We start from the raw sequence: 52,744 nt of genomic DNA on the forward strand, positions 1-52,744 counted from the left end.
TTTGTTCAATGGCCTAGTTACATATTGGTTTAACTTTTTTCACACAAAAAAGTGTTGCAGGAGAAGCATCATTTATGTTATTTTACCTGAACAGCAAGGTGAGGATTAAAGGTTTATAATAATAAGTGATAGGAAATAAACACCATTCATGCTGTGTTTTACCTCATAAACGTCATTTTTAACGGGCTGCTTGGTTCATTAGAGTAGAAATAGTTTCTCTTCCAATCCAATCCAATCCAACTTTATTTATAATGCACTTTACAAGACAACAGGTTTATTGACGGTGGAGCTTCAGATTGTGGTGGAGCTTCAGACTGTGGTGGAGATCAGTATCAGGACTCCTGTTGGTTCCTGGTTGGAGATGGCCGGCCATCTCTCAATGGTACAGAGTCCTTCAAAAAATCCTGGATCCAGACAGTGATCCGGATCACCTTCAAAATCTAATCGATTGTTACTTTTGCTCTTCCGGACATCCTGTAAAATTTTGGTGAAAATCTGTCCATGACTTTTTGAGTTATGCTGTTAACAGACAGACAGACAGACAGACAGACAGACAGACAGACAGACAGACAGACAGACAGACAGATGGCCTAGCGGAGGTATGCACTCTCCGAGTGCTTTTCTAGTTATTATAGTAATAATTAGAATTATTACAATTCTTAAAATTATTATACTGTTATTATTATTAACACTCATAATTATTATTATTATTTATAACTCCTATTAACAATAATAATTATAAATATTTCATGTTTGTATTATGATAATTTTTTTGCGGGACAATTTTATAAATTTTTATAAATAATTTTATTGATTGTTTAGAACAAAACAAGAACATTGAGGTCAATTGCATGCACACAGTGGTGTCAGAGTCATTGTAAAGAAGTGTATTATTATTATTATTATTATTAAATAATTGCCAATGATTTCAACACCACTGCATCCAATTTTTGACCTTATTCAAGATTCTAAATCTTGTTTTAATTTCTTGTATGCTCATGTGAAGTGATTGTTTTACAAGACTGCGCAATAACAACAAGAAATGACAGATAACTTAATTTAAAACAATTTGAAACAACTCAAAAATAATGAGGAGCAAGGAGTGACAGACTACACTTAGAAACAAGTAAAATATTTAAAACAGCTGTAAAAATAGCAGAATAGATGTCTTACTTTTGAACAAATAATATAATTTTCCAAGTAGATTATTGATTTTGTAGTTTTTCTAAAGACAGATATCTGCTCCTAATATTAAATAAAACATTTGTAGATAAGGTTTTCCAAACATCCTCTTGTGTTTGATCAATTTAAATGGCTGCAAATTGCGATTGTATTTATTTTGCCACCAATTCGAAGAAAGCAAAGAAGATTCAGCCTACATTTCCCATCAGCCCATTCACTGACTTCTCCGGAAGAAAACCTCCGCTTTTCCTTTTGCACATCCTCTTTCCGTCAGCGGAGTTTAGGTACGACAGCGACTTTCTGATTCCCTTCCTAAAATCCATTCAAAATCACGATTTTACTGGGTCATCCGCGTTAAATTAACATCTGTAAATGTGCAGCAAATTTATAAAAATCAGACCTGATTATTATTTTAACGGCAGACTTGTGTTTTTGTATTTTTTATGCGGTAATGTGTCGCTGCTCGGTGACATGGCGCACTAGTAGCGGTGTGTCAACAGCTAAAAGGCCGGCAGCCGCTGCACACAGGACGTTTTTGAGTTCAATGTGAGGGATTTAGAGAAGCCAGATATGATTTGAAAGAGTAAAGAAAGTCAAATATGACTGCTGGTTGCTGTGTGATGAACCTCAGACCGCTGCGAACCGTTCATTAACACAGTAACAGCGGCTAGCATGCTAGGCTAGGCTAATGTTAGCTAGCAACTTTTTGTCAGGCTCTTGAGAAATAAAAGTCATCTTCTGTAGCATTTCAGACCTTTATATGCTCGTAACATGTCCGTTTAAGGTTGTTGAATATAAAAATGTGTTGAAACAAACATCAGAGACTGTTAAACAAGCTAATATTCACATTTCAGACCAATTAATACTTGCTGATTATGCTAAAAGTCGTTTTCACTTGTCCGCTACAGACAGTTTTGTTCGTTAAAAGATGTTTTATGTAGGTAAAGAGCAGCTTGTGGGTCCAGGTTGTGTTGATTTGATCATTTATGTATGAAACAGTGCTGAGAGGTTCTGCTAGAAGAATGTCAGTGATTGATTTATCATGCTTAAAATGATGTGATGCTTGGAATTAAAGATACTTAAGTGCTTCTGAACATTATCTAACTTTATCATTTGTCATTGCAGTCATTTTACGTCATCATGAGTTGGTTTATGTCCTGTTGTTGTAGTTCTGAGTCTTTTTGGAGTAATTTGTGTCTCTTTATGGTCCTTTTTGTGCCGTTTACAATCGTGTCCGTTAGGGCAAATTTTATATTTTCTTGTGTCTGTCTGGAGTAATTTTGTGTCTTTTTCTGATCCTTTTGCACGTTGTCCTGACGGTTTGCATCTGTTAGAGGTCATTTGGTCTCTTGTTACTGTAGAGTTGTCTTGTTTGTGTCCATTAGAGGTGATTTTGTGTCTTCTTGTGGTAGTTTTCTATGGTTCTGGGTCCATTTAGAGGAATTTTGCATGTCTTTGTGGTGCTTTTTGCACGTTTTTAATCAACCGAAGTGCTACTTTTTACTAATTGTGTTGCAGTATTAAACAGAAGTTCAGTTTGTCCTTCTTAAATCATTTGTCGCTGTTGTTTGGTAATAAAAGTGTATGTTGAAGTGTCAATTTTAGATTTTTAACTCCAGCTGTCTATTGTTTCAGTACACGATGGGACGTGTGATCAGGGGACAGAGAAAAGGTGCGGGCTCCGTGTTCAAAGCCCACGTCAAGCACAGAAAAGGTGCTGCTAGACTCCGTCACGTCGACTTCGCTGAACGCCATGGTTACATCAAGGGGATTGTGAAGGTAACTCGTCAACTCCGACCCGTCGTGATCTCTCTGTTTTGCCGTAAAGCGGAGCGCTAACGTCGCTTTCCTGCCCCCTCAGGATATCATCCATGACCCCGGCCGTGGTGCTCCCCTGGCCAAAGTGGTCTTCCGTGACCCATACCGCTTCAAGAAGAGGACGGAGCTCTTCATCGCTGCTGAGGGCATCCACACTGGACAGTTCATCTACTGCGGCAAGAAGGGTAAGAGGCTGGACGGTGTATGCTAGCTGTCAGAGATGATTATGTTGTCTAAATCAGGAGGTTTTTTGTGCGTAACTTTCTAAATTTTGTGCACAAGTTGCTTGATCCTTAAGGGTTTCATTCCCAACTCTTCAGTACTGCCGTTATGCTTCACTCAAAACAGACAACAGCCGGGTTTTATTTTTGTCCTCCTGTCATCGGTTTGCAGCAGCATTAAATAAAAGTCACTCAATGAAAGCAGAGATCAGAGCACCTAAAAATGAAACGCTTCCTGAATCTTTGCTTGAATCTTTGAGTCGTTTTTCACCTTCACACACTCTTTATCTCCAACGTTGTGTGCAGTTAGGTTCTTCCTGCATCGCTCCAGCTGTCATTAAGAAGCTAAAGTTTAGGGAATAATCTTTTACCTGAAGCTTAAAGTTCTGTTTCAGTTGTGGACTCTGTGACATGTTTGGCTTCTTTATTAAAAGTTTTGTAGACTGAAAAGCGTGTCTTCGTTCCAGTTGAAATTGATTTATTGGGAAGCTTTTGACCCTGCCTTAAGGACAGTTTGAAGCAGAGTGTTTGAAGTTTTAATGGAACTCTCAGATCAGACGACTTTTCTAGCCTCAATGAAGTGACTGGAAGTTGATTCATACATGACATTAACTCGTTAAACTGGCAGCACATGATGGTTATGATGTCTGAGGAGAGCGTAGTAGTTCCGGCTGACTTTTAGAAACGATTGTAGGGGTTTCTTGGGGTCACTCGTGTTAATTCTGAATCCTGGGGCTCATCAGGATTTCAGCTTTATTTCTGAGCATTGCCGTATCGTTTAGTGGTATATTTAGCATCTTTCTGTTGGCTTGTTGAGCTCGTATACTGCGTCACATTTCTTCACAATGAGACTGTTAGATTACCGCTAACAGAGCAGCGATGGTGCTTGTTATGGGATGAAGCTGGGGTCATGTTGGGTTGAAGCGTCTGAAGCTCGTGTCTCATCGTCTTTCTCACAGCTCAGCTGAACATCGGTAACGTCCTGCCCGTCGGCACCATGCCTGAGGGAACCATCATCTGCTGCCTGGAGGAGAAGCCCGGAGACAGAGGCAAGCTGGCCCGAGCTTCTGGAAACTACGCCACTGTCATCTCCCACAACCCTGAGACCAAGAAGTCCAGAGTCAAGCTGCCCTCAGGCTCCAAGAAGGTCATCTCCTCAGCCAACAGAGCCGTCGTCGGTAGGAAGCCCTCACGTCTCCTCTCTGGTAGCTGGTGTCTGCTGGTAAAGAGGCTGATAGTTGATGTTCTGTGCTGCAGGTGTTGTTGCTGGTGGTGGTCGTATCGATAAGCCCATCCTGAAGGCTGGTCGTGCGTACCACAAGTACAAGGCCAAGAGGAACTGCTGGCCACGTGTCCGTGGTGTGGCCATGAACGTAAGTCAACCTGACTGGATGTTATCTGTGACGGTAAACGGGTAGAACAGCTCAGAGAACCAGGACAGACCAGAGCTAGTGGTCACCATGGGATGTCCAGGTAGTCCTCACGGTGTTCTCAAAGGAGGTGGAGGTCAGGACGAGTCTTCAGGGACTTATTTTTAGCTTCTCACAGCGACGAACAAAGCCACATTTCACATGAATCCGTGTTTCAGGTTTGTTGATTTCTGCTGCATCAACTCCTGTTAACTATTAGTTTGATATTTAAGCATAATTTTAGAGCTGTTTTAGGGGCTAGTCAAAGTTTTACATTCTTATACTCTAGAACGTATTGTAGTATTTTCATTAGGTATCATAAAGCAGCACTGCGTTAGCTTTTTAGGGGGAGTTACTTCAAAATTTGAGTGTGTTTATGAGAAGAAAAAAGGAAAAAAACCTCCCAAAATATAATATACGTGGTCTGTACAACCCAAATTTAGAAAAAAAACTGCAAAACAATATAATTATTTAGATATAAATAATAAAAACTAATAATTAAAAATGTCAAATATAATCTGTAAACACAAATATAGAAAAAAATTTGCAAAATTAGACATGAATAAAAACTAATAATTAAAAAATGCACTGTATATATGTATGTATATAATCTGTAAACCACAAATATAGAAAAAAAATAACATTTAGATATAAATAATAAACAATTTTTAAAAATATTCTGTTTAATTATTTGACACATAAGTGTTACCAGTACTGGAAGAAACGATGTCTCTACACACTAAATATTTAATAATTATTTTCCTTTTAAATGTCTTGTCTGCTCTGTGAAAACTGAGTCAGTTTCAGCTGCTCAGAATAGTGAAGAATTTTTCGTTTTTTACAGAATTTGTTCAGAGCAAGTGGTTATTTTTTTTGCAGATTGTTTCTTAGCTTAGATTTGGTTAATTTTCCAGACATTAACTGAACTTAACACAAGTCCAGCTGGTGGCTTCTGGGTGTTAGAGGTGGTTTTTCTATCTCCATGTATTGAGCTATTTTCCAGTAAAGTTTTTTTGGTTCCTTGTACCAAACATGCTGTCTGTTTCTCCTGCAGCCCGTCGAGCATCCCTTCGGTGGTGGTAACCATCAGCACATCGGCAAACCCTCAACAATCAGGAGGGACGCTCCTGCTGGTCGTAAGGTCGGTCTGATCGCTGCCCGTCGTACAGGCAGACTGCGTGGAACAAAGACTGTCCAGGAGAAGGAGAACTAGATCTGACTTTCTTGATAATAAAATATGTTCCAAAAGAATGTGCTCTCTGGATTTATTTCTGAGTAAAACATGCAGAGATGGAATAAGGAGCTAAAGCTGTGGTTCTACCAGTAACATGTGGTCTGACCATGTCATTAAAACAACACAACCTTATAGCAGACGGCCTCTAAACACTGTTCTAGAGCTAAAATGATTTTCTTTATTAGATGCTTTTAACCAAAGCGACTTTCATCTGAGAGTAAATATGACACAAAATGCCACAAAACCTATTCTTATTTTAACCCTGTAAAACCCAGATAATTGGCAAAAGTAACATTCATATATAAATAAAAAAACTAATTTAAAAATAAAAAAATTCTATAATCTGTAAATCCCAAATATAGGAAAAGTATATATTTATAAAAATCTTTAAAATCAAAATATATTTTAAAAATTCTATAAATGAAAACCAATAATTACAAAAACAAAAATTATATAGATATAAATAAAATCTGTAAAATCTAAATAGAAGAAAACTGGAAAAATATTTAGATATAAAGAACTAATAAAAAATGTACAAATATTCTATAATAAGGAAAAAATGCAAAAATATTTTTTTTAGAAAAAAACTCAAATACAAAAAATGTAATAAAAAAATTAAATCTATACATAGATACATATGCAATCAGCAAAAAGCCCAAACAATATTTATTTAGATAGAAATAATAAGAAAATAATAAAACTGATGTATTTTTGTAATTGGGTTTTAGACGGTTAAAGCAGGAATATCAGCTTTACAGTAGAAAGTTAGTTTATTTCAGATTATTGTGGCTCAAATTGTCGAGCCAGTTAAGAGATAATTGTAGAGAATAAAAGAAAAAGTTCTACATTACATGTTTAATCTGACATTTTAGTCATTTGGTTTAAATTTACTGGATTTCTCTTTTTAGCTCATTTACTGATGATCCTCAATAAAACAACTGTTTTGATTTTGGACTGTGACAACATTTTACTCAATATGAACATAAAAGCAGTCCAACAAGACGATGGAATAATATCTTAAACTCCATCATTTGTGTTTGATGATCTCCTGGTTTAGTTTTCACTATTTGGAGACAAAAGCTGGAAATAATTAACAGTAAAAGTTGCTGTTGTAGATGTTGTTGCAATAACCGCTTCAGAACACTAGGGGGAGCCTGACGTCTGTCCGAGGAGAATTACTGAACCGCAGCTTCACTTCACAGCAGACAGCCACAGGTGTATCTGATTACAACAGGTGTGCTGCATTCAGGCTCCAGGTAGAGGACAGGAACTGTGCCAAATTCAGCAAAACTTTTCCCCGTTCTTTTCCTGCTGTGACAAGTCAAGTTTTCTGCTGCATGAAAAAAGATCGAACTCGTTAGACCAGATCAGACATGACAGATCAATTAACTGATTATTTAACAGACAAAATAAAAAGTGAAAGTGGGAAACAAACACATTGTGGCTTCAAATATGGAAATATTTGGAGCCATAAGCATCTAGAGCAGGGGTGTCAGACCCACTGTAGTTTGAATAAAGCCAAACACAAAATGACAAAAATAAGAGAAGTGAGGAAAAAAGGAAACACAAAACAACAAAAACATGAGACAAACAACAAAAGTCTGACAAAAAAACAACAAAAACAAGACAGAATATTACAAAAATCACACAGAAAATTACGAAAAAATTAAACGATATGAAACAAGACAACAAAACAGAAGCGAGACAAAAAAATACACAACATAAAAGACACAAAACTATGAATAGAGCAAAACACAAAATGGCAAAAATCTGAAAAAATGAAACAAAACAATGAGACAAAATCAGACAAAAATCCCAAAAACAAGACAAAATGTGACAAAAACGAGACACAAAACAACAAAAATTTAGACAAACGACATGAAACAAAACAAAAAGACAAAATTTGACAAAAAAGTTAGTGACAAAAAATTGTACAGAAATTAGATAAAAAATGACAAAAAAGAAACAAAACGACTAAAAAGAAACACAAATACTACAAGTGAGACAAAAAGAAACGCAAAATGACAAAAACAAGAAAAAACAACAAAACAATGTGACAAAATCAGACAAAAAAGACAAATCACAAAAATGAGACACAAAATGACAAAAAATTAGACAAATGACACGAAACAAAACGAAAAAAAGGCAAAAAAAAATTGGACAGAAATGAGAAAAAATGGCAAAAAATTAGACAAATGACATGAAATAAAACAAAAAAAAGAAAAATCTGACAAAAATGAGACAAAAAATAGACCAACAAACATGACACAAAAAAGCAAACACAAAATGACAAAACAATGAGACAAAATCAGACAAAATAGCACAAAAATGAAACAAAATGACAAAAGAACAATCTAGTATTTTACTTTATGATCAAAACAACTGGTCATGGTCTAGAAATAGTTTTTTAATTTACCATTTTACTAATTTACAATCTGCAGTTAATGTCTTCTCTGGAATTTTTACACTTTGAGGACCTGATTGGACCCTCTGGAGGACCGCTTTTGGCCCGTGGGCCTCATGTTGGACACCCCTGTTCTAGATTTGATCAGCTTGAGCTTCATGAAACCGACTCTTCGTTTCTGGATGTCAGCAGGTAAAAATGAGACGCAGGCAAGATTCCATGTTCTTTATTTGCTAAGGGCGCAATGCTTTTTTTTTGTTATATTTCTGTGCACAAAAAACCTCACAAAGTGAAAGTCCACATCGCGACTGTAGCTCCAGAATTCAACGTCACACCATGGCCAAAACAAAAGTCGGCAAAAAACAGGGCGCAGAACTCTGTACAGTCAATATCTTCTTTAAAAATAACACAAGGACAAAAATGTTCCTCTTAAATCAAATTCTATTTTTAGTGAAATACAACAAAATAAATTCTATAAAATAAGAGCAAAATATTTAAATATAATACGGTGGGCAGAATATTTTCATTTGCAGGAGTATTTGGTATGTTTTAGACAAAAGAAAAAAAATTCAAAAAATACACGCATTCAAGTTACCAATTAAATACAGTATTTACTGATGTTTACCTTTTACTCCTACAGAATTACAAGTTAGCTTGAGTTGCAACGTGACTAACCAGCCGCTATTCTTACGGTAAAACCCCGCTGTGGGACCGGCGAGGCCCTCGATGCCGCTCGGGTTCGTCCCAAACCGCAGCCAGACGCCCGACCGGACCGACGCCACGGCAGAGAGGAAGCCGATGGGCAACGAGTCTGTCTACGACTAGGCTCTACTGAAGAGACAGAAGCAAACCACACAGTCTACTAGACACCAGGGAGTCCAGTGCAGCGATTCTGTTGCATATGTGTTCATTTTTCAGAATTCCTATAGATGAAAGCTAAGCCGTCTAAACCCACCAAAAAACTGACTGCCAAATGTGAAGTCGGAGGATTATAATGTGCAATTGAAAAGCCACTTATTCATACATTGGTTCAAAATATCGCCCTCGTTGTAGATAGGGTAGATGAGTAGAAAAAAGAACAACAATGAAGAGAGAGAAAAAAAAAAACCTAAGGGTAACAACACCCCTCTGGAGATGTGGATTAAGAACAGCTTTTAGGTTGTTATGATCACAAGTCTTCCCTTGGGCTACACTATTCTGGTGAGAAGCCATGCTAAATGTTACAGCATATTAACTAGAGCTTCGAAAAGGATTGAATTAATTACCAGAACCAACAAAAAAAAAGAAAGAAAAAAAGAAATAAAACAAAAAGAAAAGAAAAAGAAAGGCATTGAGTTTCAGAACAATGTTGCATCACTGCTTTTTCACATCAACCAAACACCGTTAAAGTCCACCCAACCATTCCACATCTCACACGAAAACCAACCACAGCTCGTGAGTTGATCCGGCGTGGGTCGTAAGGTCGCCGAGGAGCTCAAGAAGAATAATAGAATTATGATAATAACAGTTGAATGACCGGTAACCGTCCGATGGTTGAACAAACTTTACTGCTGAGCATGGGTGATAAAACAAAGAGGAGTTGTTGTCTTCTTACAGTTTTTTTTTTGGGAATTTTTCTTATTTATAATATCCATTTTGTTTTTCATATTATCTGCAACATCTCCCAACAGCAAACCACACAGAGTTATGCTACTGGGGGATCTGAACAGTCAGAAACATTAACATACTATGTACACCTTTTTGTCGTGTAGACAAGCGCGTCGGCATCGTCAGCTCTGGCTAAATTTCACTTTTCTTTATTAGAACTCTTGTCCGCTCCCAGCAGGCCCCTGTCGCACGGTCAGGCAGCTCCAGGCCAGGGAAGAGCGCCTCCCACAGGCAGGCGGAGGAGGAGAGAAGTGGCCCGGAGAGGGGATGGGAGGCCTGGCTCTGCCCTGCCCTGGGGCCACAGAGAGGGACAGAGGGTTGAAGGGCCCGGCGAGGAGCTGGGCTGACCGGAGGATGAGAGGAAGGAGAGCGGGACGATGGAGGCTCGAGGCACAGCAGAGGGCAGGAGGGGAGGGTTACTCCTTGGGCGGGGCGGGCGCCGGGGTCGAGGCGGGGGCCGGGGCCACCTCCTCGGTGCCCTCCCAGTTCTCTTGTGCTCGCGGGCCCGTGCCGGGAGCGGGGCCGGGGGCCGGGGTGGGGGTCTGGGTCGGGCCCGGGGTCGGGGCCGAGGCGGGGCCGGGACGCTGGGGGTTGTTCATGTGCTGAGCAGCCGGTCCGGTGTACGGCTGCCCATGGGGGTGGTTGTTCTGTTCAGGGGGACAGAAGAGAGAAAAGATCAACTGAAGATATGAAATACTTCAAAGGAACAAGAAGACATTTACATCAAGTAGAAGAGTCAGGAATATTTATAGTCAACAAACCACATGATGACAATTTAGCATCAGAGGGGACGTTTGAATCATACATGGATCTTTATTAAAAGTAAAAAAAATTTTATGTTCATTATGATAGGGCTGGACCCGAATATCCGTTCGCTACGGCGGTATCCGGATATTAATTTTGGTATCCGATAATCCCCCCCCATATGTCTATATGATCACCCCTTCCTCCCCCCAGACGAAAATATTCGGAGCTCGTCTCTTCCCTTCGCCTTCGGCCCACTTCGGCTCATCCATTCGTGTTTCTTACCACCACCTGAATGGCCGGGTTGCTGCCGACTCTGACGTCACGCTTCACTTTGTTGCATAAACACAAGACAAGATGCTGAAGACCTCCGCTGTTTGGGAATTCTTCAGTTTAACTGAAGACAAAACAAAGGCAAAATTTGGACCCAGGAAACCAGACGAACGGATCCGAATATTCGGGCCGTCTCCGCCACAAGCCCCCCCCCCCTACACACACACCCCCGTCGGACATTACGGGGCGGAACGAATATTCGGACATTCGCCTTTAATAGGGCCCGAATATTCGGAGACCAGAAACCACTATTCGGGCCAGCCCTAGATTATGATCATGTCTCTACAAATTCCAAAATTATTTATGATGGAAACATTCACTTATTAATAAAAAAATTACTGGACATTACTAAAATGTCAACTTTCAGTCAGTTTGGTGGTCATTTTGTGCATTTTTGTGGCCGTTTTCAGTCAAACGCGAGGCTTCGTGCTTTCAAACGACGTATAATCTGATTCAGAATAAAGTCTCGGCCTGTTGAGTGTGAAGGGGTTAAACTAAAATGGAATTTGTGGGCTGCAGTGTTGTAATATCACAAACTCGCTAGAAACTGGAGCCTTCGGTCGCGTGAGCACTCAGGCATGAAATAACACTTAGGGAAAATTATTTATCGCCATGGTTACCGGCATCATTAATGGATAATGCGAGACGGGCTGACGGGAATCGACGCCACTTCTCGTGCTCTCTGCTCTGCTTTGATACGAAAACAACAATCCCAGCAGTGTGCAAGAAACCTGGACGTCAGTTAAACGCCCGGGTGACACAAAGACGAGGAGGTGAACTGGACCCGACACTCTACCTGCTGAAACTGCGTGGTTCCAGGAGAATGTGGGTACAGAGAGGTGTCCTCGGGCGGGGACGAATCCTGATCGTCAGGTGCCTCCTGTTCGTCGGGCTCCTAGAAAATAAGAGAAACGTCACGACAAATCAACATGTCGACTGTATTTTTGTATGTTACATCAATGTGAAGTAGGTGAGCTGCATATCTGAACAAATCTCTGGCATTTCAGTGTCATAGAGTGTGTAGGCTGTGTCGTCGAGTAAATGAGGTTTAAATGGGATTAGATTAGATGTGTGGGTGGATTCTACACCTGAGTGCATCCTCTCAGCACACTGCGGAAACGGAGCTAACAGGAGAAACACATGAACCTCTCTACCGTCGAGGTGATTTGTGCTTTTATTATGCAACTACTTCAAAGGAAGAAAAACACTGAGTAACACCAGCCTCGTACTTTATCATTTATCTCTGGGACAGGGTCGAGTACACATGAATACATATTACAGCGTGATGTAACTGACCCGTCTGGTATGTGAAGCTAATGTGCTAACGCAGGGGTGTCAAACATGCGGCCCGCGGGCCAAAACCGGTCCTCCAGAGGGTCCAATCCGGCCCTCAAAGTGTAAAAATTCCAGAGAAGACATTAACTGCAGATTGTAAATTAGTAAAACTATAAATTTAAAATAATTTCTAGACCATGACAAGTTGTTTTGATCACTAGATTGTTCTTTTGTTGTTTAGTGCCTCGCTTTTGGAATATTTTGTAATGTTTTTGTTGCTTTGTTTCCCACTGTTGTCATTTTTTTGTCTCGCTTGTGTCGTTTGTCCATGTTTTTGTCGCTTTGTAACTTCTTGGTCTCATTTTTGTTATGTTTAATGTCGTCTGTCTCATTTTTTGTCGCTTTGCGCCTCATTTTTGTAATATTTTGTCTTGTTTGTCGTTTGTCTTTTTTTTGCCTGACTTTTGCCGCTTGTCTCATGTTTTTGTCGTTCTGTTTCCTTTTTGTCTCGCTTGCGTAGTTTGTCTATCGTTGGTCGTTTTGTTTCTCACTTTGGTCGTTTTGAGAATCATTTTTGTAACATTTTGCCATGTTTTTGCTTTTTTTGTCTGACTTTTCGATTTGTCTCATGTTTTTGTCGTTTTGTCTTACCTTTTTGTCTCATTTGTCTTTCTGTCACTGTCTCGTTTTTGTAATATTGTTATTTTTGTTGTGCTTTTTTGGTCTGACTTCTCTCATTTGTCTAACCTTTTTCTCTCATTCTTTTCACCTTTTTGCCTCATTTTTGTCATTTTGTTTCACTTTATTCGTTTTGTCGTCTTGTGTCTCTTTTTTGTAATATTTTATCTTGTTTTTTTGTCTGACTTTTGTAATTTTGATCATAAAGTAAAATATTATATCATTCAGTTCCAGAAGATTAAATGTTTTATTCCTTTGTAGACACTCTGATCTGGAAGTTGTAAAGTGGAAATGATAAACTAAGGCTCAAAGTTGTTGAAATTGAACTTGAACTTTTTGCGCCTATGGTTATTATGCTGTGGTTTTACTGGTCCGGTTCACTGGAGATCAAACTGGCTGAATGTGGAACCTGAACTAAAATAAGTTTGACACCCCTGCGCTAACAGATAGAATCACACAAACCATCCACATGCTGTCAAATCTGTTCATTTTCAGGTTACACTTCTTGTTTCATGTAAATACAAAATGCGGTGGTTTTGTCAAGACTTCCAAAATGCCTATTATTGCACAGTATGTAACTGGAATAGCATAACGGGAGAGCAGCATGCCGCTGAATGGGGAGAACAGTTAAAATACTGTAACTAAATACTGAAGTACAGCTGAGGCTGAGAGACGCAGGTGGCTGGCTGTAGCACGCTTTGAGGAAGCAAAGACTGGCGAAAGAGACTGGCTATGTGAGTGCTGTCACTGAGACTGGGCAGCAGGACAGGGAGAGAACAAAGATCTGTTCACTGTGTGCAGCTGACATGCTAACATGACTTCTGATGCCAGTTACACTATTCAGCATCTCACCAGTCTACCTCTCCGTTTGCTACGATGATCGTTTATCTACTGCTGGCACAGTGTGAAAATGTGTGAACAAGGTAGAAAAACAGTAATGCACATTTCAAGGGGGGTGATAAACTGCAAATAAAAGTGCTAATTAATTCCTAGAAATCCTCTGACCTCATGTCCATAACTATTTGTGTAACTTTTTTGTGTTTCTATCCTCTCACTATCTACGCTACAAGTTGTGCAATTCTACCTAAAGTGTTAAATATGTTGGAGGGCTAAGCATTGGTGTTTCTCTGCTGATTATTTAGATAAATTATGTTTATTTTCCTTCCTTTATGTCGTGGTGCCTGGAATACTGACCTTCCCTGGGCTTCCCTGAGTACACTTGAGCTGTGTATGGAATATTACAGGAGAAGTGTGTCATTTGACTGGATTTTTCATCATAAAAATACAAATAACTCATTTAAAAAAATTATATTATGTGTATTGTGAAGTCTAGCCAAGAAAAGAAAACATTCAGCATAGGTAAAATGTAATAGCTGTCCCTATATTGATCGGCCTGCTAAATATTCTATCAGGTGTCAGGAAAAAAAAAAGCTAAAAACCCAGATAATATTCCATGCAAAATGACATGAGACAGGAAAAAAAAATATAAATCCACCATAAAAACTGTAAATAATCAAATTTCTGTCCAACCTCGTACTCCCTTTATCACATATTCACACCCAGTTAACTGCTGGTGATGTAACTGCATTCGACGGGTTGTTCTGAAGTGACACGCATCAGTTTCATGCTCAGTCATAAACAATATTTCTGTGGGGCTTCTCTGTTACCTCTCTAAACACAATCCCTAAGGCTGCGTGATGATGTGAAACTGTGGCTGTGAAGGGTAAGGTGTCAGTGCCATTACCTCCTCGGGACAGAGCTCACAGGCCTTGGCCAGTGTCATACGTGCGCTGTGCGAACGCTCCAGGAAGTATCCGTTGGAGGTCTCGTTGCTCTGGACCGGAGGGGACCAGTTGTTGTAGGTGTACTGAGGGTTTCCGGTGTACGGCCTCCTCTCCAGCTCGTCCCCTAACCACTCCACTGCCCACGTCCACTTCCGCTTCAAGTCACCATTACTCTGTACGAACACAAACGCAGAATAAATCCATTACCAGATGTGGTTTAACCGGATATACCTGTATGTGAGGCAGGTAAGTTTTTTTTCATGATATTTAACTGTTCAGTGCTGGGCTAGAATATGAGAAAGAACCAGAGGGTTTCACCATGAAGAAAGCCTGGCTTTCTTAAGGTCACCAGACGCTGTGCGATGTTCTGCTGCTGCGACCTATGACAACTAACTAACCAATAGAAATGCAGGATGAAATGATGTACTGATCAGCGGCACACTGGAGATAAACCCAAATAGATGATTTGTGGTGACAATGGCATCAAAACAAGCATGTGGGATTTAAACAAAGGACAGTCTAGTAGAGCTGTGGCAGCAGAAGCTTTCTTGGCGTGTCTTTCAGCTCGTGCCACAACTGGACAAAAAAGGAGGAAGCATGGAAGGATATAGTGGTGGAACTGTAGCTCCTAGGTTAGTAAGCTAACACTAGCGGCTAGCAAACACATAAACACCGCCGTAAATAGTGGCCACAGCACTTCGTTTATGTTACTCAATAAACAAAAATTAAATTCATTTATGTTGTAGTTTCCCTGTGATTGTAGGAGATCCATTCACCCATCACGTACATCGTAGGCTGAGATACAGCTGCGTTTTCATCGTGCAATCTCCACAGAGCAAACTTCACGTCATGCCCAAAGATTATTAGATTCACGTCGTACAGCGTAGCAAACTGGGAACTTACAAGACTGTTAAAATCACACGGTGTGTAGGGGCCTTTAGCGTGAGCCAGTTCAACAAAACCTAAAACCCCAGTCTGAGAGAATGGGCATCATCAAATTTCTTTGTTAACTCAGGCCTTCTTTACTGCTTCATGTGACTCTTTTGCACAAAATATGCACCTACTTCAGTTAACAGGGTGTTTTATTGTGGAGATATGAGGAATATAAACATCTCAGACTGTAAAAAGTGCTTTAAGGAAGGCTGGTAGTAAACGGCTAACTGTGTTTTTATTTTACCACTAAGTGACTCTCGATGCAGCCTCTTATTTCTAACATGACAGCTGCACATAAGAGTTGTAAATCTTTAAATTTATCCATTTAAAGATTATATAATGAAATAATGCAGGATATCATTTTAAGTTTGGTCAAATCAAAGTGAAATTAGTACTGACTGAATATTCTCTGCAATAAAGACAGAAAAATACATTTTTAATCTGTCAAACATAAAACATTTTTTTTTGTTTCGTGCATCACCAACTGAATGCATGTAGGAGCCTACAGTGTGCAAGACTTTAAGTGCATAGCTGCATTCAGTGGTATTAGTGACATGCAGCTCATCAGGTTTGCAAAATGTAAGATGTTACCTCAGCAGAGAATCTGTATCAGGCAACCGATATGTAAAAGGGAGCCGTTTCCTACAGCGTCTTACTGATTTTAGGCCCAACAGATCGTGCTAACTCATTAGCATCGCTTTGTATTTCAGCCCTCCGACCTGCCGGGCTCTGTGTCTATATCACTGGAGAAACTGAAAATAGCTCCAGCTGTGAGTGAATGTACCTGTAGGATCTGGTAAGCCACAGAACAGTTGCTAAAGAGGGCCACCATGCACTTGATGCACTGATAGGCCCGTTTCTGGTAGTGGTTCTTGGAGCGCTGGATGGTGTCAAAAAGCCCATCTCTGTCATCGGGAATGCCTTTCAGCACATTGTGGATCCTTCACAGAAAACAAGGAAAGGATAAATTAAACTAAGACTGTTTTCAAAAACAACACAACTCTCATAATTTGAACCATCAGTCTGACCTGTGTGTCTGCCAGGAGTCCTCGATGAGCAGGATCTGTAGCAGCAAGTCCAGGTAAGGCCTCAGCTCATAGGTGTAGGAATACGCCACCTGCAGACAAACAAAACATGCAAAATCTGAACAACCAGCTCCTGTAGACTAAACAATCAGCTGCAGAATTAAGGATATGCTGACTCTCACCTGCCAGAGCAGTTCACTAAGCACAGTGGAGGAGAACTGAGGGTTCTCCCAGCAGCTGAAGCGAAGCAGCTTCACCGTCTCCTCGGAGTTGCTGCAGTCCTCGATGATCTTCTTCACGTAGCTGGTCCTCACAAACAGGATCTCTGCCACCAGCTGCTGCACAGGCATGACTGGCGCTGTCAGGTTGGTGTCCCCGTATGGGTTAGGGAGAGGAGGGTTACCTGTAGCAGGGAGGAAATCAGAGCAAAATACACAGTTTTGAGGGGCAAATACACATCTAATTCATGCCATCGTGTCTCTCCTTCATTATTTCTGAGAGCCCTCAGCTCCAAGCTGTGCCTACACAGCACAAAGGCTCAGAGCGGCTGATCTGTCAGTCACTATATCCTGAGCAAGGATGAAAAATCCTCACTGGGCTCCAACTCTCACCATCACAGGAGAAAGTTCCACAGGCTGTCACTGGCTAACATCTGTCGAGTTCATTTCACTCCTTGTGGTTGAAAAATAACACACTCACCATTGATGGAGGACTGCATGCGTGAGGAGACATCACAACAGCGGACCAGCTGAGACACCACAGTGTAGAGCTTCCCCAGCTCAGCGTACTGGTACTTGATGGGAGGGCCGGGACCCTCATCCAGAGCCACCAACATGAAAGTGGCAGGAACATTCAGCTTCAGCAGCTGTGTCTTTTCTGCCAGGCCTGTGTGTGTCATAGTGAGGGGGAAAAGGAAAAGAAACAAAGTTGTAAGTCCCAAACAACTGCATTATACTTTCCATAAACCTTTTAGAATTCAATGAGGAACAGATGTAGATGACAAGGAGGTGATGTCTGTGTGCTCCTTACCCAGATTGGCGTACATGACAAAGAGGTTGAAGTACTGCTGCAGATGACGGCCGTGTTCAGAAACCTCTCTTCTGAGCAGGTTGAGTACAGCTCTCAACAGGTGGTCACTTAGACTGAGGTTATCACAGCCCTGATTCAAGAACATGGAAAACAACAGTCAAACTACAGCAGGGTTAATGAATCTGAAGTAGAGGCTAAGAAACCTCTCAATGATAACCTGTGACACAAACTGCCTAAAATATCTTCTAGGAAACCTGTGATTCAAAGCATCTTCCAGAAAGTCCTAATGAAAGCCCCTTTTTCCCAGCTGAGGTCTGGCACCAACCTGAGCCGAGGGTCCAGGTGAGGCGGTGGGGGTGGGGGAGGGGCAGGGGCCGTCTTGCAAGGAGAAGTGAGCGATGAAGACAATGAGCTTGGCAAACGCACCACGGACCTCAGCGCTCGGGCACTCGAGCAGGTACTCAGAGAAGCGGTTGGGGTAAGCAAACAGGACGTTGTGTGCAAACCAATAGCGTACATTCTTACTGTGTCTCAGCAGGATGCAGAGGGCGTCATACCTGGAGGGAACGATGAGAAGAATATTTATAGACAAAGACACAACACAGAAAACATCCAAAACAGAGGCAGACGGAGCTCACCAGTCACTGGCAGGACCCCGTACTACTTTCTTGGTGTGAAACCCTGTGCTGAAGAGGAACCTAGCAGCCAGCTGAGCACTTATCATAGCAATCTCCTCTGCCTCGGGCAGAAGATGGTCTTGTCCTGATAGAAAGAAAGCAATAATCAACAAAACACACCAAAAAAGGTCATTTGCATTAATGTGTCCATGGTACCAAATATAAACTGAAATATAAATACAAATATCAAACTAGAGCCAGAGAATTGGTGAAAATCGAAATTCTAAGCATTGAAACTGCTACCAGCCACATATTAAACATGGCAAGCTGTTGACATTCAGCGTTGATCAAAAAATACACAAAAAATTACTTATATGTTGATGTACACAACATACAATAGATAAAACTGCATTGCAATCTGCAAGTAGAATGACTGGGACACATTTCCTTTGTTTTGATGCCGTTCTCCAGTACTTTGGATTTGAGATAAATAATCACTACAAGCCTCAGCCTTTTGCTGGTTCCAACATGAAGATCTTTTATATAATTTTACCCCAAATTTAGGACAAAGATTAAAACTGGTTAGAGTTTCCACGTGAAAGTAGACATCCTGAAATTCAAACTTAAAGTGTAATTCTGTTCTTGTTGTCATTATTTGATTATAAATCCAAACTTTTGCAGCACACAGTTAACAGAATGAAAAGTGAATCTGTCCTGTTATTTACAGACTGCATTTTATGCGTCATATTACAAATAGGGAGTTAGAAACTTGTGTGGTCGAGCATTTTAATTCTTGCTCAGTTCAGGCTGACTTTATCTAAAGCCTGAGTCACAATATTGTGATGATGAAACAGCAAATTGTTAGCTGTCAGCTCTCAGTGTGAACGGCAGGCCTTAGAGCGAACTGAAACACAATGTTCCAGTTGCAATCAATATTATATCCAATCCCACATCAAAACGAACAAAACTGAGGCTGAATGTTGGGCCGGTAGGTGATTTGTCTCCAACTCTGCTGCAGGGAAAGGTTTTCAAACTGACATACTGACTGTATACACGGTAGAAAACAGACTCCATCCTTGAAGATGTGAATCATTCAGTCCTGCAGTGCTCCTTCAAACAAACGTGTATGTTTCTCTGTAATATTATTGAGCTTTGGCTCAATTAATAATGCATGGGTGCTTTTTCACGTCCAATTCAAAGGCACTGCGGTTCTCGGCAGCAAATGCTGAACTACTATACGCTAATTCTTTTCCACAGGCATGCCTTGTATTAGTATTGCTCTGAAACATACTTTTTTAGACAAGCAGGAGATTAGTGATGCATTTATTACAGCAGCTCCTGTATTTTAAAGAGGAAAGCCTTGAAATCCACAGTAGAGACACGATGAGGAATTAATCAAAAGATCAAAACCGCACTCAAGGGGGAACTGGAGATCAGCGTCCTAACTCAAACATGATTCGGTGCATCTGCATCAAGTCATACGCAATAAACTTTGAACATTCTGTCATCAAGAGCTGTCTGGTTAACTGTCTGCTATTGTTATATCTTTCTGTTTTTGTGCTTTTTGTTCTTCACAAATTTAGTAAGCTACCGTTCCGGCCAAGTCTCCTTCCTGAAAGAACTTCCATTGGACTTACCTGGGTGAATAAAATAAGTAAAAGCTGCGGCGTGTGTTCACATTTATAATTTACCAGCACAACATATCTAGCGGCTGCCTCATGTATACGTTTTGTTAAAGTCTTAAGTAATTAAACAGTGCTTCCAGCAAGATTGCACTCAAGGTCTGAGGTAAATTAAGCAGCTACCTTTCCTGCACAAACAAACGAGAGTAAATCTGACGCACGGAATTAATTTAGCTGCATACACAAGAAATGAAGCATACCTGGAGGAGGGTTTAAATAGACACTGTTACAGGTCAGAAGTTTCTTAATGAACTGGAAATATTCCAGGCTGTATTGCATTCGGTTGTGCATGAATTGGACGTTCTGCTTGCGGACGCTGCACTCGATGACACCAGGCATCTTGACCTGATGCGGCTTGGTGGAGGAGATGGTCAACTCCGAGATGTATTTGACAAGCTCGCTGTCCTTGTCCAGTGAGTCCATACGCTCGTAGAACAGGATGTAGGCATTCCACCAGCGCTTCTGCCTCCTGTACGACATCCTTTTCATCATATGATCAAACACCTCGCCCATGTATTCCCCTCCGAAGCACTGGTTCTTCATCTCCTCCTCATCGTCCATCTTGCACTCAGTCACATCACCGTCGTCAAACTTATACCAGCGATTCTTCTCACCGTCACCCCATTCCTCTGGATTATGTAGGAATAGTAATGTCCACCGCTGGCCTGGCCTGAGTGGACCAGCACTCCCACCAGACGGTACTTGGAGCTGCCCGGCGGTGTGGGCTCAGAGGGCTCGTTCTGTTGGATCACCTGGTTCTCTGGGTTGACGTCGTCACCCTCCAGTTTGGCCACACCTGCTACCGTGTACGGCTCCATGTCCAGCTCCCTGGGGAACTCAAAATAGTCGTTGAACTTGATGGCACATTCCCTCTCCCAGTCGTAGTCGAAGCGCTTCAGCTGGATGGCCAATACAGGTGGCAGCTTCTTGATGAGCAGACGCTTTACTGTGTCCACCTGACAAAGAGAAAAAAACATTACAGATTACTTATTGAATAAACTTCTGACAAGTTACTGAGAGAAAAGGACAGAGGCGATACTTTTAAGTTAAACAAGGGAGAGCTGTTAATGTCTGGCCTTCGTAAATACAGTTTTTTTTTGCGATTATTTACAGTAAAAACGCCATTTTTCCATAGTATGACATTCAGATACTGGCTGGCAACCAGAAGGGTGCTAAGATTCTCACCTTCTTATTACACTTCTCACAGTGGTAGGCATTGGCTCCTTCCAGCAGATCTCCTTTAACATACTGCTCCATGGAGTCCAACAGGTTCTGGTGGTTTCTGATGTCTACATTGAGCGTTGTGAAAGACTCTTCACACTCATACCTGAAAACAAAGAACAATTGTTATGAGGAATGTGGTGTTAAGTTTCCAGTTCTCAAAAGAACCATTTTCAGTAACCAACACCTACCGATGGGGGCATCCCTGACAGATCTTCTGGTCAGCAAATGAGCCTCCCAGCACCTTGCTAAGCATGGCAGGGTGACCCAGAGCTTTCAGAGCTTCATCCAAACTGTCCACCAAAGAGTTGAAAAACTCCAGAGCATCATGCTGTTCCCTCAAGTTCACCGGCTCACCCCATAACCTACGCAGGAATACGAGGGGCAACAAATAATTGGACATTAGCAACCTCTAAAGAGGCAACATGCAGAATGACTTTCAGTCTTTAAAATACCTGAACTGTTTCCAAAATCCCCTGGGGACGTAGTACTGCAATCTGGACGCAGCCAGATGACCAAAGATGACCTGTAGGTGACGCAGTACCCCGATGTTGTACTCTTTCCTGTCTTCTGACTTACTGGAGGGTTTATCATCAAACTGGTGATGGTAGCTGAACACCTCATCGCGAGGATCTACGTTACTCTGTGGAGATTAAACACAGAGGCAGGATATAACTAACCATGTTTCCCTAAATCCACAACTGTTAATAGCGAGACAATACTGCCAAATAAAAATTGTGTGTACAGGTTAAACAGCGTTCCAAAAGTGATTTATTATTTGAAATTGGTCCCGTAAAAACGACGCCCTCAGCTCCAAGCTCAGCCTACAAGCTTGGATTTGGCCATTTTGTCAGTCACTAGACGCTGAGAAAGGATGAAAATCTTCATTGGGCAAAAGCTTTGTAATAACACGAACTCTCACAGTACCTCATTCTCTTGCTTCTCATCTCCCGACATGTCGTCATCCACGTCAGTTCCCGTGCCCTCAATTGCCAGGATGCCGTTGCGAATGGGAGGGATCATGTACAGCTGCTGAATGACAGAGTTCATATAGCAGGTGGCTCCGGCGTTCTTCAGACCTACAAAGCCTTTATTGGGTCGTGGCCCAACTGGAGGCAAGTACTCCCACTCTGTCAGCGTCTCACAACCTGGAAGCAGAGGGAAATAAAAACACCCTCATGTATGATGTGACTTACAAGATGTTGGTTTATCTGGCAAACGGCCACAGCGATGTGTTCCTACCTAAATAGTACATGTCTGTCAGAGTGTCGACTATTTGCTTCAGGTTACGGACGCAGCCGACTGCCAGAGCCACCAGGAGCTCAAAGCCGGCATTGATGGAAGCGGGGGTGCTGCACACTGGGATGGCCTGCTCTGTGGGGAACTCGCCGCTCTTCATGTACTGCAGGTAAACATTAGATGCCGGGAAGATGAAGTCATCAATCAGCTCCTAATGAAGACAAAAGGGAGAAAGGATCTCATTAGTAAAGTCAATGAGATGTAGCGAGAAATCGGACGGGTTTTTTTGGGCATCGCGCTTTCACTGTACCTTAATGAGGTTCGCTCCTCCCTTCTCACAGCCGATGTAATACTTTTTCTCTGGTGTCTGGAAGGCGAGAAGCTCTTTGGTGACGCCAAGGTGGCCCTCCAGGATCGTCTCCTCCACACCAGTCTCCCCCGTCCTCTTGACCTCATCCTAGTAAATGCAAACATATTGTGTACTATGAATTCTGCCCCACACTGATGAGCTCAAATTGTTTTTAAGGGGATATATTACAGCATATTGATTAAAAACATTTTAAATGACGAAAATAAACTGTGAACATATGGTTAACAGGCTGTTTTACCCGTATCCGTTTCAGCCAGTCGATCTCATTGTTGAGCAGCACCTCAGCGTTTGGCAGGTTGATGTTGCTGTTGTAGGCATAGTTCAGCAGATGTCTGAGCAAAGTGAAGTAGTCCCCTGCATGTTTGGCTCGCTCTTTGGCCGTACTCTGGACACACATGGACAATTTCACATTAGGACGGAGTGTGGTGACGCATCATACTGTCCCGTATGCAAAGCGAGGCAGTTAGTGGCCTTAAAAAGCTGACATATAGACACTCACCCCCAGCACAGTGAAGAGGAGGGTGATAAAGAAGAGGAGGGGTCGATGGCCCATACAGCACCTTGTCGCCATCAGGAAAAACTGCTCCTGCGCCATTTGACGCACAGATCTGCAGGAGACAGATTTCAACATCAGCTATTCTGTCAGGATTTTAAAATGCAACAGATGAAGAGAACGTCTCCCAGACAGGACATTTATGCCTCACCAGCACTGCTGTACTTACTTGCTATGGCAGTGTAGCAGCAGGTCTATGATGAAGGTCTGCCAAGCCTTCTCCTTACTGAGCGTGTCAAGAGCCGTAGGCATGAGAGCGAAGCACAGTGTCATCACTTCCAAGGCCTCGCAGCACACCTGCTCGTCTTCTCCATCTGGCTCCTTGGCTGCATTTGTCTACGAAGAGTAAGACAGAAGAATAAATATTATGGAAACAGATACTTTTGATCCCTTTTAAGGCCGCTAGGCTGATCAAGATGTCTGGTGTTTACGTGCTGGTGTACGGTCAACCAAACAAGTTAAAAAAAATGTACAAGGGGTCCTCGACTTACAGCAGAATTCTGTTCCTACAGACTGATTTAAGTTCATTTTCACTGCAAGTCTGAACTCCAGAGAAAATAATAAACAAAGTCGTTACATGCATCACGATATCGATCAGTTCTTCATAAGAGTCATGAATACCACTGACTTTCATGCGTGTATCAATCATTTTACAAGAAGATAACAGAATATGTTGCTCTGTCTTTACAACTTGATCTAATAATGCTGATGTTCGTCGGTGTTCCGAGCATTTTATTAAATCTGATTTCACTTATATGGTGTGTTGCCCTTTAGGCAGAATTATCGATGTACTTTTATTTTTGAAAAAGCCTTTATTTTGAAGTTGTTTGTTGGCAGTGGTCACTTCCTGTCTGCTATTTTGATGTTTAGCTTTACACATGTAGTTGCTTATCTGAATGCACGGTGCTCTACTTTGTAAATGCCACAGATGCAATGACCTAAGTAATTAACTTCATTTCTGGACTTACTGGTGAAGTTAAAAGGATTTATTTACATGTATTTATGTTGTTTTATTCGGTTTTTGTTGCAGTTTTCACCCTGTTTGTAATGTGTATTAAGAGCCACAGTAAAGAAGTCAAGTTTGCTACGACTCAATTCATTTTGCAAGCACAAGTTTAAATAGTTGGACAGCTGCAGCTTTTACGTTGCAGTGAAGACAGCACACATGGAGACATTTTTCTTTTTCTTGCAAACATCAGAAGAGTCTGACTTACGCTTGGGAGCCAGAATGAAGAGCAAAAAGTTAGTGAATGTAGCATAACCCAAGGTGGAGTACAACCGGAGAATGGAAACAAAGCCGTCTTATAGCGCTGTTTGACGATGTATCCGCTGCACTTGCCCACTAGTTCCACGTAACGCCGCAGGTCAAGGACGTCGTAAACCGAGGACCTCCTGTACACTTAGAGAGAACTGTGTTTTTACCTTCTCGTATATCTTGCTGATTTCTTCATTGGAACTGAAGACGAGTTGCACTGTACCACAGCCTGAAGCCCACACTATTTTCTGTACTGCTCGGATCACACAAATGTCAGGGATGTACTTTGATGCCTGGAAGAAATTCTGTAAAAACAAACAACAAAAACAGTTCCATAAAACGGATTATTACGACAGCACATCTCAACAAAAACAGGCTTTCCTCTACTCATCTGGTGTTTGCTTGAACATGCACTTCTTAACAAAATATCACATTTTTAACAGTTGGTATCAATTTTAAATTACTAGCCAGTGCACATAGCGTGACAAAATGATCGATTCAAATTTAATATCATTTCATGTTCATATTGTAAATGTACACAGTTTACGCAGAAAAATCTGTTTTCTTACGTTTTCTGTTACCTCATCAGAAATCTGCTGGGCCAGGCGAATGGCTACGTTTCGCAGCATGCATTCAGAGGCAGGGTTGGGGATGTTTTGCAGGGCACTCTGGAGAACCAATGCCTGGTCATGAGTGGCTTGATTTATCTATCAACAGGTGTAGACAAAGAGACAAGCATGTCAAGAATACAGTCTGCAGCTACTGAGTAACCAGTTCTGCAGGTCTGTGTCTGCGTAAGCTTTGGTGTGCGGCCTAACCGGAGAGACGGGAATATTTCCCTCAGCGTTGGGCTGGCAGGCCTCAGCCACAGCCTTCACATGCCCAAAGCCGACTGCGGTCAGGAGGAGCTTGGCGATCTTCAGCGCATTGAGGTAAGCTCCACGCCGTGTCTCCATGTCCGCCGACGGGAGGAAGTTGTTTCTCGTGAGCATGCTCAACACCAAGGGCAGACCACCGCTCTTTAAGAAGTTGTACTGGAAGTCGCTGGCGTCCTCGCCCAGGGTGGCACTGGCTGGCATCAGCAAAGCATACACAACCTGGAGCATGGACAAGAGCAGTGAGAATGTCCTTACAGAACAACAGGAGACGTATTTATATAAAACATAACATGTTAGCATTAGCCACGCAGATCGGCACCAGGCACGAGCAGCTTGCTGTGAACTTTCTTATGTCTGTGTATGATTAGTTGTCATGTGTTTATAATCGCTCAGTTGAAAATAAGATCACAGGCAGATGATGGTGCTAATTAGAGGTAAAATACCAGTTAAGTCATTCTGGTTGTAATGGTGGGTTTGTGATTTGCATTTTATTTATTTACTGGGTCTGCAAAAGATTGCACTTTGAAAGTCACTTTATACACTTTAAATAGATAATTAAAAAAATGTAAATTAAAAAATATAAATATGCAAAAAAAATATTAAGAGTAAGTATGTTAAAATGTGACTACAATTGCCTCTTTTATAATGAAGGAAAATCTAAAAATCTATGTGGTACAAGATTAGGTTAAAGATTAGTCATGCCATAATTTGTTTGCTTCAGTTTAATGCTAAAATTGACAAATTAAGTAAAATAGCATTTGTCAGTTAGGTGAAATTGTTGCATAAGGAATGTTTGTTACTATTTGCTGAGTTGTAATAACGTGAACATTATTCCTCTGTACTTTGTTAGAAGGTTTTTCTCCTTAACCCTTATCACCTTAAAACATCAATTTATGGACTTGCTATCTGTGTAAACCTGTTACTTTGCTACCACTGCAAAATAAAACAAGGAAAGAAAAGAAAGCAACTGTCTGATCAATGAGTCGAGTCCAGCTCAAGCCAGGGAGACGAAGCATCCTTTTTCAAGTGGGGAAACTGCACATTAACTCCCAAAAACATCAATGAGAATCACTAGTCATTGAAAGTGGAACAACACTTGACATTTCTAATTCAAATCAAATGCATTTACAGAGCACGTTTTAAAAAACAAACTGAGTTGACCAAAGTGCTGTAAATGCTGTCAGACTGCAGCAACCAGGATGAAAACCAATTTGTAAAACAAAATAATATACAACACACAAAAAGGCTAAACAAGATATCAACTTATATGATCGATTAGTAAAATAAAAATAAAATTCACGAGTGCTAATGAACTAGTGACATTTCTGCTCACACACCAGTAAATAGAAAATGTTACACTACTACATTTCAGGCTAGTTGGTCACAGAATGCAAGAAATGTGGTTAATTGGGCACACAACGTATCATAACTCATGATGCAACGCTGAGCCTCACCTCAATGAGGTAGAGCACTTGTGAGGGTGAGGGGCCGAAGAAACGAGAGTCCAATGAAGGACTCAGGCTGTTCTCGCCAAGCTTCGCATGGTCCAGACACACAGCTCTCAGATTCTCCACTGTAGTGTTATCTAAGGACACAGCAACAGCACAAACATAGCCACCGAGATAACACAGTCTGTGTACATCAGTGTAGGAGTACGTTTAGGTCGAGCAAACTGGTGGAATAACATTAGGAACACAGGTGCATGTATACCTGGAGGCATGAGTTTCATGAGAACTCGAGCTCCGTCTCGAAGCAGAGGCATGTTGAGGTTGCAACCCAGGTCAGCCACCTGCCACAAGAAGGAGATGTAGCGCAGATGCAGCGACATGATCTGAAAAAGAAGGCAGAAGGTGTTACAGCGCTTTTGTTTACATACTGATCATTACACAATAACACTGAATGATATAATGAAGGGATAGAGAGCATAGCATCATTAGGGCTGAGAGACATTTTCACAAAATGTTTCTGTCTTCAATAAGTAAGGCAGATTCAATACGATATGACAGGAGCATCAAACACGCGGACGGCAGGCCAAAACCGAAGCCAGAGGGTCCAATGTGGCCCGTGGGACGACTTTGTAAAGTGTTAAAATTCCAGACATGTCATGAACTGCAGATTGTAATTTTGTAGAACTATGAATTTAAAATAATTTCCTGAACATGACAAGTTGGTTTCTGCATGACCGATGCAGATTTCTAAGGCAGACGCAATCCTGTTCTTACTACAATAGGTATGCATGGCTCTGATGGTCACACTGCCCCTCATATCGAACACAGAATAATACACAGGCCTCCTGAGGATGTCTCTATAAGCCTGGCTGTGACTTTGCACTTTTTACACAATATAGCAGTTGGTTACAAATTGGGCTGCTGCACAGTGGCAATGTGATTATTTCTGAGGTGTGGCGAGCACAGTGGGCGGACGCAGCGCAGGATTTCTGGAGAATTTTGAACTTATTACTGCGTGAAGGCACCAGTGATGGAAAGCGTGTACACATCCAATTGCCTTTAAAGACCAGCAGTGACTTATTTAATTACAACTCTTCCAATAACGAAATACAAAAGATGCGGATGACTGAGAATCTCATTGTAGATTTATTCACAGTCGTCCTGCTTGCAGTGTAAACAGTGTGTGCATTTATACATTTTGGGTGTCACGTTGACATGACATTCGTCACGCTTTCTGCATTCCCTTGCAGGCTTCCAGAAAACATAAACTGGTTCTGAATGGTAGGTTGGACACAGAAAAAAAGTCAAATTCTATAGGAAGCAAAGACAGTCAGTCAGTCAGTCATGGAAGGTAGTGCACAAAGCGTGACGTCTGCATGCAAACCAAAAATTGTGACAACGTGGACTGTTCACACTGCAAGAGTGACGACTGCGTTTGTGCTTGTTACGAGACATTTTAGCTCACACAGCTGCTCCCATCTTCTCTAATGCTAAAGGCTGCTAAACTTGTAATAACCTCACAGAAACAAAGCAAAAATGGTTTATCATCTAAAACATATAAGGAAGCTAATGTTAGCCACTTAGCATTGCCGCTCATTCCAACTTTACATAGTTCAGATAAATAAAATACAATGAAGTAATATTTTCTAAATGTTCAGTCGGTTTTCTTGTCAGTTTTTCAAGCAGATTTAGAATCATCACCACATCTGTAAATGTCGCAGCGTCTTGATTTGTGTGTGCGTGTGAAATGTATAATATAAAGGCTTATTTTTTGTAATTTCTATAAATTTCTCTGTAATGTCACAATTTTTCCGATGACTGTCCTGGAGCTCACACCATTTTCTCATGCCCCCCAGAACATTTTAATTTACATAATTCAAAAAATATCTGAAATGCTGTACTACTATTTGACTAATGGACAAGGAAAATCCTTAGCCAGAAGCTGTTAGATTCCTGGTTTCCTAGTGTAGTATGAAGTCTAATATCTGACTGGCTTACAAAAACAAACATTCAGCATCACTCAGCCCTGGTTATGCTGTTTGTACAGTTAATACATCACTCACCACACCAGGAAGACAGCTCTCCACCTCAGGGTTGGGCCCGTCACTGTAGTGGTTTCCGTGGTTACCAGGGGAGCCAGTGGATGAGTCAGATGAGCTGTCCGGACTCGAGGGCATGTTGGCACTCACCTGGGTCAGCTTGGCTGTGATCAGCTGTACAAAAAAAAATCATAGTGAGACTGAGCTAATGTTGATCTAGTGGAAGAAAAAGTAGCTCAAGTGTTCGTAAGCTCAAAGGCAAACACACTTTGACTTTCTTTTGATGTGAACACAATGGGTAGGATTAAATCATTAAAGTGAAGTATTAGTGAATTGTAAAAATGAAAGAATTTAATTTAAAAAAATTCACAGCATATTACCTTGAACACAAAATTTCTTTTATGACTCCAAGAGAAGCACATTCTCACCGTTTTGTCCTTCAAATTGAGCTGTCCAATCAGCTTCCTGTCGTCAGCCGGATCAACAACCTCGCCACCAATAAAGAGCTCGATCTTGGTGTGCGCAGCGTTGGCTTTTATCCTGTTCAGGATGCCGCGCCGAACCGAGCCAATTGTGTCATTGGTGTGTGACCAGATATCCAAATCATCTACCTGACGGCCTTGGTTGGGAAAACGTACGATCAACGTGATATGTTTCCCACGGAAAGCTCTGCAAGAGAAACGGAATACGGAGTCATAGGTACAACAGGAAAGACACGGCAACAAGTATAATAAATAAAGCAAATGGACTCGTGTCTTCACATTAATTTAAAATTTATTGCAGTACCGACACTGACACTAATGTTGATTTTGTTTATGCTTGTAACTTGTGGTACTGTTTTGCGTCTTTGGTGACTTGTAGTCTGTGTCCATGTCAAGATAAACGAAGTGCTGGTGAGTAAACACGGTCCGTTTAAGATCCCCTGTGCCAGCAAATGGCAACGACGGAGATAAGCATTGGTGTACTGCCGATATCTAGATCCTAGTTCTCGTAGGGCTTCCTGGGAGCTAGAAGTGGTTGTTAGGAGCTTGTACACATGTGCATCTGTCTGTATTTATGCAGGTACATGTGTGTATGTTTGTGTATGTGTATACATATATTATATATCCCATTTTTAAAATTTATTCACTCATATATATCCTTATCTTATTTTTTTCACCTCTACTTTATAAAAAAATTCTAATTATTTGAAATGATCCATTTATTTTTTTTAATTTATTTCCTCTTCAATTAACCTATATTTCTTCTTATTATTCATGTTCTCAGTTTTATTCCTCCTATTTATTATTTAATTTCTTTTCTACTTATCTATCCTACCTATTTAATTAGCAGTTCAGTATTTATTTTCCCAGTATTATGTTTGTAATATATGCACATGCTGTAGGAGTAGGGGTATGTGTATATACGTTGGTATACAGTTCTTTCATTGCCTCAAGTATGAAAGAAAAGGACAAGATTGTGTTCAGGGAGGTGCAGGTTGGAGGGGACGGGTGTGAATGGGAGAAAATGTTACATTTGTTGATTGTGCTTTTGTACTACATGCTTTAATCATAAATAAAACAATTTGAAACCTAAGATAAATGAAGTGCAGCATCGTTACAGCTGTACCTGGACATGGGCAGTATAGTCCTCTCCTCGTGGTAGTCGCTGTCACACTCATTGATGTACTCCTTGAGCACAGTGAGAACTCGCACCATGCGGATGGCCTCCTGACGCGCACAGTTGATGCTGTCTTTATCTCCGTCCAACACACAAAGGGTGTCGTAGGATGCTTTCAGACGGTCAAAGCATGACTGGATGAAATCCTCATGAATCTCAACCTAATGGGAAGAACAAATACTTATCATTACACATAATACACTGACATACTTCAAATAATAGTTTGACAAACACATGACAAAAGCAGCTTAACTGTTTGTCTTTAACTGAAATAAATCCGTCTCAGTACCTGGTTGACCTGCAGTTTTGGTCCGAGGTTGGTGTAGATCTCCTTCAGCAGGTCTATGGCTCGGCTAGCAATGTCATCACTTCCTTGAATTACAACCTGGGAGAGAAAGATATGAAAAAAGTCAAACTTCTCAAAAAGCTGCAAGTCTGTCTTTCATGTACATATGTCTGTGTGAACTGGAAGCAACTGCCTCATGAGTAACCACTCAGAACACAAAAAGAGGAAAGACACTATTTAGTAGAAAATCACTGAAAATGAATCTTTAACTGTACAGTTAATATAGTAAACCCTGAAATCTGTTCAGGCCAGTTGCCGATTTTCATTGGGCCATCAAATGTATGCAGAGGTGGAACAGCTTGTTCTTTGTTGATGTACAGTCGTGACAAACTACAGAGCATCTTAAAGCTTTCAAAATGATCTGACCAGAAGCTTTTAACATCAGACATCAGTACATTAGTTGCAAGGATTTAAATGCTGCTCAAGGTGACTAAATGGAAACATTATTTGCAACCTTCAAGATATTCACTTTAGTCTCCTAAATTAAAGTGCATGGCATAAAAAATGAATCTAAACAGGAATCTGCTCATGTATGCCCGCTGAAGCTGCTCTCCTCACCCTCCAGAGATAGTCCAAGCCTATTAGCTCCAGGTCATCCATCATGTAGGCCCTACGCTTTGCTACCAGTTTGCCCTCCCTGCAGTTGACAGCCTTGAAGAACCTCTCAAAACACTTCATGCCGTTCTCTGTCAGCAGAGATGGGTCCAACTGCAAAACATTGTTCTCAAAGAAGTCCTTATTGATGTCTGGGTCCAGGTCCGGTTCATCACCCATCAGCTTGGAGTACCTATTGACAACATTCAGGAAACACGTTGGCTGATTAACAAACGCGAGGGAATTCATTCAAGCCAAAGGCAGGATGAAATCAAAATCAATCCGTACCATTTAAAGCAGGCCTCGCGGTCACAGAGAAACACTGCATTCTCTGCCAGACACTTCCAGATCTGCTTGGCCTGAGGGGCACAAAGCCACAGCTGGCCATCTTTTAACAGGAACCTGGAAAAACAAAACAAAAAGCAAAATCAATAGTGGACACTGGTGGCCTGAAGATTAGAGTGGAGGTCGCAGAGGTGGTCCAGGACTTGTATCCTAATTACTTGATCCTTACTAATTACTTGTAGTAGTTCACTGAATATGAAGAGCAGCTTAGTGGTCACCATAAAGGACTGAGGTATGCAGAGCAAGGGTGTCAAATTCTCAAGTTCTGACAGCAAGTTTTGAAATATTGATCACCTTTGCCTTTGAATGGCCCTGGTAGTAATTAGGTGGATCTGGCAGCAGAGTACTAACAATTTGTTAGAAACAATAGTAGCACACATACTATGAGATTTGTCCCAGACTTCATTTTAAGTTCAGCGGTGTTTAAGGCAGAAAATGCATTTGCGTCTGAAATAGTAAGAGTGACATACCTAAGGAAGTTCAGTCGTTCCTGTACTTCCTGGACGTGGCTGTAGCGGCTTCCTGGCCTGACTGTTTGAGGGTCAAACTCTGCTTGTTCTTCTGTAAAACCACACACACCACCAGTTAGACTGCAGACAGTACACACCTCCAATCCAGCTGCTCTAACTGTAAAACTGAGCTGTCTGGCTCAGATAAAGTACCTTTGGAGAACTGCCTCATGGTCTCCATGTAGGCCGAGAGGTTCTCAGCCACTAGTGTGACCAGAGCGTGGTTATGCTGCAGCTGGTTGATCAGGTCATGGCGATAAAATACATGAGGACTTCTCTGGGTTTGACTAAAGACAGAATAGCAGGAGGAGTGGTGGATATAAGGAATACAAGAACACATACTGAGTGAAAAAGCAAGAAAGAAGGGCTGAACGACAAAGTCAGAACAAAGCGACATACTTTTAGTAACACCATTTCTGAATAAGAAAACAAAGCATGGCTGATTTCTCATTTATCATTCTGTCAGGGACAAAAAGAAAGCAGCTTTTCGTGTATCTGTGTGCGTTTGTGTGTGTCATAGAATAACCAGCAGAAGAAGTCATATCATTGAAGGCCATTTCCTGCCTTGTTTCCACAAGAACGGTCTTGGATTGAAAACCAAGCTTCGAGAATTAAATGAGCCGGAAAACTGGTCAGGCTCATTTAGTTCTGATAGCCACTACAGCATGAAGAGCCATTCGGAGTGACCAGCATATTCAAAATAATGTCAAATTTACTTCACATTATCACAATTTAAGAGCAATCTAAAACAGATTTTTCTGGTACCACTGTAGCGAAACAATAAGACATACTAGCATAAATTTGAATAAGTGGGTCCAAGGCATGAAATACCCCTGATATTTTGCATTGGATGATTCGAGCTGAAAGGAGCTGGCATCAGGAAGAGTGGGGCTCCATCTCAAAGGACCTTTCATTTATTTGTGCAACTGACTAGAGTAAAGGACTACTCTGTGTTTGCAGTGTGGCTCGTGCTCAGAAACTGCACAGAAACTCCCATGTGCCTCTAGAGAAATTAGGCACATCAGATAGATTTTACCCAGCGATCTCTGCTCCTCAGGAATTGTGTAACTGTGCCCTGTACGTTGTTTAAGCTCAGTGATTTAATAACACCCTGATTTTATCCAACCTGAAATCATATTCTTTATTTATTAATTAATAATGAATAATAATTTATTACCAAGAAATGTAGCTTGAGTAACTTTCTAATTATGTCGTTGGAACTCCAATAACATAAATAAAAATTACTGATTATTTTCGGTCTGATTTTATAACAGTCATAATAATTAGAGGACACTTTTTCCTTCAGATACCACATTATATGCTACATAATGATTTCAGCGTTTTGTCCTCTGTCTATCTCTGTTCCTCTTGACCTTAAGATATAATGCACCTACAAAGAACGTGATTCAGAAGCACACACTTAGCACTTCTGGTTTGGTTTCTAATAACGATATTCGCAATAATTAACACTCCCTGGCACTCTCCACATTTAGAGCAACGTACTTCAGTCAGAATACAAGTGTCAGGTCGTAGAGGCTTAAACTACACATGTGCAGGACTTTGAGGAACAGGAGCTTGGATGAGTGACGAGTCATTTGAGATGAAACCCAAGAAAGAATTGCTCAAGCGGATTCATGGCAGAGATTTACATTTTGTATTTTGTAAATATGTCGAAGAGAAAGTTAGACTTGACGTAACACAGAAATAGATAGAACCCTGGAATTAGCACTCAACTTACCCGGCTAAGTTCGTTTGTATGTTAATTGGCATTTTCTTTCTGAAAAACAACAGGCACGTATGCTACATTTTCTACAAGGACTATAAAAGAGACACTACTTCAGATCAAAACAGTTTATGATTAGTGCTGTAGCATGTGATCCTAAATCAGCCCCAGAATGATTTCACAAGTTTACCATAATGAACTTTATATTTATGATTCTGCTCTGTAATCCTGCAGACCTTGACAACATTTTATTTTATTTTTAGCAATGCTAAAACTTACACTTACAGGGTTCTTGTATTGCCCGTGCTGGTTCCTTGTCATGACTCATTGGATCAAATGGAGCCATGTTTCATTTTAGTTTATAAACCTGTGAGTTTTTCCTTGTTGTTTTTAGGAATTAAAGGTTAGGCCTCTGTCTATCAGCTTTCTCCAGCACCATCTTTAAACTGCATTTACAACTTTGTTACAGTTCAAAACAAAGCAAACAAATGAAATACACCTTTTAAATATTCCCAGTGTACTTCAAATAAAATCATAACTAAAAAGAACTCATCTAAATGCCCGTTTTAAAAGGACTCATTGCTGCACACTGAGGCATGTTTCCAGAAGATACAGAAACTGCTCAAGTCAGGCAGTTGATGCCCTTTACCCACTAAGGGTAAGATTGTGATGAAAATGTAAATTGCAGCTGGGCAAATATCTGAAAATAATGAGTTGTGTTTTTTTTCTGGGTGTTGTGTACAAAATAGTCTGGTAATTCAAAACCTTAAAGCTACATAAAATAAATTACTCATGCTTGCTGACATAAGATATGCATTTTTTCCTTTTAAGTAAAACTGACTGTGATCTTACCTGAGGTTTTGAGGCGCTTCTCCAAAGAGGCTACAGATTTCTCTGATTTGCTTCAGGGCAGGAATGACCCATTTGTCATTGGTTCGTAGCTCTTCTATGAAGCGATCTATCCACTGAATCTTCTGCGTGTCTCTGTCCTGTGAATGAAAATAGAAATATAAAGTTAAACAAGTCCTCCCTCTGTTATTTAACAAATCTCTTACCTTCAAACATATCTATCAATGGCATCCCAATATTTACCTGTGAGCAACTGTAGTCCAATATCTTGATGTGAGCACTAAGAGCCTGGTCCATGATGTCTACGGGCACATCGTCGCTGTGTGCCAGGTTCCACAGCAGGTTGAGCACCTTGTGGGCCATCACACCATCTTTATCGTCCTCGGCCAAGCGCCGGATAAGTTCCAGCAGTTTTTCGCGCTGTTTCTTGCTGGCATTGGTCCAGCTCGCCTGAAGAAAACAAACCAGTTGCAGAGGTTAATTCAGGATACAACCGTATGCTGTTGGGATGTAATAATTAAAATGAAAAGTTTTCACATGTTGTGTATTAAAATTGTTTATGATCTCTGACTAATGAAAACAATTCTTGCTCACCTTGAAACAGTCAAAAAGGTGATCAAGCTGCTCAGGTGAGAAGTCCCATGCCAGCTTGGCCAAGAGGTCATGGACATTCTTCACAATGGCCTCATGCTTACCAGCCTGCAGATGTACACAAACAACAACGCAGATGTTGGGTCACATCGTTTTTGACGCATCACCAAGAACTCTGGTGAAGGCCTTATCTGGCCCCGATGATGGCCACAAGCTAAAAACCATTAGTTTCTCCACAAAGTCAAATTGGAATTTTGATCAATTTATGCTATTTCTCACTTCCATGCATGTTGAAAGTGGGTGAAGTTGCATCTATTGTAGGTGAAACTGGAGTTGAAATGTAGAGCTGTGTGTTGTAATCACACCAAGAAGGGACAATGTGTGCAGACACGGTCTGTAGCACAAACGCTGTTGAGGTCAAATTCTAATCTAATCTAAAAATAATCTTAAAACATAACTAGGAAAGAAAAACGTCAGATGAAGTCATTCATGGACCTGCCGCAATTACGTGAGCAAACCGGTCATTGTGCGTAATGGTTAGAATTCTTTCACTCACGTGTAGAAAAGCAGCTGAATGAAAGGAACAAAAATGGTGCTTTAACTGTTTCCAAATCATTTTTCATGGTGTGCACCTCCCTGTGCTTCTATAGTTTAATGTTGAAAGTTTATCCCAGGTCAAAAAATTTATAATATTCAATAAACAACATTTTGATGAGCATCTATTGACATTAACACAATGAATTTAGTTACAAAGCTCTAGACCACGGGTGTCTAACATGAGGCCTGCGAGCCAAAACTGGCCCTCCAGAGGGTCCAATCCGGCCCACGGGACGACTTTGTACAGTGTAAAAATTACAGAGAACACATTAACCGCAGATTTAAAATAATTTCTAGACCATGTCAATGGTCAACAAACTGTTTTTCAAGTTTTCATGATAATGAGAGCGTAAGTGTTTGTAAGGTTTGTTCCTATTGTAAAAAACAAACAAAAAAGGTGGCAAAGTTGGAAAACCTGAGCAGACAGCCAGCAAAGGCCGAATGTGTTCTTAAACATACAATCATTATCTCTAACATTCTCAAATGACTACAATATACGGTTTGTCTCTACAGTGTAGCACAAAACAACAGAAGCACAGAGTCATAATGACTCTAGCAGCAGAAGCACTGTTTTGTTGCATTTTTGTATCTGTACATGCATCTACTGAAGGCTTCTTCAATTTCCTAATGAAATATTAGGAAAATACAGAAAACTGGACCAATCTTCATTTGCTGGCTGAGTTTGCTTTGTGGCATTTTAATATAAACAAGACGACATGGTCATCAATATCCCCCGCCACATGTGATGTCTATGAGTCTACATCCAAAATAGTGGTAAAGGGCCATAACTCTGTTAAATATTATCACACAGGTCTCATTTTCGAACTTGATCAAGGTGTCCATGGTGTGAAGCTACACACTAAATTTCGTAATCCTAGCTGTAATAGTTTCCGAGAAAAGCTGTCCCTTCATGTCGGACGGACGGACGGACGCACGAAAGCACGGACGGACGGACAGACGGACGGACGGAGGCCAAACCTATATCCCCCGGGGGATAATAATCAGCATAATAATACTACAGTTAAAAATCCAGTTTGTTGCAGAGTACCTGTGCAGCCCAGATGTTGTCCAGATCCTGCATGGTAAGAGCTTTCTCTTTGATAACGAAGCGAAGGATCTTTTCCAGTTTCTCGACATACTGCGGCTGATGCAAACTGTCCCTCAGCACAATGGACAGAATGTGGTTCTGCTGGATCCATTCCTGAGATAGGATGAGACACGGGAAGGAGAAATAAGTTTTAGAGATACGAAAATCTTTGATGCAGAACAGAAATGTTGAGAGCGGAGCTTACCGCCATGCGTTCAGCAGTCAGCCATTCCTCCTCTTCAGGGTTGTGCCGATGAGTGTAGTAGGACACACTGGAGATCACCTTGTTCACTTCATTTAGTGCATTCATTTTGCCATTAAAAGAAGAAATTTGCAATAACCTGGCAATAGAAATTGAGAATATAATTAATATCTAATCATGTTTATGATGCACTCAAAGGTTAACAAAATCCTTATTTTGGTGACAAGAGATTCTCACCTAAGAATCATTTTTAACCTAAAAATCTCTAAATTCTTCACGGTCTCCTCCTGTCCTGGTACACGAGAAGCCAGATTCTTCAGAGACTTGATTATCATGGACAGTGCGTCATTTTTGGCTTCATTCTTGGCCTCTTTCTTTAACTCCTCATCTGTGAGATTCTCTAGAAACTGGGGAACCATCTCGATGACTGGAAGGAAGTACTTCTTTACTGTGTGCAATGTGAGGAACTCGTAACACTGGCCAAAAGGCCTGGAACACAGAAAACACAAAATCAGCTCAAAGAACAAGTACAAAGCTCACTGAGCAATGATCACACTGCTAGGCTATAAAATGTGAAGTAAAGCTTGTGATTTGATGTTTAAAAGGGCCATTGCTAGCTGTCTCACTTGATAAGTGCAGCGATGATCTGGACGTTCAGTGCTTGGCCGCTCATGAAGCGATCGTGCAACATTTGAAACCCGTTTAACGTGCCAAATTTGTTTATTAAGTCCACCAACCAGCCCTGTGAACAGAATAAACAAGAGAGAAAAAACAAATTGAACAGATTACTTTTAATTTGTGGAATTAAAATTGGTTTCCCCGGGTCATTCTAACCAATGTTCATCAAGTGACTTGATGTGTCTTCAGGAAAGCCAGCCGATTTCTATTTTTAACTAAATTCCAGATGGCAGGCTTAAACAGCTATGTTTTTATTCTTCGTTTTCTCTTTGATTCTCAACTGAGAATGAACTCCGTGGCTTGAGGTAGAGACATACTGTCACTGTCAGGGAGAGACTTCAAACAGCTCCATCTTTCCAAATATGTCACAGCTCTTCCTTCAGCTAGTGGCTTTTAGCTGACGAAAGGTTGGATTGTGGTTAAATATCATAAATGACTGACAGGATGACAAATTTAAAAAAAACAAACAGTGGCAAAATCTGACTTAACAGGAGCACAGCAGAACCCTCAGCAGTCCTGGGCCACCTGCCAACAGAGGCAGACAGACGAGCAGTACTGCAGTACAGTTCCTACTGACCCCATGCCCACGCTGGATTCATCACTCCTCACTGTAAAATTCCTATTCTCTGGTGTATCCACCTTCTTGTTTTTATACAATCTGCTTTCTGACACAAGCATTAAGTGTCTTATGGACGGCAGGTTCCATATTTTTCATTATCGGGTTCCTCCAGAGAGGGATTCTCTTTGTTTCACGAGGACCCTGGGGATGAGACTAAAACGTCACTCGATGGATTTTGTCTCAGAGGAAGAACGGCAGGTCAACTGTCCTCAGGAGGAAACAGCTCATTCTTTGCATGAAAGTTCTTCACACATTCATTTTCAACGTTCCATTCTAAAGCAATATCAAGCACCATTTTGAACTTTATAAATGCATTAAAGGCAGAATGCATAAAGGTCAGTTTAAAAAGAAAAAGAGCTAAGATATGTCAAAAGAAAGCAAATGAAAAAACTATGATTAAACTGGTTGCTTTACAATTTTCAAATTTGGTCAAGTGTTACAGAAACTCACCTTAGGAGATCGTGGGTCTGGTGGTCGGGCGAAGAGCTCATCATCAGCCAGCTGTGCTCCTGCAGGGACGGTCTCAGAAGGCCGTGTGCCATTGTAGATGTGAAACTTGCAATGAGGGTTGGTGGCCATGGCCAGCAGCTCCAGCAGAGGGAACCAGTCCTGAGAGAGCTTGGCCACACACAGCTCCACCAACCGGTGTGTGTTATTGATAATACATCTCTGTGGTAGGTCAAAAACAGCAATAAATAAAAACTTAAATTACATGAGATTGGGAAAAAAGTCTGAGAGGATGACGAGGTTCAAGATTAAAACTAGAAAATGTCAGTCTTCCAGAATGTTGTGATTTATTTGTAGCTCAGAAACAGTAAGCACCATTTCTTAATAAGACTCAAATTAAACTACATTAATTTAATGTGAGTCTAAACTGCTGCCAGCTGTGGAGCTACAGAGGTGGTGCTGAATGCCATGAACTTCTATAGTCCAAATAAAGCTGTAACACAAGTAAGAATAATACAAGATCCTGTTAGCACATTGGTGAAACACGCAACTAATGTTGGAAACTTTTAAGCTTAGTTTAGAGGCCGGAGTGATAGGAAATAGATTTTTCTTAAAATGTAATACTTATTTCTTAACATATAAGGCTTTAATATTGAAAGCTTTCAGCACAAATGAAAAAAAATGGATCAGTCTGATGTAAGGCTGCAAATTTCGAACCATTTGTTTAACCAATATACCCGTTTGGTGAAATGAATAAAATATGTTGGATGTTTTTCCACATATTACATCAGGAATTTTAACAACAGATAAAGTAAACACCATGTTACTTAAATAAATTATAAATTAAACAGCAAAAATAATGCCTTTATTTTAAATTGCTATTGAAAGATTGGCCTGACAAAATAGAACGTATTAGCAAGCTTTCATCTTCCACTTCCAGTAAATAACCCGTAACTTTAGCAATCACTTCTCAGCAGTCATAATGTTTTCATCTGAAAATAATCCTCATACCTGGTCTACATGATGGAGGGATTTGTTCACTGTAGTTAATGTCAGTCCAGCTGCTACAAACAGCTTGAACAGCTGTCCCTTAATAATGTCATGGCAACTTTATTAGTCCAGGAAATCTGCTGGGATTTATTGCCACTTCTTGGAGCAGAGTGCCGCCGACACTTTTCATCATTTCAGTTAGACTTTTGTTGAAGCATTGGAGGCTCTATCTGCTCTCTTCTGAGCTCCTAGCTTGTGGTAGCATTTGGAAATCCTAGACTGGAGTTAGCATGAGCCTCAGGTAACTAGCTAAGACATCTTTTTCAGAACATTATGGAGCAGATTTCATCAACACGACCTGTGTGCTCATTTAACCAACCAATTATTAAAGGCAATTAATCAATTAAATGTTTTTCATTAACATCCAGAGTCAGCCTGCACTTAAGCAAGAATTCATAGTCTGGTTTACATAATTAAACAGTTTAGGATGATGTTTTAAATACTATACATCTTAATTATTCTTACAACAGACACCTTTAAAACAATGTTTCTATAAGTATGAGCAATTGTTGACCATTAATGGCTTCTGCTCAGTAACACTGCAGTCAAGCATGCACAGACTGAGCAGCTGTCCCAAAGCTTTTTCCTAAAATAGACAAGTCTCACGTTTTACTCTTTAAACTCACATTCAGCACCTTTACTTGCGACTGCAACACCTGTATCGTACAAACTTAAAATTTACACAAAAACAAACAGGAAGTATGTGTGCCAATTGTGTATTTTGCAAAACGACAATGACCTGCTCTTTCTGCATAGCTCCTGCCTGGTTCACATCTGATGAAACCAGATATGAGTAATCAATACGGGATTGACTCATCGCAGCATTCCAAGCAGCTTTTACAAACCTTGGTCACTCAAAGGGTGTTTGTGATGCAAGCTTGGATTTGTAAATCATATGACGGATTGCACAAATCAGAGCAGTAGAAGATCACAAGCTATGATCCTGCACAACGTTCTAAAAAAATAATCTAAACATTATTTTAAGACAAGAAAAAAGTTATTTTTTTTCTCATTTACACCCACATCTGTCACACTGGTTTAATGTGAAAAGGTTCTAGAGATCAATCTTCCTAATTCGACCCAACAGCCAGCCTCACCTACTGATAGAAGAGAGATCACTGATCAATGCTGGCGTTGTCTTTTTCCCTCAGCTCAACAAAAACTAGACAGAAAACTCAATTTACAGACAAAACTGAAGTCTGAACAATACGCACATTAAATCAGACAAGAGCAAATAAAATGAATGAATGAATAAAATTAGGAGACCATGCTGAGTCATGGCACCTTACAATAAGAATATTTTTAGTCAATCATTCACAATACTTTCGATTCAAATTAAATCAGAGCAGGGTAGAATTTGTTCTCTAAGGGAAAAGAAAATGAGGTCAAATTCCAGGCTTTAATTTGCCTTAACAAAAACACGCTACATACGCTAGCCATATTCGTCTTACCAAAATAAAATAAAATCTGATTTCACTTTTAAATGTAGTATAGACTGGTTATTTAACACCGAATCCTGAACTTTAAAAGAGACATGTCCAAATACAAGGTTAAAAATAAAAACTCACATGAATCTCAAACTTCCAGCCGCTCACTGCCTCATCTGTCAGAATCTTTGTGAAGGAAATGGTCAAACCATCTCGGAAAAACCTCTGACATGCTTCACACTTCACATCCAGTCCTGTAAGAAAAGACAAACCTTATATAATACCATACTGTTCATCAAAAATATGCAAAAAGTAAAATAGGAGAGAATAGTGAAAACATACTTTAACGTAAAGAGCATTAGAGAGGTGAAAACCCTAATGGATACATGTGTGGGAAGCTTTTAGGTTTGCCATATATCTAAAAACAATGGCCACATCCCCATAAATACCTTAAGAATGTTACTGACTACGAATAGATCTATTCCAAAGGGATTTCAGTGTATGTGACGAGCTGTAAAATCTGCATTTCAGTGTTTATCCAAAGCTAATACCAGGCTTCAGCAGCATGAGGCATTTGAATTAAGTATCTGTTCTGTAGTCACTGTATTTTTAGTGCAAATGTAATTTTTTTTTTCTGTGCTGAACTCAAGTGGATAGAATCAAAAAGAGATAATGTCACAGAAAAAGGCAATTTAGGAGCAAATACATTTAATATGAATAAATTCAGCCATCGAAGCCTCGTATTAGCATTGGTTGAACTATGAAGTAAAATATTTTCTCAGGAAACAAAGGCAGTAAATTTTATCCTCCGTCTCTACCGAAAATTGCATTAGGAAGGGAGATAAGATAAACTTTATGGATCCCTCACTGGGGAAATTTGCATGGTACAGCAGCTAGATAGATACAGAATAGGAACAGAAGATGCAAGACAAGAAAACAAATGTACAAAAAGGTGAAAAATAAACACAGGATATATGAGAACTCTTTCAATATATAAATTAGCATCATCTTTGCTCTAAGAATGAAAAAAGTAAAATAAAGCTTTGGGATGCACCGTTATGGCTCTGGGAAACCATTTTTTGGGATTCTATAGTCTAAATAATTATTCAAATACATGAATCAAATTTTGACTAATTCAAAATGAAAAGCTCGTTAAGCCTTTTTCTCTACACTTTAATTTGAGACTTGAGGACTGTGGGACGTGAATACCACAAAGCATCTCCATGAACTCAAAAGAACATTCTGTACATTCCTACCTTTTTTACTCAGGTCTATAGCAGCTTCCAAGAGGACTTCTAACTCTCCTTTTGGCAAAACTGGAACAACCCAACGAGGCCTGGGTGAGCAAAAAATACATGAATCACCAGAAAAACCAATATCTGCGTGTAAAAGGTATGAATATTGTATGGATAGTGTCTGCCTGCTCCCCAAAGAGCTAAATTTACCTTTCTGTTCAAAGTACGTTCTCTGTGGGAGTGTGAATGTTGTGATGTGTTTAGAAAAAATGTGAAGTAAACTTTAGAAGCACACACAGTAGACATAGTTAGACAAGGGTCTATTTATTTGTCTAATTTAAAAGTGTTTAGTGAGACATCTGTGCCCATCACAAACTTTGTAAACACACAGGTGCAGAATACAAAGCAAAGATAATCTAGAATAAAATAATGAGTTTCCTGGTGGGTTGTAATAGTTTTAACGGACAGTAATCATTAAATACCTGTTGATCATGTCATCCAGCTTGGCTAGGTCAGTGTGAGGAAAAGCGGGCTCTTCCTCCTCCAGCTGAGGGGGCCCATCCCCCTGGCAATGCTCATCTGGTGGGCTCACTGGAGAGTTCTCATTAGATGAGTTAGGAGATGATGTCTACAAAAATCAGAGACAATCTAAATGAGAAACGGCACATTGATTTCTGTGGATGAGTCACACAACCAAAATATGTGGGTAATAAAGCGGCAGACTAAAACCAAAAGTACCTCAAAGAAGTATAGTCATCAAGCTAATCAGAATTCTTACAAAAAGGTGTAAATTTGTACATACTGTAACCTTTATACATAATACAGATGGATAAAAAATGCATTTATTATATGCATTATAACAATTCTTCTCCTCTGAAATTCTGTATCAGTTCACAAATGACAAAAATTAGCAGAAAACTTTCCAGAAAACTCTGGAACTCCGTGCTACGAGACCACAATGCAGCACTCAGACAGCGTGTTGTGCTCACAACAACAACAAAAAAAAGCAGCTGTTTGTCGGCACTTTGGAAAAAGTGATTTTAAAATTAACTTTACAAGACAAAGGTGACGTATTCCATGAATACAAAATTATAAATCTTCAGCCAACGTTGAGGCTAGATCCACGGTCATTTGTTAGAAAATACCTGTAGTTGTACAATGATTTGTGTGTATATATACATATATACACACACACACACACTATACACACTGTGACGTCTGTTTATAGAAAAAACATTAAACTGGCCATCTTGGCCTGTAAATTACACTTTCGTTTCAGAAGTCTATTTCAAGCTGCTTCCCGGTTAATGCAGTTAACTTAAATAATAGTACACAATCATTCCCCTTTCTCTGTTCCTATAATCACCCTGATTAAAATCAGCTGGATTAGCTGTGAGGGAGCGATGTTGTATTTGTGGCTCGGTGTGCAAAAGACAATGATAACCATAATTTAACACAGCTTTACTTTGTACTGAACACAAAATTCTATTGAATCAAGAACTAATTCTAATTAAAACTATGACACCAAGAATCAGAAAGTCCCATGACATTGCTACTGATCCTTAATAGATGCACCTGTACATTCTTTCTACCTATCCATCCATCCGTCTATCTAATGTGTCATTCGGCTTTAATATTCGTTAGATGCCAGAAAACCAAACGGTTTCATAATCACAACAAAGAGTCAACTTGACTACCATTAGTTTCTTCCCATAAATCAGTAAGCTTTAGCCTGGAGGTGCATTCTTCTTACAAACTGATAATTGTTTATCCGCTGATGCTCTAGTTCTGTTTGCGCAATTTGTTTTTTGACAGTACGACAGTTTAGTACACAAGAAATACGGAGTGTGAGAGGCAATAAATCAACCCAGAAATGTCGTGGTTACCTGGCATGTTTATTAAACTACTCAACCAACAAGTTTCCTGGAGTGATTTGTGTCGCTTTTTGTGTCCATTACATTTGATCATATGTTAGTAAAAGTCAACACACAAAAGGGGGTTTAAAATGCCTTTCTTCACTTCAAGCAGCAAACTACATTGGGTGTAAACAAAGTTTTTAACCAAATCATGGTTTGAGAGTAAAATCCAACAGTGTACAGTATAATAGTGACAAAGCAACCATCGGAGCTTTGCTTTCTAGATCAGTGAACACTTTACAGTCATATCATTGTCTGAAATTCCAGGTTAATACATAATTTGGAGGCTTCTCTAGCCATTTGCGAACAAGCTTGTGTAACTGCACAATGGGACATTTTTAATCACTGGTGCACCTGCAGCAAACAAATCGCAGATCAGAGATAGGCATGGCTTTATGCATCAGACAAAATCGCTTGAACATGTCTGAAGGGGCTTCCATCTCAAAAGTGGCTAAACAAAACAGATTGCTACAGTCATGCTGCCGCAAATTCCCTCATTTTTGGCTGAAATAACTAAAGAAAAAGTGCAAGGTCAATGCAGAACTGACTTACTGACCTGCAAAGCAAGATCGCAAGTTTCACTGTTGGTATCCAGTCCTGTTTCTATAGTGACCTATGCCACTGAAAAGGCAAGGCGCTATTCTTTTTGGGTGTAGGGTTTCCATTGTTCTGGTCGCTAAGTGTACATGCATACAGCTATAGAGACAGGTGTCTTTCCTGAAAAGCTTTTTAACAATGCCATTCAAGTCATCACACCTATAGTATTCAGAGCAACGTTCTTTTAATCCGTATCTACCTAGAGGAAACAAAAAGTAAGAACTGACATGGTTGAGGTATAAATGTGTTAGGATGTGGGTGTATCTCTGTTACAGTGCTGTCAAACAGAGATACTAGAAGGAAGAGTGGTAGCGATTCAAAGGCAATAGTGGGCATCTATGAATGTGCATTTAAGCACAAGGACGATTCCCGCCTTTATTTTTTTCACTCATTTAATAAGTGTTCACCGACATTAGTGGTGGTGTGAGCAGATGTGTATAAGAGAGTAAAAGAGGGATACACATCGTCAAGAGAGATGCATAACTGAGAAATATAAAATGTGGGGGTGTGTGGTGAAGGCTCCTTCTGCTTGGCTGACCTACATAGGCAGCTTGCCTCTCACGTCTCACCACGGCTCATCTCTAACCAACACAGGCCTGCACATGCACACATACAAAGACACACACATCCTTTATCCATCACTCAGGAGGCTCTGTTCATTGATGCCTTGCCTTCACTCCCTTTCCCCTCTTTTCCGCTTCCCCCCTCGTCCCTTGGGGCATCTGTGTGTGGTTAGGTACAAGCAAAAATCGGTAAAAAATAAATTACAAAACACCGTGCTGCAGTGTCTTGATTTACAGAAAAGACACAAAACACAAATTGTCCTTTCACTTTTCACAGGTTATCTTAATGCTATATGTCTACTGTCTCTGAGTGTTGGTCGTGTGTTGAGTAGAAAGATGATGCTGACCTGGTTCTGTGGCAGTGGGGGTTGGCTCTGAGCATCAGGTGCCTGGCCCTGGCCCTGACTGTCATTGCCCCCCACCGGAGAGCCACGCGTGGTGGCCGTCATGCTCGCCACGGGGCAGATCTTGGCAATCTTGGCCTCTTAGGGAGCGCTGGCCAGGAGGGAAATCACAGCCACCTCAGCTGTAGAGCAGAGGGAAGAGAGCCCGAACACACGAGAGAGGGACACAAGCACCTGGAGGTCTGGATGTGCTGCTGAGACCATTGCATAACCTGGAGCAGGACAGAAGAAGGGCAAAGGTTAGGATTATCAGCCTGCTGATTAAGTTACCTGTAATATGCAAAAATAAAAAGGGTTAGAAGATCGACAGCATTGGGTACTGCAGGAATTACCATCTAAATGGACTAAACTGGACTGTTCTTGTCAGGCTAACTAACAGAAGTTCTGTGTTCAGTGACCAACAGCATGTGCTAGTCCATCAAGGATTGGCACGGATCACTGGAATAAATGTCAAATAAATGAGAATATCTAGTATGGATAAAAGATTGTTTCTAATTTACTGCTTCCCAAATACGCCTGAATGAGTCAGCGACTGCATCATCGAGATATTTTTTCTAAATTACCACAGGTCAGACATAAGAGTAAAAAGATTTTACAAATATCTTTAAGCCTTTTTCAGACATCAAGTCCAATTGCCAATCAGTAGACATCACTGCAGTGACCAGTCTATTTTGCCCCAAACTTGTAGCCCAGTGATTTTTTTTTTGTCACAGCAAAAATAACCACCTCAGTATCATATGAACACATTTACTAACCCCAGGGACTCAGCAGATTATAATACAACCCAATAAAAATCCCTTAAAAGCCCATTTTCATTTGAACTCTTCGGCATTTTGTTGCATCATGATACCGCAGGCACCCAACAGTCACAACGAAGAAGCAGTCAGAGGATACTTGCTCGAATCACCCTCAGCACGGTGACGGTCAACATCAGCATCTCAAAGTTAGACATGACCACATGCGTTCTGTGAATGATGGTGACTGGCTAGCTATGATGGATTGTGTCGTGAACTTTACGTTTTTTAATTTGTAAATTAAAAAAAGCGACTGTCTAGCTTAAAAGCTAATCATCTAATTATAATTGGTGCCCACATAATTGTTTCATCTCCAGTAATAAACTATGTGTTGATTTTAACAAAACACCTTCGAATAATCTCTAATCACTGCCATACTTTCTGTGAATACCTTAAATTTTAGAGATTCTGTATATTGCAACTTGGTCTTGCTTTTGCTGTTTTGGCAGTTGTTTTAATAAATGCTAATACAAGCGCGTGTGCCAAAGCAATTGCAGAGATCTAGGAACATTGGTGACACTGTGATACATGATCCAGCCGCTTGGGTAAGAACCCTAAGCGGTACATGATCAGACAGCCCAGGAACTTGGGGCACAATATCGAACCAATTTAAACAGAGGAAAAACTTGCTAGGTCGTTTAATATTCTGTCACTGGAAAACTACGTGTCCATGTGTAACTGTGGAAAGTATAGAGCTCAAAATTGAGCCAGGACAGTGGTCTGTTACTTGTGAGGGATGCTTACCATTAGCATTTTCACTTTCTATTCCAAATAATTCTGTCTAATCAGTACAAGCACATGTTCCCAGCCCCATACGAGTAAGTCTGGTAATTTCATGATACATACTGCGTTCCATGGAATGATTTGCAATATGAATGAAGATGAAATGTGAGTAACAAGAGAGGGAATTTCCTTTCAAATGTCTGCATTTCTACCAGCTAACTGTGATACAGGCTGAAAAATTTGGCACTGACCCTTGGCTGTCTGAAGAACACAAAATCCTGAAAATAGACATGTCCTTTGTTGGTCTATTTGTGTATTTTGATCTTTAAGTTTCACAGCTCAGGTTGCGTTGTCAAATTTGATGTGAAGCTTATTAATTTTCCGACTTGTGCAGAAAGTGAACTAACCAAATATTTTAATCATTCTTTAAACATGTTTATAGAGTGGAAGCCGTGATCATTTTACGATGACAGAACTATGAAAGAAGTTACATTATTTTTAGCATCAATATGCCAGCAAATATTCCTTCAAATAGGAAGCAGGAAAGTGCAAGTTGAACACTAGCACAAGACAATCTATTAGGGGTGTCATTTATCAGTTCCCATTTCTTACACTGTTCAAAATGGACCTCTACACAACAATACAACTCCAACTATTAAAACTCTAAGGAAATGCGGAGAGATATAAATTTGCCAAAGGCAAATGTAAAGTCATAGGCCCACACCTTTCAGTCTTCCAGTCATTAAAATTAATACTTTGGTTATATGCTAGTTCAGATTCCGTGCCATTTTTAATGCATTTCCCAATTCGACATGAAAAAGGGCTATGTCAGCTTTAATAACTAGGACTGATGCCAGAACCCTTGTCCACAGCGATTAGTTTAGTTTAGTTTAGTTTATTAGTGGAAAGCCCCTTGAGATGTAGCATCTTGTTTTCGAGAGGGTCCACAAACAAAAAAAGACAATACAGAACAAAAGCAACTACAATACTAATACATATATGGAGAGAATGTACCCATTCAGCAGTTACAATATATACAATAGCTTGTAAAACAGACATAGACTTACACAAACATTCACACAAATTCACAAGACAGACATGTTCCAAGTACCCCCTTCCCACCACCTCCGCAAACAATACAAAACAAATGTTAACCGTGGTTCTCCAACCATAGCAGTTCATAATTATTGTGCAGGTGATTCATAGTTTTACACAGTATACGATTACTGTGATCAAAGTCAATAAGATGCATAGCATTACAAAGAGAAGGGAACGTGACAAAATATTTTAAAGAATCCAGCCATCTCATGTTGTTCAACCAGCTGTGAGCTTCATTTTCACAATCGTAAAGTCTAACCTAGACCCAGAGGACAGGACGTCATTATGATCTCAATTTATCGAACTTCCCACAGTCCAGCTCCACCGCCTTTTCTGCCCTGAAACATCAAAAGCACAGTGGATGGACAAAAGACTGGAAATAACAATAAAACTGAAGGAGAGTGTCTGATGCAGATTGAACACTAACTGAGATACAGATAAGACAAAGCATAACTTGAAAATATAGACACCATTAAGAACTCGAGCTGCTGCGGTTCCTCCCTCCTGAATAATGATTGGTTGTTACAGCTGAAACTAACAAGCATCTGCCTTCCAATAACTTAACAGAAGTGTACACATTTGGCTGATTTACCACAGTTTTGGTTTATCTACTGTTATGTTTACTCAATTTACAAGTAGCTAACCCAATATTTCTTGCTTATTAGGGGGCCAGTGTCACCTGCTTCACGATCAGGATTTCAGTTTGCAGCTGTTATTATTGACACAACATTAATACAGGCAAAGTCTGAAGAGTGTCTAAGGCTTTCTGCGAACGAGATGTCCCATCATTTGACGAAGGCTACTACCAGTAAAACCACTCACTAGTTAACTATCTACTAAAAGGAGGACAGGGGTGGGTTGCAGTGTCAAAAAGTGACACACATCGTAACAACAGCTACTGTCAAGATAAGCGCTATGCTAGGCATAAATGAGGCCTTTTGGACTAACACGGCTATGAAATGTTAGTCTAATTTAAAAACATCGAATTGACGAATAGATCGGTCGTGTAACATTATATGCTTTGTCTTGGATCATCTTCAAAATGACACAGTCCAGATGCATACAAAGTACACAGTGGCATTACGTAACTATCTTTAGAAACTAGCGCCGTCAACTACCATTAACAGCTGGTGGTTTAGTTAGTTAACGCCTGCTGCTAGCTAGCTGCGGCAACTATCGTTGGGTTAGCCTGCAAGGCGATCCGCCCAGACAGCAGAGCGGTGAAGGCCTCATCGTCCAAAGACCACTGCGCTGAAACATGCAGGCCTCATTATTCGGTCGGGCCTGACGTTACACTTGCCCTGCAAACCTTTGCAGCATAATTGGCGAGCTGAAGCACACACATAATTAGGTCAATAACTGAAATCACGATAGCTCAAGCACCACTTTCCTCGGCATTTTTGTTGACTAACCGTGTTACTACAGCGCCATTTGCAATGAGCATCGGTCGAGCTAGCAAAGACCAATCTAAACAGTTAACGTTAGCTAGCCGTTAGCTTGTGGGTGAGTGAAGACCCGAATGAGCTTCTAGCTAACATTTCTGTTTTGACAAGGGGCTTGCTGATATGACTCGACAACTAATTAGTCTTCAGCCTATAAACTGGTCTCTCTGGTTAAGTTGAACGTCACTTTGCAGCCATTTCAGCATTCACGAGAAGTTAGCTATCTCAGATAACGTAAAATGTTGACAGGGGAGTCGTCTATTTCCTGAAATTTAACCGAACGTTCTGACCCGTATCTACCGCTAAGTTAAAACTCAGCTAAAACAAACTGATGATCATATCTCGGAGGCCCAGGTGATATAAAATATTAGCAGCAATGTTAATATAACGAAGCCGTTAAAACAAGACAATTAAAAACTGCGAATGAAGGATATCTAAATTTCGCTAACTTGTAAACATGAGACGTTTAAAGGAAATGTTCCGTCTCAGTATGTAGACAGTGCCGAGGACCATTTGCAGGTAGCTAGCGTTAGCGGGCAGGCTAATCAGACTGCTGTTAAAGACCACGAATTACAGTTTAATCGCGTTGACATTGTCAAATATTCAGTAAGCAGTAGCAAAAACAGAAAACCCCACCAGCAACTGAACAACCCGAGTAACCCAAAATGCAGTAATGTTACCTTGCATACACCACCAGCTGACGCTAACACTAGCAGCAGCCAGCTAACAATCAGCAGCCAACACACCGAGCTAGTTAGCTAACAACTCACCAGGAATTTGATATGACTTCCCCTCTATTCACGGGCTACGTCCAGCCTTGAACGGTGGTGTCGTCGTATATTACATAAACGTGGCCTATATCAGTGACAGTTTCGCAGGACACAAACCTGTTACTAGAAAGATCTAATTCCTACGTATTTTTCCTCTGCTTCTGGGTGTTTTTCCTGCGTCACCGGCGCGGTAACAGCCTCCTAACTCTATCTAGTCCGGTTTCTGGGGCTTGTCACTTCGGTCCCAGCAGTCACTCACAACTTGAATCAGTTCAACATGGCGGAAGCGCAGTCGGACACAAACGCTGCTCGGTGAAACGGGCCAGACGACAGTGTTGAACTCCGACAGTCAGCGATGTCTATGAGCTAGTTTGCACCACAGCCGAGAGGGCAGCTCAGCTAACACAACAACTGCTGAATGGAAAGGGCATAAAACCCCTTCTCGATTCTGTTAAGTGACTCCGGCTCCAGCGATCATATCCAATCCGCAGTTTGATTAAAACCAGGCGAAAGAAAGCGGAGCGACCCAACACACTTTTGACTATATCGCCTCCTGTCGCACGGAGTAGTGATAAAAGAATATCAATGTTCCCATAAAATTAGCAATGACACAATGCAAGCAAATTCTAACCTGCACACAATGTGATAATTCTTGAATTTCCCTTAGGATTAGTAAAGTATCTATCTATCTATCTATCTATCTATCTATCTATCTATCTATCTATCTATAACCAATATGATAGATCTATCTATCTGTCATATTACAACCTCAAAGCCAAATCTATGTCTACAATTTAAGCTTGATTGTAAAAAGTGGTGTCTATGCAATGATTTAATTAAAGTTAATGTACACTTAAGGGAAGATTGTGCTCCTAGTCAGGACTGGATTAACCCATTTTGAGGCTCCAGTGCCCCTGTTAACCCGTCCTCCAAATAGGCAACAATGACAAGGAGCACCATCTTTCTCTTAAGAGTACATTAACTGCAGCTGTGTCATTGGAAAATGGTGTTCAGGGCTTATATACAATGATTTAGCTATAGTTATGGTGCACTTAATTGAAAAAAAATTGCATTATTGGTCATAGACAGATTAACCCATTTTCAGGCCCTTATTAACCCTACAGCAGTCTCACATAATAAGGTCATTCTCTAGTGCTGACACAGTGCTGTGCAGAATGATCTGACTGCACCTCATTATCATTCTGTAACAGAAGGGGGAAATAAGTCTTTGCCTTGTTTGTATGTCTTTAAACAAATCACAGACTTGTTGGGTGGTGCTAAGCCCAGGATGCAGGGATGGTGCCCTCCTCAAAATAACAGGAGAATTGAGTTCCAGGGAGGCGAGCGCTGTAATTAAAATGGATAATTGGTTTGAAGACGTACCTGTTCTCAGCTTCTTTTTATGAAATTATTTTAAGTTATTTTAAATCTTATTTTGACAGTTATTTTAAACAGCCCTTG

General features: G+C 40.6%; 2 protein-coding genes across 2 annotated transcripts; one reads left to right on the forward strand and one right to left on the reverse strand.

Moving 5' to 3' along the window:
• Positions 1 to 1,393: 1,393 nt before the first annotated feature.
• On the forward strand, positions 1,394 to 5,881 carry rpl8 (ribosomal protein L8). Its single transcript, XM_022188047.2, has 6 exons — positions 1,394 to 1,466; positions 2,818 to 2,961; positions 3,044 to 3,185; positions 4,181 to 4,399; positions 4,479 to 4,594; positions 5,685 to 5,881. The coding sequence occupies exons 2-6, from the start codon at positions 2,824 to 2,826 to the stop codon at positions 5,841 to 5,843; spliced, it is 774 nt and encodes a 257-aa protein (XP_022043739.1). The 5' UTR covers positions 1,394 to 1,466; positions 2,818 to 2,823; the 3' UTR covers positions 5,844 to 5,881.
• Positions 5,882 to 8,478: 2,597 nt separating this feature from the next.
• On the reverse strand, positions 8,479 to 51,779 carry usp9 (ubiquitin specific peptidase 9). The gene is given in 48 exon segments (XM_051958585.1): positions 8,479 to 10,562; positions 11,789 to 11,887; positions 14,140 to 14,169; positions 14,690 to 14,902; positions 16,447 to 16,603; positions 16,691 to 16,779; positions 16,870 to 17,090; positions 17,387 to 17,572; positions 17,717 to 17,846; positions 18,042 to 18,273; positions 18,355 to 18,478; positions 20,216 to 20,638; positions 20,641 to 20,971; positions 21,201 to 21,342; positions 21,428 to 21,601; positions 21,692 to 21,879; positions 22,164 to 22,384; positions 22,479 to 22,686; positions 22,786 to 22,932; positions 23,084 to 23,230; positions 23,345 to 23,453; positions 23,568 to 23,734; positions 24,821 to 24,958; positions 25,235 to 25,360; positions 25,472 to 25,750; positions 26,986 to 27,116; positions 27,242 to 27,362; positions 29,043 to 29,192; positions 29,447 to 29,687; positions 30,627 to 30,838; positions 30,967 to 31,062; positions 31,582 to 31,810; positions 31,906 to 32,019; positions 32,433 to 32,523; positions 32,625 to 32,758; positions 35,047 to 35,183; positions 35,287 to 35,493; positions 35,638 to 35,742; positions 37,280 to 37,432; positions 37,524 to 37,659; positions 37,758 to 38,009; positions 38,147 to 38,262; positions 39,268 to 39,486; positions 41,883 to 41,995; positions 42,998 to 43,077; positions 43,459 to 43,604; positions 46,400 to 46,668; positions 51,284 to 51,779. Coding segments are annotated over 47 exon segments (7,797 nt in total). The 5' UTR covers positions 46,502 to 46,668; positions 51,284 to 51,779; the 3' UTR covers positions 8,479 to 10,331.
• Positions 51,780 to 52,744: the final 965 nt, after the last annotated feature.

The sequence above is a fragment of the Acanthochromis polyacanthus genome, chromosome 14 (genome assembly GCF_021347895.1).
Source record: "Acanthochromis polyacanthus isolate Apoly-LR-REF ecotype Palm Island chromosome 14, KAUST_Apoly_ChrSc, whole genome shotgun sequence".
Lineage (NCBI taxonomy): Eukaryota > Metazoa > Chordata > Actinopteri > Pomacentridae > Acanthochromis > Acanthochromis polyacanthus.

Excerpts from the sequence above, each read along its gene's own strand:
- rpl8 (XM_022188047.2), top strand. The coding sequence starts at position 2,824 with ATGGGACGTGTGATCAGGGGACAGAGAAAAGGTGCGGGCTCCGTGTTC. Across the intron at positions 2,962-3,043 it reads ACATCAAGGGGATTGTGAAG|GATATCATCCATGACCCCGG; the intron begins GTAACTCGTCAA and ends CTGCCCCCTCAG. Across the intron at positions 4,400-4,478 it reads AGCCAACAGAGCCGTCGTCG|GTGTTGTTGCTGGTGGTGGT; the intron begins GTAGGAAGCCCT and ends TCTGTGCTGCAG.